This window comes from Oryctolagus cuniculus, chromosome 7 (genome assembly GCF_051225735.1).
Source record: "Oryctolagus cuniculus isolate XC-2025 breed Fujian yellow rabbit chromosome 7, ASM5122573v1, whole genome shotgun sequence".
NCBI lineage: Eukaryota > Metazoa > Chordata > Mammalia > Lagomorpha > Leporidae > Oryctolagus > Oryctolagus cuniculus.
Genome location: NC_142873.1, coordinates 133,682,114 through 133,736,682, shown reverse-complemented (window position 1 = coordinate 133,736,682; position 54,569 = coordinate 133,682,114). Strand labels below are relative to the sequence as shown.

The following is a 54,569-nucleotide window of genomic DNA, read 5'->3' as shown; positions in this document are numbered from 1 at the left end:
CCATTTTAAAGTTAGTGATAATCTTCCATTTAAAAATAAATGGAGTGAGGCATGAATTGTTGATTGACAGCTCCATGTACGTGTGTGAGTTGAGGGATATGTTGATTATTGGACCTCATGAAAGGGTTCAGAGGCAGGGACCTGGCAGTATCAGCAAGGGTTCCTTGGAACCAAGGCATTTTTCAGTTATCACAGACAGGGCAAGATTATAAGCCTGGCTGCCAATCTTCTGGGAAACAAGAGGAAAAGGGGTTGAAGGAGTCTTACAGTCCAGCAAATCCTGCCCCCCGGCCTTCAAAACAGTTTGTCATGGTTAGCTGCGCCTGGTGTCCCCAAATCCGGAGCTTCCCAGTTCACCCTGTCTCCTGCCAGCTGGGAGGAGAGCAGTTGCTTACCTACAGAAGTGAAGGAGAACATTTAGGAGTCCAATTGCGTGGACTTTTACGCAGTCCTTCTCTTTTCAGCCCCATCCTATAACCCTGCCAACGGAGGTATCTGGTGCCTCCAGTTTTTGAGCTATTCTTGGGTTCCCACACACTGACAAACTTGCTTCTTGTTCATACTTCTCTCTCTTTCACTCCACTCCCATCTAGGAGCTACAACGCCTGCTTTCCCTGGCCTTTGCCAAGTCAGCTCGTCCTTATTGCACAGTGGTTACGATAGTGCTTGGGATGCCTATATCCTGTTTTGGAGAGCCTGGGTTCAAATCCCAGCTCTGCTCGCCATTCCAGCTTCCTGCTAATGTGTACTCTGGGAGGCAGCGGGTAATGGATCATGTGGTTGGGTCCTTGCCACCACAAGGGAGACCCAGATTGAGTTCCAGGTTCCAGGCTTCTGCCTGGCCCAGTCCTGGCTGTTGCAGGTGTTTGGAGGAGTGAACCAGCAGATGAGAGACCTCTGTTTGTGTGTCTGCCTTTCAAATAAATAAAATGGATTTTTTTTTAATTTAAAAAAGAAAGAAACTCTGTACTCACTAAGCAGACACTCCCAGCCTCTCTCACCTTTAAAAGATTTTATTTATTTATTGAGAGGTAGAGTTACAGACAGTGAGAGGGAGAGACAGAGAGAAATATATTTTATCCGCTGGCTCACTCCCCAAATGACTGCCAAAACCAGCAGCCAGGAGATTCTTCCAGGTCTCCCACATGGGTGCAGGGGCCCACCTTTCTCCCATGGCCTGGAAAAACAGCAGAAGATGGCCCAAGTGCTTGGGACCCTGCACCCACGTGGGAGACCTGGAAGAAGCTCCTTGCTCCTGGCTCCTGGCTCCTGGCTCCTGACTTCAGATCTGCCCAGCTCTGGCCGTTGTGGCCAACTCGGGGGTAAACCAGCAGATGGAAGACCTTTCTCTCTGTCTCTCCTTCTGCCTGTAACTCTACCTCTCAATAAATAAATAAAACCTTAAAAAACAAACAAACAAAAAAAGTGGAACTGGAACGTGAACCCCGGCATTACTGGTATGAGATGCAGGTGTTCCAAATGCTATCTTTTTTTTTTTTTTAAGATGTATTTATTTATTTTGAAAATCAGAGTTATAGAGAGAGGGAGAGTGCTTCTCCTGGTCTCCCATGTGGGTGCAGGGCCCAAGCATTTGGGCCATCCTCCATTGCACTCCCGGGCCACAGCAGAGAGCTGGACTGGAAGAGAAGCAACCGGGACAGAATCCAGTGCCCCGACCGGGACTAGAACCTGGTATGTCGGCACCACAGGTGGAGGATTAGCCTAGTGAGCCGCGGCGCCAGCCATATTTATTTTTTATTTTTGACAGGTAGAGTTAATAGACAGTGAGAGAGAGAGAGACAGAGAAAGGTCTTCCTTCCTTCCCCAAATGGCCGCTATGGCAATCGCTGTGCCGATCCGAAGCCAGGAGCCAGGTGCTTCCTCCTGGTCTCCCATGTGGGTGCAGGGCTCAAGCACTTGGGCCATCCTCCACTGCCCTCCCAGGCCATAGCAGAGAGCTGGACTGGAAGAGGAGCAACCGGGAGAGAATCTGGCGCCACAACCGGGATTAGAACCTGGTGTGCCAGCGCCACAGATGGAGGATTAGCCTAGTGAGCCATGGCATGGGCCCCTTTGCTCATTTTTTAATTGGGTCATTTGTTTCTTTGTTGTTGAGTCACAAAAGTTCATTATAGGTGTGGTGGCATAGTGGGTAAAGCCACAACCTGCAGCTCCACCATCCCATATGGGCACTGGTTTGAGTTCTGGCTGCTCTATTTCCAATCCAGCTCCCTGCTAATGCACCTAGGAAAGCAGCAGAAGGTAGCCCAATTGACTGGGCCCCTGCCACCCAGTGGGAGACCCAGATGAAGCTCCTGTTTCTTGGCTTCCGCTTGGCCCAGCCCTGACCATTTGGGGAGTGAACCAACAGATGGAAGATTTCTCTCTCCCTCTGTCTCTCCCTCTCTCTCTGTAACTATGTCTTTCAAATAAATAAAATAAAATAATCTTTTTTTTTTTTTTGACAGGCAGAGCAAGACAGTGAGAGAGAGAGACAGAGAGAAAGGTCTTCCTCCCGTTGGTTCACCCCCCAGATGGCCACTATGGCTGGCACACTGCGCCGATCCGAAGCCAGGAGCCAGGTGCTTCCTCCTGGTCTCCCATGTGGGTGCAGGGCCCAAGGACCTGGGCCATCCTCCATTGCACTCCGGGGCCACAGCAGAGAGCTGGACTGGAAGAGGAGCAACTGGGACAGAATCCAGCGCCCCAACCAGGACTAGAACCCAGGGTGCCGGCGCCGCAGGCGGAGGTTTAGCCTAGTGAGCTGGGGCGCCGGCCCAATTAATCTTTTTAATAGAGAGCTTCCATTTGCTGGTTCATTCCCCCAGTGGCCACAGCAGCCAGAGGTAGGACAGACTGAAGCAGGAATCCCACCTGGGACTTCCACGTGGGCGGCAGGGGCCCAAGCATTTCGGTTGTCATCTGCTGTCTCCCAGGGTGAATTAGCAGGAAGCTGGATAGGAAGCAGAGTAGCTGGAACTCCAACTGGCAGCCAAACACCACTTTTGCCTGTTCACTCATCCCTCTTTATTGTCTTTTTTAAAAAATATTTGTTTATTTATTTGAAAGTCAGAGTTACATAGAGAGAGGAGGAGAGGCAGAAAGAGAGAGATCTTCCATCCGATAGTTCACTCTCCAACTGGCTGCAATGGCCGGAGCTCAGCCGATCAGGAGCCAGTAGCTTCCTCCGGCTCTTCCACTTAGGTGCAGGGTCTCAAGGACATGGGCTGTCTTCCACTGATTCCCCAGGCCATAGCAGAGGGCTGGAGTGGAAGTAAAGTAGCCAGGACTCAAATCAGTGCTCACATGGAATGCTGGCATTGCAAGCAGCAGCTTTACCCTCTATGCCACAGCGCTAGCCTCTTTACTGTGTTTTTAACAAAGATTTATTTATTTATTTGAAAAGTACAGTTACAGAGAAGCAGAGAGAGAGAGAGAGAGAGAGAGAGACAGAGAGAGAGAGACAGAGAGAGAGAGAGAGAGGAGAGAGAGAGAGAGATATCCTCCATCTGCTGGTTCACTCCCCAAATGGCCACAATGGCCCGAGCTGGGCCTATCCAAAGCCAGGAGCCAAAAGCTTCTTCTGGGTTTCCCATGTGGATGCAGGGGCCCAAAGACCTGGACCATCATCTGCCAGTCTCTCAGGCATACTAGTACGAAGCTTGATGGGAAGTGGAGCAGCTGGGACTCAACCCCTGGAACCTGAACCCATATGTGATGCTGGCACTGCAGGCTGTGGCTTTTACCCATTGTGCCATAGCACCAGCCCCTTCACTTTCTTTTTCTTTTTCTTTTTTTAAAGATTTATTTATTTGAAAGTCAGAGTTATACAGAGAGAGGATAGGCAGAGAGAGAGGTCTTCCATATGCTTGTTTACTTCCCAATTAGCTGCAATGGCCAGAGCTGCGCCGATCCAATCTGAAGCCAGGAGCCAGGAGCTTCCTCCGAGTCTCCCATGTGGGTGCAGGGGCCCAAGGACTTGGCCACCTTCTACTGCTTTCCCAGGCCATAGCAGAGAGCTGGATCGGAAATGGAGCAGCCAGGTCTCAAATCAGTGCTCATAAGGGATGCCCGCTACACCACAGTGCTGGCCCCCCTTCACTTTCTTGATTGTGTCCTTTGATGCAAAAGTTTTTAATGTTGGTGAAATCCAATTTATCTATTTTTTCTTTTGTGGGTTTTGGTGTCATATCTAAGAATCCATTGTCAAATCCAATGTCCTGTGGCTTTTCCCTTATGTTTTCTTCTAAGAGTTTAATAGTTTCAGTTCTTACATTCATGTCTTTCATCCATTTGAGTTAATTTTTAAAAAAGATTTACTTATTTATTTAAGAGTCAGAGTTATAGACAGAGAGGCAGAGACAAAGATCTTGCATCCACTGGTTTACTCCCCCAAATGGCTGCAATGGCTGGAGCTGGGCAGATCCGAAGCCAGAGCCAGGAGCTTCTTGTAGGTCTCCCACGTGGATGCAGAGGCCCAAGCACTTGGGCCATCTTTCACAGTTTTCCCAGGCTATGAGCAGGGAGCTGGATCGGAAGTATAGCAGCCGGATGCACGAACTGGTGCCCATATGGGATGCCAGTACTGCAGCTGGAGGCTGAGCCTACTACACCGCAGTGCTGGCCCTTTGTTAATTTTTTATTATGGTATGAAGAAAAGGTCCAATCATTCTTTTTATTTTCTTCCATTTTGTGTCCCTGTGAGTTTGAATTTTTCTTTTCTAATCCATTTGCTGTTACCCTAGTGGAATTTCAGGAGTGAGTGCAGATAAACACATGTGATCAATCCTTGTATTTAGCCAGAAATCTGCCCTTTCTTTCAAACTGCAACAATTCTTACTTTCATTCCCCAGATCCCAGAGCCAGGTGGTCTGAGAGGGCTTGCTGGAGGAGGGAAATTTGATCTGAGCCTTAAAGATGTCTAGGATTCCAGTGCAAGGAAAGAGTTGGGGGGGGGGGGGAGTGGGAAAGGGGAGTTGGGCTGGGGGGTGGGTAGGAAGAACAGAGGCAGAGGGAGGGCTCTGGGGCCAGCACCAGAAGAATGTAACCCATTTACAGCTGGTTTCTTATCCCGTATCTGTGGCTCTGTTAATTCCGCTTGGGTTTCACTGCAAAGCAGTCCTGCCTTAGAACCCTAAGGAATGTGGCCTTGCCCTAAGTGCTGTGAGAAAGGGGTTCTGAAGACTTTGCACCTCATTTTGCGGCCGACCTGGGGGAAGGCACGGGGCCTGGAGAGTCCAGGACAGTTTTGGAGCAGAGAGGAGAGAGGAGAGAGGTTTCTGTTCGCAACTGTGCCCCATCTGTAGAGTGATTCCCCCTCATCGGCCACCTCGCTGGAGAATGAAATCAAACCGCTGGCAAAGTGTTCAGCGCGGGGCCTGTGCAGAGGAGGGTTGCCCAAATGCCAGTTTGCTTCCCTTTCTTTGGTGATTTAAAGCAAACCATCTGGGCCGGGTCCAGATGCCTGGCGAAGGAGCTTGGACTGCACTGGCGAATCACGGCAGGTTTGCGCGTAGAGGCGTGCACACTTCTGTCTGTGCTCTGTGAAGATCCCTTCCAGAAGACGAGAGTCGGGGGAGAGGGAGGCGGTAATGCAGGAGGGGCATCCTGCACCCCAGCCTGTGCTTGGTGACTCCAGCGTCTCCTATGTGTCCAACGCGTGCGTGGTTTCCAGCAGTGGCCCCCAGTGGCTCATGAGTTGACTGAGCGCTTAAACTAGGGCTTCCAGTTTGCCTTTTTAGCGGTAGACATGACTGTGGGTGGGGGAGGGTGTTCCCCAAACCTGAAGGGCTGATGTAGCCAGCCTGAGCTGCCCCATGCGGGATGAAATGGCGTTTCTGGGAACTTCGGAGGGTGTGATAATGACGGAAGCCCATGGGGCCCCCTGGCACTGCCCCTCATGGGGCCACAATACCAACTGCCCAGGGCCTGAGGATACTTGTGAGGCCCTTGCCCAGCGCCATGGCAGTTTATCCACTCCCTCCTCTGGGTGCTGAGCTCTGGAGACCTAGGTGGAGCGAGGCAATCACCTGGAAATGACTCTTCTGTCCACTAGAGGGAAACCCAGGCCAGAGAGATGGGGCAAGTTGTGCGTGGGCGCCCTGAGGCTGGAGGATCAGGAAGAGGCGGGCAGCCCCAGGAGCTAAACTACCTGGGCCTGGTGCTGTGCTGCTTGCGGGGGGCATCAGCTTGGTGAGAGCCGACCGTGGCACTGTCAGGGGTCATGGGAGCTGCTTGAAGGACAGTGAGTAGAAATTAAGTTCCACATACTTAACACTCAACTATGTTAAAACAAAGACTCCAAACTCATTACTCTCTCATTATTTTACTGGATTTGATTTTTTTTTAAAAGATTTACTTATTTATTTGAAAGGCAGAGCCACAGAGAGGCAGAGAGAGAGAGAGAGAGAAAGAGAGAGGTCTTCCATCCTCTGGTTCACTCTCCAGTTGGCTGCAACAGCCAGAGCTAGGGAAGCCAGGAGCCAGGAACTTCTTCCAGGTCTCCCACGCAGGTGCAGGGGCCCAAGGACCTGGGCCATCTTCCACTGCCTCCCCAGGCCACAGCAGAGAGCTGGGTCAGAAAGTGGAGCAGCAAGGTCTCCAACCAGTGCCTGTTTGGGATGCTGGCACTGCAGGTGGTGTGGCTTTACCCGCTATGCCACAGTGCCAGCCCCTGTATTTGACTATTACCTATCGTAGCTGCTCTGGTAGAAGTACCATGTGTGTGTTACTGTCCAATTTGAACTTCAGAGGCTTGAAATTGGCCATGTGGATATTTACTCTATGGAAACTCAAACATGCCCCAACTCGGGGCTGCCTGCCTCTCCTGAGTCCCCTCCCCAGGCTGTGAAATATTTATCAGGACATCACCGCCCAGGCCTTTCCTCCATCAGGTGTTGCGGGGCAGAGAAAGGCCTTTCCAGAGGTCCCCGCCAACACAGACACGCTGGAGGCTGCCCCTGTGTCGGAGCACCGAGGCGGGGAACATGGCTGTGTTGCAGCAGGAGCCTGGCCTGGGAGGTGCTGGCCTGGTCTGGGGCTTTGCGTGGGCTGCTCCCCTCAGCTTGAAATCTGCATGCCTATCTTTCCGCCTACCTGTGAGTAATTAGAAAGTGTCCCTGCCCCAACCCTCATCTCCAGAAAGGCAGCTTCCGGAGGGCCAGGGAAGCTGTCACCTGGGTCTACACCCCCAGGCCCGTGGGCTGCAATAGGCAAGATGCTGGAGTTAGATCCCTGCTGTGCCGCCCCGAGGAAGGCACTTACCCCCTCTGGTCTTGAGTCTCCTAAGTGTAAATAGGGAACCCGGGACTCATCCTGCCTGGCTGTGGAGAAGATTAAACGAATCAGTCCCCCCAAGCTCTCAGCTGGACGTTTCCACCCACCTAGAAAGTGTCCCGCAACGGTGAAGGCTTCCTGGTTATCGTAGCTGTGGGGGTGGGGAGGATATGGAACTTCAATGGGCTCTGAGCGCCTGATTGACTACCTGGCACCCTGCGTGTCAAGAGGCGCGGGGCGCGGAGCACGAGGAGGTAAATCTGTGATGGCACAGTTGGCAGATGTGCCTAGAACGCCCAAGGCCGGGCAAGGAGCGCCTCTTTCACACCCACCCCCATCTCCGTTCAGGGCTTGAGGGGCCGCAGGGCCGGCAGCCGGACGTCGCAGAACCCGGGCTGCGCGCAGGAAGCAGTGGCCTGGGCTGTCCTGTAGCCTCAAAGCGGCGGAAGGGAGGGAGCAGCCGGCACCTGCATTGTGCGAGCCCCGCTCCCCACCGAGCCGCCGCGGACCCCCGGCGCGTCTTCCCCAGTCCTCTGATGGGGCGGGACGCTGGCTTTGCAGGCAGGTGTTCGCGGGAGACATGTGCGCTTGAGTTTTTCTTCTTGAGTTCCCTCATTCACGCACCCGCCAGTTATCGAGCTGTGGAAGGAATTAGCGCACAAAACATCGTCTGTGATCCCGAGGATCTTCACAGTTAATCCTGGCCCTTCCAGGGATGAGCTGTTTCTCAGCAAAGGACCTCATTTCTCTGGGCCTCAGCGGGAAAAGTGCTGAATTCAATGAGTGGAGGTTTCTCGGCTACCTGGTGGAGTGTTGGATTACAAGAATTTATTTATTTATTTATTTTTAAAGATGTAGTTATTTATTTGAAAGGCAGAGTTACAGAGAGAGAGAGAGAGGAGAGAGTTCTTTCATCCATTGGTCCATTCCCCAAATGGCCACAATGACCAGGACTGGGCCAGGGTAAAACCAGGAGCCAAGAGCCTCTTCCAGGTCTCCCACATGGGTGGCAGGGACCTAAGCACTTGGACCATCTTCTGCTGCTTTCTCGGGTGCATTAGCAGGGAGCTGGATTGGAAGTGGAGGAGCCAGCACTGCAGGCAGGGGCTTACCTGCTTTGCCATAGTGCCAGCCCCAGATTACAAGAATTCTATGTGAGGTCCTTGAAACCACGATTGCAACTAGCAAGCATTAGTTAAAGTAGGATTTTGTTTTAAAAAGTATTTTTGTTTCTGCTGTTAGAGAGAGGGGAAGATAGATGAGAAGTGCCCAACCTTGTGAACTGGGGGCCTGAATAATGTTTTTAAGGATTTTTAACATTGATTGCCAACATTGAAAAGTTATGAAATTTCATCTAAAACTCAGATTTTGGCTCCTTTTGAAACAACTGAGAATCTGGGAGGCTTGTGTTTTATAAGCGGCTGGCGGCGCTAGGCTAGAGGCAGTCTCTTTTTTAATACTGTATTTTTGTATGCCTTTTGCAAAGTGGTGTTAATTGTTGTTGTACAAAGAAGGGGGGGAAAACCCTCTTGGGCAATTCCCCTGTTGCAAGGATTCCAAAGGCAAGCTTCTCCGGAAAGGCAGATCTTTTATTTGGTTGTGATTCTCGATTGCCTGATTTTTAAAACGTTGCCCCCTGGGGCATCTTCTGCTCATAAAAGATTTCTCAAACATGTCAGAGTAGAGCAGCTCATGCCACTGGGATGCCTGAGCCTCAGGAAAGATCAGTAGGCCTGTGAGTGTGCCCAGCTAAGCTGGAGGCCACAAGAACAAGTGCCTGGGCCAAAGAAGTGCCTGAAGGGGAATGGAGATGGCAGGGACAGATAGGTGACAGGTGTCCAGAAAGTAAGCTTGAAGAGCGCAGTGCTGTGCCATAGCAGGTAAGTCTGCCACCTGCAGTGCCGGCATCCCATATGGACGCCGGTTTAATTTCTGGCTCCTTCACTTCCTATCCAGCTCTCTGCTATGGCCTAGGAAAGCAGTGGAAGATGTCCCCAGTGCTTGGGCCCCTGCACCTGCGTGGGAGATGCAGAAGTACCTGGCTCCTGGCTTTGGATCGGTTCCAGCTCTGGCCATTGCAGCCATTTGGGGGAGTGAACCAGCGGATGGAAGACTTCTTTCTCTCTGCTTCTGCCTCTCCGTAATGCTGCCTTTCAAATAAATAAATAAAATCTTTAAAAAAAAAAAAAAAGAAAGTAAGTTTGACAGGCTATGAGGTCTGCGAGTGAGAGAGGAGACAGAACTGACTTTGGGGTTTCTGGCCTGGGAGAAGGGGCAGGAGGTGGACCCATTCACTGACCTAAGGGGATCTGAGAGTCTGGATCAGCCCTGGGGAGATGGGTGGAATACTGGGGCTCTGGGGCTCAGAAGAGGGGTCGGGCTTAAGATTCCTCGCTGGTAAGACAGGGCTCTGGGGAGCAGTAAGATAACCCTCATAGTGTAGGCACAGCCAGAGGCTTGGAGCAGACTGTGAGGATCCATTTATACCTAAGGGGTTAAGAGATTGTCTTTAGGGGAGCTGGCAAGATATTAAAGGAGGAGACAAGACTGAAAGACATCTGCCTCCCCAGGTGGCCTTAGCCTCCATACTGCAGACTGGGCCCTTCCCCGATACCTGAGTGCAGAGGTAGACTGAGGAGCAGGTGGGGAGGAGCCGCTGTGATCAGAGCCCGCTGTGCTCAGACAACAGGTGAGCTAGGGGCAAGCCCAGGGCTCTGAAGTGCCCTCCGGCAGCTCCTTCCTGCCCACCAGGGTGGTGGGCCTCTGGGACACTACTGGGAAGGGGAGCCCCAGTGGATGGAGAGTGAGGAAACAGGACCCCGGGGACACTCTTCTCAGCTGTGGGAAAGTTGGGAGACCAGTGGCACCCAGAGCTGCCTGACTGGCTCCTGGAACCATCCCTGGTGGGATACTTAGCCGGTGGCATTGAGGTCACTACTGAGAAAGGCCTGCATCTTGCTTGGCAGATGGAGATCTGATGTATTGACTCCTGCCATGTTCCAGACACCCACACATATATAGTGCTCGATTGTCATAGAAATCCTAAGGGGAGACACAATCTCCCTACTCCACAGACGAGAAACTGGCATTCAGACAACATTAGTCACATGCGGTGTACACCCAGCTGATGAGAGGCAGAGTTGGGAGGACAAGCCTGGAGCTCAGGCTCTGTCCCTCTGGTTTCTCCTGGGGTGGCCCTGCTCTTGCAACCCAATCACCTTTCAGTCTAACCCTTGGGCTCTACCCTGGTGTCCTCCTCACCTTCACCCTGTCCCTCCCATTCCATCTCCAAATGATTAGCAAATCTGTCAGTTCTGCCCGTCTGCAAATCTTGCATCTGTCCCCTTCCCTCCCTTCTGGCGCACTCTCCCAGTTTGGGCTTCCTGATCTCCTTCCGGGGCCAACACACCAGCCTCCTCCTTGCTTTCCCTGCCTTATGGTCCCCTACCCCCTCCCTCAGTCCCTCTTCCACATCAGCAGCCATAGGGCTCCTCTACAATGCAAGGCTGACCACGTCACTGTCTTTAATTCCTGTCAATGATAGCCTGTTGTCCTCTGGATGAAGTTCAAGTTCCCAAACGGTCAGCAGATCATGTGGGCCCTTGTCACCGACCTCAGCAGCCTTGTACCCACTGCTCTGTTGGCTGGCTGCACACTCAAGCCAGACAGAATGCTGGCCCATCCTCCTCTGAACAGGCCTGGGACTGGGCTTTCCTGCCTCTGAGACTTTGCTCCTGCCACACACGGTCTTTCTCATCCCTGGCTGCCTTCCAAAGCTTAGCTTCATGCAGGGTCCTTTTGCCAGAGGCTGGCATGCCATGGATTAAAGTTTTCTGTGTGGCTCGTTCTCTCCCGTGTTGAACAGCATGGGTCCCGTGGATCCCTCCTCTGCAACCAGCCTACTGCCTGGCGTGCTGGGCAGGTTCGCTATCGCTTATCCCCTCCACAAAGGCCCTGGCTCCAGGTCCAACCCCTTGCCCTGGCTTGGATCTGTTCCAGTGGCAGCAGCAACTCCAGGTTTGGCTCCTGGCTCAGCTCCACCTCTGATTTCTAGTCCTGAATTACCTCAAACTATAGCTCCAGCTCTTGGCCTAGAGCCAGTTTTGGTTCAATATCCAGGAACAATATGGGTTTAGCTTGTGGCCTTGGTACAAGCTCACAAGTCAGCCAATTGTTTCCCTCTTTCCTAATCCCCAGGTCCACTTGCTCAGACTGAAGCTTCCTGCCTCAGTGCTGCCAATCAGTGGGAAAGTATGAAGGAGGAAGAAGCCCAGGACCGAGCACCATGTGGCTCAGGACCATTGCCTGAGTCATGGTGGCCTGGAGCCACCTTGCTGCAGCCTCACAGCCCATCCTCAGGGTGCGGGCCAGTGCAGGGCAACAAACGGTTCCCGGTTGCAAGCCAGCCCCTGCCATTCTCTGAATGTGCAGCTCTGGCCATCTCTGTGGGCCCCGGTTCTCTTGTTCATAAAATGGGGATAACAGATACGTGAGAATGACAGGTGACAATATTGTGGCGTTCTGGGTATGGTACCTGGCACAGAGTAGGTGTCAGTACCTGTGAGGACCTTTGCTCTTCACACTCTGCTGGGGTCAGCTCCTGCAGGTGCCCTGCACATTCCACAGTATCTGTTGCATAAGGGCTCTCTTACCACCATAACACTGGGAGGTCTGGCATGGCCAGCCTGCCAGCCGGGGCTATTGTCCCTAGGGCATCTTGGGCCTTGGGGGCAGAGCTGGGGCATCATGCTGGATCTCCTGCCCAGAACTCCATGTCCCTGACGTCAGGGACAAATATAGGTTCACAGGTTAGTAGGGGAAAAGTGAGTCTCTTTTCCTTGCTGGGGGCTGAGCCTTCGGCACGGGGGATGCAAAGGTGCTTCCTTCTCTACTCCAACTGCCTCTCTGGGTCTCTGTCCTATCCAAGCTCAGAAGGCAAAGGCTCATATGGATAAGAGAACTTGGGGAGCCTGTCCCCAAATGTAGGGGACATCCATAGGGTCTGAGAGTGATGTGTAGGTGAGTGAATAGGTTTGGATGTATGTGTGAGGTATGTGTGTATGGAATGGTACCTATGGAGGGTAGGCATGTTGGAATAGCATGTGTGTAGTATGTCTGTATACCACGGGTGAGTCAAGGTGCGTGGGTCTGTACATACTGTGGGTGATGGGAAGATTTTGCCTATATGTAGTATATGTATGATGCATGTGTAGGATAAGTGAGGGCTGGGTATGTGGTATAAGCAGCGTTTATTGGGAGTCTGTGTGTGATATATGTGTTTCTTGGGAGGGGGGACAGGGTGGGGACATGTGAGCTCACAGTAGGGAGCAGCGAGGTGTTGGAGCATTTGGGATTCCCTGTTGAAGTCTCTGAGTGGCCTGGGCAGAGATCGTCGTCTATTTGCTACAGGATCAGAGGGCAGTGGGGGCAGAGCCAACGGGGTTGAGTCCCTTCCTCCAGAGAGCCAGACGCCCCACGCCCAGCTGGCTGCCCTGCCCCGGAGTCTGCGAACACACAAGGGAAATAAACACAACCTTTGGAAGGCCTGCTAACGTGTCTCGGGGGAGGCCCCAGCTGGTAATTTCTGTGGGCTCAGCTGCCCCTGCTTCCCTGCCATTGACCAACAAATGCAGCTGGTGGGGCCGATGGCCTTGCTGCCACTGACTGGCCCCAGATTTTTGCCTCAAGGCCTTAGCCCAGCTCCGGAGCCCCCAGCGCCTCCTTGCCCAGGGGACTTGGCCTAAATGCTATGTACGTCCCTGGTGGCTCCAGGCCTGAGCCAGGGAGGAGGGTGGGGGAGGAGACTGGGGACTTCTAGGGATAAGCCACACCTAGGCTCTCAATCAGGAGGAAACTAATTTTAACCCAGCTTGGCTCCTCCTCTAGGTGTGCCTCTTTCTTGGGGGGGGGGGGGTAGGAGGGTGTGGCCCCACCCTGGAGTGACGCCTTATGTAACCATCCTTTCTGTGCCTCCTATCACATTCCCATTTACACTCCATGCTGCACATGTCCCGAACCACTTGTATTTCCAGGAATGTGCTCTGCAGCCCACTGCCCAAAGCACCCCACCCACCCTGCTTGGCCAAGTGGAGTCTCCTCTCACATTTCAGGTTAGGTTTAGGCATCAGCACATCTGGATGCTTTCCGAGGTTGAAACTACTAGTTGTCCTCTAGCATCCGTTTTCTTGTTTGTCCTTAGTCATAGAGGCCGGGTTTTTGGCTGCACCCATGGTTGGACTGGAATAAAATTCATTTTTCCCAGAATTCCTTGCAGCTAGGTGTGGTTATATGACTCAGTTCGGCCCGTAGCCTGTAGATCGAAGTGTTTTGTGCAACTTCCAGGGATTATTATTTAAAGGGAGAAGGTGCCATTTTTCGCTCTTTCCTCAGCTGAGGTGGTTGGAAATGTAGGTGTGATGATGAGAGCTTGAGCAACTACCTTGGACAATGAGCTAGAAGCATGGTGTTGAGGATGGTAGAGAATGGTCCAGCAACAAAATGGAAAGTACCAGGGCTCTAATCAGGCATACATCATACTAGCTCTGGGCTGATTATCTCCAGACTCCTAACTGGTTGTACTGACTGTGATTTGGGATTTTTCTGCTACCCACAGACAAACTGAGCCTAACTGACACCCTTTTCTTGGATCAGCCCTCTCTTCTCTGGTCGCCTCAGCGTCCTCTGCCAACACACTCCTCTCTAATTGCTTGGTTATACCTGTTCATTTGACTGTGGGCCCACGAGGGCAAGGTCCATGCCACCTTCTAAGCACAGTACCTACAGACTAAAAAATGTTAGTTACATGAACAAGTGGGTGGGATACAGTGTTCAGGCATGCAAATCTGGGTGGAGACATACATTTGGAGTTATTAGTATAATTGTAGTCATTGAAGTGGAGGGAGAAAAGGGGGTGAAGAAAAAATGGGCTCAAGGAAGAGGTCCCTCTGAACTCTACCATTTAAGATCATGTTGAGGAAGAAAAATCCTAGAATAAGCCTCAGGAAAATCCATTAGCAAAAAAAAAAAAAAAGAAAAGAAGAAGAAGAAGAAGAAAAAGAAGAAGAAAGGCAGCAAGAAGCAGGCAATGCGCTGCAGGGCAAGTGTGCTCAGAGACCCACCCCTGGGAGGAGCTGGTTGCCTCCAGCAGCCCACAGCAGCCTGGGACAGGTACAGATAAAGGAATCATCTGGGCCTGAGCCAGGATGAGAGCAGGGGATGGGGTTGGCCAGAGACATGCCAGCCCTATGGGAGGACAGATGAAGTGAAGCTAGGGAGGGCGGCTAGGCTGGCAGACATGGAGGGCCTGGGAGTCCTGAGGGGCTTGGAAAGCAGGTGATGTGGGAGAGAATGCAGACAAGGGCGAGCAGTTTTCAGGGAGTAACCTAGCCACGACACGCCCGGGAAACACAAGCCAGCAGAAAGTGCTTTCCTGGCCCGGCGGTATTTCAGTCTCCCTCGGATTCCTTCTGGGGAGCTTGGGAAACCCAGGGGCTCCTCGTTTGAAAACTGGCTCATGGGGCTTTCTCTCCATGTGCCCTTCCATTCAACATCTCACTAGAGTCAACCCATGTCAATGCCAAGACCCACCAAAGGCACTGCTGCTGCTGACCAAGCTCAAGCAGGTGTGACGTCACGGCTGGTGTCTCTCCGGTCTGCACTGACGCCACCGCTGCCCAAGGTCAAGGACACCCGTTGGAGGAAAGCAGGAAGTAGAGGTCAAGGGCCCAGGGTTCTAGGTTCCAGAGACATGGGTTTCCACCCCAGTGCTGTTATTCACTAGCTTTGTGACCCTGAGCAAGCCGATTCATTCCGCTGAGCCTCAGTTTCCTTGTGTGCACGGAGGGGGTATAAGAAAGCATCTACCTCATGGGTTTGTAATGAAGCTAAAATAAGAAAATGTATGCAAGCCACTTAGCACAGTGCCTGGCCTAGAGTGGGTAGTTAACAAATGTTGGTGATTATGACTTTTGTTATTATAGTCCTTGCATTCATTAACTTTTATTTAACAAACAACCTCTAGGCATTCCCCCCACATGGGCCCAGTATGTCAGCCAAAATGTATTTCCTGATATTTCCCAACATTTCCCATGTTCCCTTGCCCTCAGTGGCTTTGCACATGGGGTTTGCTCAGCCTCACTTGCCCTCTGCCTGGCAACCTTGCCCTTGGAGCCCCCACTCAGGCCTGGTCTCCTTAAGGCACTTGTCTGGGTCAGATGCTTCCTCTTCTGGGTTTGCCCCTGGCCAGGGCCTTCTCACTGCACAATTGCAGAGGGGACCAATCATATGGACCCCTAGAGTTATGCAATGTGGCAACGCGGCCTGTATCTCTGCTGTTTCCCTCTGTCGTCATTTTTATCAGACTTGTACCGTAATCACTGATTTCCTTGTTGGTTTCTCCCTCAGACTCTGAACTCCTCAGGGACCTCACCTGACCCAGAGTCAGGCCATGACGTGAAGGGATCCTGGCCTAGTTCCTGCATCCCCGGCCCGGCTGGGGAGACAGGACAAACCAACATCAAACATGTCAAGAATGAAGCACGACCACAAGTTCACGTGACCCGGCGTTTTTCTAGAAGACAAACAGAGCTGTAAGGGAGGATGCCGTGGTCAGCATGAGGCCTGGAACAGAGACAGAAATGACGAGAGTGAATTTGGAAGACCCAAGGCCCCACACTTTGGAGCACTCAGCTTAGGGGAGTGCTCAGTCCCAGCCCCCTTCTCAATTTTCACTTGGTCTACAGTGAGGGACTCATAGCTTCACAGCTCTTACAGGGACATCCTGTAGCTATGGGGCCAGCATGGGCAGATGCTCCAGGCTTCTTTGTCATGCATGGTAGCCAGGGGCACAGGCTGAAGCCCAAGGACCCACCTAGAGGATGAATGGACATTGTTCTGAAAAATCACTGGGAGGCGGGCATTTGGCCCAGCGGTGAAGACAGCCATGTCATATACCAGAGTGCCTGAGTTCAATGCCTGGCTCTGCTCTTAGCTCCAGCTTCCTGCTGATGCGGATCCTGGGAGGCAGTGGGGACAGCGCCAATGACTGGGCTCCTACCACCCACATGGGAGACCCGAACTGAATTCCTGGCTCCTGACTTTGGCTCTAGTCAGGGGCCAGTGGATGGGGGTTCTCTCTGACTCTCAAAGAAATAACAATTTGAGTGTTAGCCCTTCTGTAGGCAGGAACCAAATGATAGGGCTTTTAGGAACGAGTTTCTCTTTCTCAATATGGATTTAGACTGTACAGTTGGTGAGAATAAACACTTGTATTTTGCAGGGGCATTTGCATCCGTGTGAGTGTGTGTGTGTGTGTGTGTATGCATATGTGTGTGTGTAGTTGATCTGCATTTAACCACCACTGTCATCCCTACTTGCTCCAAAAGGCCAATTCTGGACAATGAGGAGGAGGCATAGTTTATCCTTTCTCACTGGGAGGAAGACTTTAAAGGGACAGGACCTCAAGGATCAAAACAGCCAAGCCCATCCTAGCTATTCCGCTAAAGCCTATGTCCTGAGCCCCTCCCTCCATCCTCCTGCTGGGTGCTATTCTAGACCAGTAGCTAGAATAGTCTGGGAAGTGTTCTACTGTTCCTTATCCTGTTGATCCTATCCCATGTGGCTTAGGGGGTGAGGTTTCCTGCACGGAGCCTCATGGAGGTTTCGCCCAGGGGAGGGCTGACAAGGTGGTCTCGTTCCGTGGGTGGAGGGAAGGGCGAGTTGAGACAGGAGAATAAAGGTAGGAACTGAATGTACTCTCGAAGGGACATCCTGTGAAAATGCAGAACAGGTTCTGATTGTTTTCCCCTCGGGTGGTTATGTGCTATGCACAATTTTAAATGATGGCTTCCAGTTAGATTTCCCTACAGGAATTCCTGTCCCTTCGGTGCAGTCTGCTGCACATACATCTTGGGCCTGGGGTTCCCAGGGCTGGAGGTGGCCATGGAGGGGACACAGCAAGCGAAGAGGGTGTAGCCTGGCCAGGAAGCTTCCATGAGGTCACTGTGGAGGAAGCACCATGGTGGAGTGAGGGGTCAGGCTGCAGAGGGCTCCTGCTGGGTCCAGAGCAGGCAGGGGAAGCAAGGGGGCCTTGAAGGGGAGCAAACGTGGGGTGGGTCCGTTGGAGGGGAGAGGCAGTCAAGGTGAGCAGCCAGGCTCCCGCAGAGGCTCAGGTGAGCCCCCGCCATCTCCTCTTCTGGGGCCCCAAGGCTTCCAGCCTGCCTTCTGGCTGGAAGGGCGGGTGGGGCAAAGTTAGGGGGATGAGGTAAGAGAAGTGGGGGGTCCAGGCCCTGGTCGCCACCCACCTCCCACGCCTTTCCTCAGGAAGCGAAGCTGTGGGCTGTGCCTGGGCTTCCTCGCTGCTCTCCGCTGGGCAGAAAAGTCTTGATACAAGTGGGATGGAGTTGGGCCACCTGAGGATGCCCCTACATGCCACCTGCTTTGCCCTTCCCCTCCCACGTCTTCCTGGTGGCCAAGAAAGTCCTCAGGCAGCTCAAGAAGCCTTCACGTTGGCTTCTCATCTGGGAGGAAGGAGCAAAGCTCCCAGGAAGAGGAGTTGGGGAAAGAGAGAGCCTCAGCAAGTCACTCCTCTCTCTTCTGTGACACCCCACCCACCCACTCCCGCCCACAGAAGCCCAGAGTTCTGAGACCATCTAGAACTGAGGTCTAGAACAGAGCCCAGCCCAGTGTCCAGCCCCCAAGGCTACATCTGGAGCCCAGAGCTCAAGACCCATCCAAGGTCTCACAATACAACCCAGAACCCAAAGCCTGAGCCAGGCCAACGCTCATCAAAGTTCAATTCAGAATCAACAGAACCAAAGACTCCAGACTGTACAACTTGGAGCCTAACTCGGTTGAGGCTCAAATTCTACCCAGAGACAAAGAGCAGAGCTCAGGACTTAGAGCAAAGCCCAGCTTATAGACCCAGAACCCAGAGAACCCCAGATGCGCTGAGCCTGGAATTCACACCAAAGCTAAGCCTGAAGTCTAGAGTGCAAGCCACCCAGCATCCAGCTCAGAGCCCAGCTCAAAGTCTAGAATCTAGCACAGATCTTATCTTAGCTCCCAACTGTGGTCCAGCCCAGTAGGTGGCCTACACCCTACAGCCAGCCCAGGGCCTAGCAGTCCCAAGGAGGAGGCCAGACTGCAAGCTGAGGAGAGGGGATTCCAGCTCCCAACCAATCCCTGGCAGGAGGAGACAGGACCTGGTGTTTGGGGGAAAGGGGCTCCCTGTGGGCCTTCTAGCCCCAGTCTGCAGGGCCCATCCTGGGCCTCAGAGACCAGGCAAAACACAGCCTGTGTTTCTCTGCAAGGGCAACCTCTCAGAACTCCAGTGGGGTTGGAGGCCAAGTTCTACAGCTGTTGACTTTCTCTGTGACCTTGGGCAAGTCCCTTTCCCTCTCTGGTCTCACTTCTCTTAGAAAGGAACTCAGGTGGTGCTTTGGAGCCCCAGACCCAGAAACTTAGCGGAAAGGATTATTACTGATGGCCCCTTTGCTCACCTATCCTTTTATTCACCAAATATGCATGGAGGCCTGCAATGGCGGAGAGAACAAGGGCAGTCAATGGAGGCAGGCTGGAGCCGCCACCATCTCCGCAGCCTGTAGGAACCAGCATGAGCTTGCCTGCCAGAGAAACTGAAAAAGCAGAGCGGCTCGGTTAGGACGACGGGCTTGCTGCTGCCGCCTGCAAGCAGAGGGACTTGGAGATCACGCTGCAGAGGCCGAAAAAGGCCAAGGAGAAGAGGAACCTGAGCAGCTGTGTGGCTTCAGGCCCCAGACTCTTGCCCCTCCCTTGGACACACACACACACACACACACACACACACACACCATGTCTGCGTTTCTTCCCAGGTCCCAGCGCTGGTGGAGTCCCTGTAGCCCTGAGCCTGCAGCAGGTCCCTTTCGTCCTTTCATGCTTTTTTGCCCTTAGGTGGCCTCCCCACCACCACCCGGGCTGTTCCTGGGGGTGGGGGTGGGACCTACCTCTTCCCATTGTTTTTTATTCCTGTGGGGCACACCCCAAACTAATAAAAGTAGCTTTGGAATTTCTTGAAAATGAAGAATTTATCAAATGCAAGTAACAGGTAGCTTTTAAACAGGGGGATAAAATGGTCTTATTTGAGTTTTTAAAAATCTGGCCGATCGTTGTTGGAGATGGGATCAGAGGGGAGCCGGGAGGCGTCACTGCCACAGGCCACTGGGGATGGGATGGAGGTCTGGGATGACAAGTAGCAGTGTCTTTTTAAAACAATGTTCAGATTTATTTGAAAGGCAGAGAGAGAGAGAGAGAGAGACAGAGAAATATCTTCAATCCATTAGTTCATTCCCCAAATGTCTGCAACAGCTAAGGCATGCCAGGACAAAGCCAGGAGCCTGCAACTCCATTCGGGTCTGCCACGTGGGTGGCAGGGACCCAAGTACTTGAGCCATCACCTGCTGCCTCCCAGGACACACATGAACAGGATGCTGGATTTGAGGTGGAGATGGGACTTGATCCCAGGCATTCTGATACGGGATGTGGGCATTCCAAGTAGCAGCTTAACCCCCACTCTGTCACAACACCCATCTCTCTCAGTATTCTTCTTATTTTTTTTTTTTTTAAGATTTATTTATTTGAAAGGCAGAGAGGGAGAGACAGAGAAAGCCAGATCTCCCATCTGCTAGTTCACTTCCCAGATGGCTGCAACAGCCAGGTCTGCACCAGGCCAAAGCCAGGAGCTCCCACATGGGTAGCAGAGGCCCAAATACTTGAGCCTTCCCGCATTAGCTGGATCAAAGTGAACCAGCTGGGACCCGAACTAGCACTCTCATAAGGGATGCTGGCATTGTAAGTGGCAGCTTAACCCACTGTGCCAAATGCCTGTCCCTCACGGCGTCTTTGTTATACAGCAGGGATGTAGTCAATTTCCTAGTGTGCTGGGAATCCTTTCAGTGGCTGCCCACTATCGTCCCAATGTGAATGTGAGATCTCCTCGCTTCTCAGCCCCGGCGCCTACCAATTTCCATTTACACCCAGCCAGCGCAAGCAGCTCCCTGGTTCTGCACCCACCATTCTCCTCTCCACCGTCTGTGCTGTGCCCCTCCCTACTCACTCCTCCAAACTTGGCTCCATCCTCCCCTGCTCTGTGAGGCCTTCCCCGACCTCCACCCCTCTAACGGAATCTGTTCTCCGCTGTGCACGTAGACAGATCTCTAGGAGGCATCAGCCACATCATTTTGTGACATTCTGCCTGTATTTGTCTCCAAGACTAGACGTCACCCCACTCTCTCCCCTCTACCAAAGGACAAGAGGACCTCTGCCCGGTTCATCTCTGAGCTGCTGGGGAGGCCCAGAGTAAGCCCAGGTAATGCAATGACAAGGCTTCCTTTATAAGCATGCTTTTGTATTTAAGGATAAGGCTCCTGTGTTTTAAGTTTTTAATCTCAGAACGAGGTAAGAAGCTTGTTTTCCCATTGTCATATAGCCTGCCAGTCCGAAGGAAGGGATAAAGGAAGTAAATTAATATTCGTCAAGAGCCAACTGTAAAGGTTGTTTCGCACACACACATTGTCTCCCTGTGTCTTCAGGATAGCGTGAGGAGGCATGATTACAGATTAGATGAGGATCACAGGAGGGAAGTGACATGCCCAAGGTCGCACAGTTAGCTATAGACAGAACTGTATTTAAACTTGGGAGCCTGACTCCAGGCCCAGACTGTTTAACCATCCTGGCTATTCTGTTATCTGTGACTCTTAATCAGTCTGTGATCACGGCACTACCATGCAGATCTGGAGCCAGCCAGAGAGCTTGGCCTAGCCAGAGTGCAGGCAGAGGCAGCCATCACGTTAACAGCGAGTCGCCCAGAATGCTTTTCATGCAGATGAGTAGAAGGAGGCGCCAAGTGAGGGCAGGACTCCAAGGGGACCTGAGCAGGTTCTGCTTCTGCCACCTCGGCCCAAGGCCAGCAACTCTCTTACTCTGAAAGACCCTTCCAACTCTGAGAGGCTCAAGGCCAGTAGACCAAGGCAGGGCTTTCTTGAAGGGACATGGGGTGAGCATGAGGAGGGCAGAGTTCTGGCCAGCCAGGAAGGGAGAGGTATTGCTCAGGCATCAGTCCCCACCCTCTCTGCTGAGGCCAGACACTGGGCTCTTGCCCAAGGAACACCTTACCTGACCTACTGGGCCCTGGGGCCACCTGGGAGCTTTGTCCAACCCCTGGGGTGCCCTTTGTGTATGATTCCATGGCCGGGACAGCGTGGCTCTTTGAGCCAAGGCTGACATCACCCAGTTTCTTCCACCCTGTAATTCTTACCTCTTCTCAGGGGTCAGAGCCTTCCTGAGGAAGTAGGGCTGTCTCTTCCAAGCAGGACCTTGAACTTGGAGGAGTGTAGGGTGAGAAGATGCTGGCACACTGGCTGTCACTGGTGGCAAGGTACCAGCTGTCTCAAGGGCTCTCTGGGCACTCCCCGTGCTCCTCAACCCCCTGAGAACGAAGGCTCAGAAGTCAGACCCACCACCCAGCTCCGTCCCGAAGCTCAGCACAGGGAGTCTCCCTTGGGAATGCTCCACAGCTTGTGAGATCAGATGGGTCAGCCTCGAGGCCTCTCTTGCCTCGCAATTGCCCAACCAACATCCAGGCAGGAACGAGCAGCCTCTAGTGGCTTTAAGGGCCCTCAGATACTTCCTCCCAACAAGACTCTTTCGGGACCCTCAAGAGTCCCTCCAATCCTAATTTTTGCCCTGCTTACTCCCCATAGGGCAAACAAAGGTGTAAGATGGGAAGAGGTGAGGCATTCTCATCATAGCGGCTATTCCAGGAAGCCCTGGCTCCGGGCTCCGCCTAGACCTTACCTCTTCAGTTGCCCATTCCCTTGGAGCCTCCTAACCCCAGATTTGGTTATGGCATTTGCTATTTGCTACTGAGCCATGTGGGTGCCGCCAGGGCATGGGCTTGCCTCCTACTTTTTCCCGAAAGTCTAGATCTCACCACTGGATGAGCTCGCCTCACCCCACCTAGCAACACTGGCATCTGGCAACACATTCAGTCATCAACAATCTCCTAGCACCAACACTCCAGCAGCTCCACCTAGTCATCCTGCCTCAGCAGCACCCTGCTATTCTAGAAATAGCATTTTGCGTCACCAGACATAAAGTTAGCCCCTAACCCTTGGTGTGAGTTTTCTCCCCCTGACCAAAATGGCCTTGGGTTCTAATAACAATAATAGTCATGAAGATCTGTGTGCCAAGCACTGCTCTGAGCGCCCCACTTCGTCCTCAAGCCAACTCTACTAGAAAGGTTTGGTTTTCACCCCCAATTCACAGTTGGGACCAGAGGTTCAGAGAGATTCATGGCTTGCCAAGAGGGAACTGTCATGGTGGTGACAGGCGATGGAGCCGCGTAACCTGCCTCTGGGATCCTTGCCCTTAACTCTGCTGCTAGGCCACCCAGGAAGCTCGGAGGGTCCAGGGGGCCCCCTTGGCAGCCATGCAGCGGGTATGTGATGGCAAAGGAAAAAGCCGCCAGGCTGGGCTTGGTGCCCTGGGGGACACAGACTGTGGACAGCGACAAGAAGAGCTCTTAAGGTTTGTCTTCTACCATGAGGCTGGGCCGGACCCAGCAAGGGTCAGAGACGGCTGAGGGGCGGTCCTGCCACAGAAGGGGGTGCTGACTGCCCCTCAGGGGCAAGCCCTTGTTCTTACTGCTGCTCTAATGAATAGAATATTGTATGGAAGAATGGGCCCAGGCTTCCTTCCAGGCTCCTGAGGCCAGTAAGTACCTGTGGGGTTACCCTTTGACCATCACAGACTGGGGAGCCTCAGCAAGGCCCCCACTGGCTTTGGGTAAGGAGGTGGCAAGGAGGATGGGGATAGGGATGGGACAGTGGGGTCTTCTGTGGTTGGGCTGCAGGCACTGAAGGATTACATTGCTAAATGACAAGCCTATGGCCGGCCATTCTCTTCATCAGAAAAAGGGGTCTGACTCTGGGTTTATGAAGTTTAACCTCTGCTTTGCTTCTCTTGGTCTCAGGCTTTCCATCTATAAGGTGGGGGTATTAAAAACAACCTTTTCCAGGCCGGCGTCATGGCTCACTAGGCTAATCCTCCGCCTGCGGTGCCGGCACCCCAGGTTCTAGTCCCAGTCGGGGCACCGGATTCTGTCCCGGTTGCCCCTCTTCCAGGCCAGCTCTCTGCTGTGGCCCGGGAGTGCAATGGAGGATGGCCCAAGTCCTTGGGCCCTGCACCCTCATGGGAGACCAGGAAAAGCACCTGGCTCCTGGCTTTGAGTCAGCGCAGCGCCACTGACCGTAGCTGCCACTTGGGGGGTGAACCAACGTCAAAGGAAGACCTTTCTCTCTGTCTCTCTCTGTCTCACTGTCTAACTCTGCCTGTCAAAAAAAATAAGATTAAATTAAATTAAAAACCCTTTTCCAGTGGTGTTTTAAGGAGTGAATGTTATGATATATGCACAGCACTTAGCGCAAACCGTGCCCAGCTCACAGTGGGTGCTCAATCATTGCAAATTGCTGTATTAGCAGTGCCCCGATAGTGTTCACAGAGACCAAAGGTAACACATAACGGTGTGTTATGGGGTTCTGTGCTGACCGACTGCGCAGGTGGAGCTGCAAGGGGCAGGCTGGAACTACATTGAGAGAGAAAACAGTGGGCAACAGAACCAGCATTCAAAACAATTTCAGCAGGCTGGAACGAGCAAGATGACATTGGACATTGTTGGGCCTTGGCTTCAAGACATTACACAAAGCAAGGGAAGGGGGAGAGGCCTGACTTGACCCCAGCTCCGGTGAAAAGAATCTGAATGATTTAGTTGACCATAACCTGATGGGAACTAATCATGGGAGAGAAAGCTCTGAAGCCCAGCAGTCTTAGGCTGCATTAACAATGTGTCGTGTCCAGACTGGGGGAAATAATAGGCCTATTGTGCTGGCTTGGTCAGGCCATATCTGGAATCTTGCGTTGCTACACTGACAGACTGGAATCAGGCCAGGAGGGGGACCAGCCTGGCCTCAGCTCCCAGGCACTTGTGCTAAATGCTTCCTGTGCATTTTCTTGTTTTTTCCCCCAAACAACCCCATTAGGGTGACACTGTTGATATGCTCATTTTACACACAGGGAGGTTGACTGGGCTGCCTACCATCAACCACACAGCTAGCACATAGAGCTAGCACATAGAGCCCCAAAGGGCTCCTCTGGTGCCTGTACCTGAGGGAGTCCAAACATTCACTCACTGAACACAGATTCATTACTCCTGCTCCAGTCCCAGGTCCCAGGTCCCAGGTGAGGATTCAGAAGTGAAAAAGACATGGTTCCTATCTTCCAGGAGCTGTTGCAGGTCCGGCAGGGGGATCTGGATCCCTTGGGAAGCACTGTGACTCCATGGGAGTGAGGATTTTAGGGCTCACTGCCACACAGGTTACAGTAGAGCCGCGGGGGCTGGGCCTTGCCCTTTGCCTGGTATTCAACTGCCTGGCTTTGGCTCACCTCCACTCAGCAGTGCTCAAGAGCTGTGTGCCCAGATGGGACTTTCTAGGGCACACAAGGGTGTTCGGTGTGGCTGGTTTTGGGGCAACCAAGGTTCATCTTTCCTCCCCGCCACCAGAGATTTGAAGAAAGGAAAAAGAAGCCTGGCATCGGGACTCACAGGGACAGAGGTGAGTGGCTTCTGAGAGGTCCCGGGCCTCTTCACAAAGCAGACCCAACTGGCCACTAACAGAGCTCTGAGTGCCTGGGACCCAAGGAAAGACAGATCTTCTTTGGCATCAGTGGCTGGTCTCCATTCCAATGTGCCACCCCTTTCGAGGTCCAGATGATGCAGTAGTGTTTCTCAATCCTTTCCTTGACCTGTGTTAGCCCCAACATATCCCAGGGGGCTTCATGCTGGAGAGTAGGGGGCGGGGAGAATCCACACACACGGTAAAGCCTCCTCTAGTTTCTGCGGAGAAACAGCAGGGCTGCCAAGTGCAAAGGCTCTGGACTTGGATACTTCCAGTCCTGGCTTTGCCACAGACCAGCTGTTTGGGCTCTCCATCTCCTGGGCCGTTAATGGGGGATAATAATAGTACCGCCCTCGTATGGTGGTTGTGGGCACCCTGTGAGGTCATGTGTAGCACGGGGGAAGCTCTCCTTAAAAGGCCGCCGTTACAGTCCTCTCCACCACTTGGGAACTCTCTGGCGGCGGCGGTGGAGGCGGCGGCTGCAGTGTCAGCGACCAAGTGGATTCATTTCACCACCACCCCTCCACCCCGATCTAGGAGGGCCCCATAGATGCTCATGACAAGAAGAGGGAATGGCCGGTTTGGGGGAGGAGGTCGAGAGAGGGGCAGCAGTAGGGAAAGTGTCAGCTCGCCTCCTTCAAGCCTGGGGTAAAGGGAGCGGAGAACCGTCCCCAGATTCTAACGGGGACGGGACGGCAGACTCCCTGGTCCCCACCTGTCTTGGGTCTGGAGGGGTTGGGGAGTCCGAAGTCGTGGACTGCAGGCTCAGCTCACTCTGGAGGACGCTGGGCAGGCAGGTCTCTTTCAGCCTCGGGCCTCAGTTCCCTCGCGCGCGTCAGGTGGGTCTCGCAGCCGTCCCCTCGGTTTCAGGCGCTCGCAGCCGGATGCCGGTTCCGGGCCTTGGGGAACGTGGCTAAGCAGCAGGCGCCGCCGGACGGGTGGGGCTGGAGAGAGGGCTGGCGGGCGAGGGTGATTGGCTGGAGGCGGGGTAGCCGGCCTCGAGGATTGGCCGAGAGGGGCGGGGCCGAACCTTTAAGAGGCACGCAGGGGGTGTGCAGGGAGTGTGTGTGTGCCTGCCCTGCCTGCCGGTTCCTCTTAGTGCGCGTCGACCGTGGCCGCGGCTGCTACGACCGGAGCCCAGAGGCCACGGAGGCCGTTAGCGCAGACGAGCATCCCGGGATCCCCGTCCCAGGCGGCGTGGCCCGCGGGACATGGCCAAAGGAGAAGGTGCCGAGAGCGGCTCCGCGGCGGGGCTGTTGCCCACCGGCATCATCCAAGCCAGTGAGCGCCCCGCGCAGGTGAAGGTGAGAGGGAGGGCCGGGGGTGTGGGCAGGCTGGGATCGGGGCGTAAGGGCGGGCGCAGGCCTGGTCCTGGGGCAGTGGGGTTAGCCGGGGGCTATGCAGTGACGGAGGTGGTCTGGGCGCGGGCTCCCGCTTTTGCTCTCCGGGGCTCCGCATGTTGCGCGGAGCGGCTCCGTCGGCAGCTCCACGCGATGCCCGGCTCTGCCGAGCGGGCTCTGCTTCCTGCGCGCTGGGCGGCTCCGGTTTGCCGCCTGGGAAGCGGGAGAGACCCTGAGAGCTCGGATAGTCCCCCTCGGTTCCCCCATCTCTCCTCCTGCCCCCACCCCACCAGCCTACTCTCGCGCCTCAACTCCGCCGTGAGGGCCGCTCAAGTTCATTCATAAGAACAAGGGCTCAGCTCTTAAAGGAGCCGCGTTTCGCCGGCGGCGTCAGCGTGTGAGTGTATGCAGGCGCGCGTTCTGCCCCGCCAGCCCGGTTGCCTGCCCCCTGGACCTATTCATTGACCGAATGAAAACAGGCGGCCCCAGGGAGGGCTCAGAGGCAATATCTGCCTGCTTGGGAGGTGATCACTTTTTTTCCCTTTTAATTTTATTAACTGATCTTGGAAGGAGCTGGGGTGAGCAATTACACTGTTACTATGCATGAGTAATCTCTACTTTCTCTGAGCAACCCCAGCCTCACCCGGAGAGGGGCCAGTCCTGTACCTGGAGGCGCCTTTCCTCACCTCTCCAAGGTCCCCTGGGAAGTGGGGTGGGGGGCAGGGGGAGAAGGGGTGCAGGCAGGGAGCCAGGGGCAGGACAGTTCCTGGGTTTGCCTGGAACTCTGACTGCCTACGGGGCCCAGGGACACGCTGGGACAGATGGAAGGAACAGCTGGGCCTGCAGCCAGCTGGGAAGAGCCCCTGCAGCTCTCCCGAGCTCTCACCCAGTAGGCAGGTGGGTCCCAGCCTCAGCTAGGGCGGGAGCCTGGGCTGGGCTCAGGCAGCTCTTGGCAGCAAGAGGATTTTCAGGTTGTGGCAGCTGGTGCCGGGTGGGGACAGGTCCGCTGCTGGAGCTTGTTCCCCTCTGGAACTTGGGAAGGAACAGGGCTGAGGCCCGGGAGTTCTCTAACGATGGTGGCCTGACCCATTTCCTGAGTCCGAGGGAGACGGCGGTTTAGCTGGCAGTTTCGTCGGGGGGTCAGAACTCCCATTCCTGGTTCCTAAGAACAGAGAGTACCTCTTTCTTTTCTTGTGGGAGGCGAGAACTCCCTGCGTGGCAACAGAGCAAGGCAGAACTGGCTGGAGGGATCCTTCCAAGATAGGGAGCTGCGTTTTGAGCCCCTTTTCACTTTTTCCTCTTCTTTCCAGAAGGAACCAAAGAAGAAACAGCAGTTGTCCGTTTGCAACAAGCTCTGCTATGCAGTTGGAGGCGCCCCTTACCAGGTGACAGGCTGTGCCCTGGGCTTCTTCCTACAGATATACCTGCTGGATGTGGCTCAGGTGAGTAGCTTGAGCTTTCCAGAGCTCCTCCGGCATGCGGAGATGGGAGAGATGAGGCAGCCCTGGGTGGGTTCACTCAGTTTTCCCCATCTGTGAAATGGAACCAGGAATCCCTACTCTGCTGTGCATCACAGTGGCTGAGCAGTAAGAGGGCTGTAGGAAGTACCCAGGAGAGGAGCCCAGGTGCCCCACGTGTCTGAGCGGGAAAGGTCTGACGACTCCCTGCAAGACAGTCGATTGTGGAGGGGAGAGTGGGACCTGCCGGTGATGCTGTTCTTACACCAGGCTGGCACACCATGTCCCTGGCTGCGAGACAGGAAGCTGGCCCTGCTCAAGTGTGGGGAGAAGGTGGGTCCCACCCCTCACCTGCGGAGCAGAGGCCTGTTGGTGGGTGGTGGGGCTTTCAAGCGCTGGGCTAAGTCACAGTGCCCTGGTCCAGGGGGTCTTTGACAGGGAGGGCTCCTTGGGCTGAAGCAGGGCTCTTCTGTACTTTGGGAGGTCTTGGCCAGCAGCCTGGCATCCCGGGAATTTGCCCTGTCTGGATGGGGGAGTGGGAGGCTGTGTAGCCATGGCTACCAAGGCTCCCGCTTGGGCCATCTTTTCTTTGTAGCAAGTGATTTGGCAAGCAGACGGCTTGGTTGTATCCACTTACAGGTGGGGAACACTGAGCCCAGAAGGGACAAATAGCTTCATTCAGCAGCTGGTTTTCAAGTAACTCCCCTGGGCTGGTCCCCGAGAGGAGTGAAATATGAGGAGCTGCAGGCTGTTTTATTGGCTTTGGTGGAGGGGCTCTGCTGGGGACACTGCAGGGTGGGAGGGGCTGCCAGTTTCCCATAGAATAGCAGGGTCTTGGTGGAGGAGGAGGGGTCCAGAGAATCTGTCTTTGGGGGACAGGGGCATGGTGAGCTTGAATGGTCAGCCACAGGCTGCTGTTTAAAAAGCATCTAGAGACTTGTTTTTCTGCATCTGAGATGGACTCGGATTGTAAGATAAAGATCATAACTTCCATTATACAGATGAGGAAACTGAGACCCACGTGGCCACCCAGGGGGTACCCTCTCTGAGATCAGATGATCAGTGTCTCTGGACTGTGAGAGGGAGGGAAGCAAGTGATTCTGGATTCATTCCAGTGGATAGGGAGGGGAAGAGATCTGCAAACGCCCCTAAGGAGGCCCTAGGGCTGCTGTGATGGGAGACCTGTTAACGATTGATTGTGCTTAGCCAGCCCGGGGAAGGTGGTGGAGGCCCAAGAGCAAGCCCTGTGCCTCTGCCTCCCAGCGAGAGTTGAGTGACTGGAAGGCTGAGGGAGGATTCTTTTGCCTCTTCCCTTCCCAGGTGGACCCTTTCTCTGCCTCCATCATCTTGTTCGTGGGCCGAGCCTGGGATGCCTTCACGGACCCTCTGGTGGGCTTCTGCATTAGCAAATCCTCCTGGACCCGCCTGGGCCGCCTCATGCCCTGGTGAGTGGAAGGGACTGCTTCGAGGTGGCCGGAGACGGGACTTCCGGCATATCCACCCTTTGGTCCTTGCATCTGGCTTATCCCAGGGTTGAGGGAGAGCTTCTGATGCAGTGATGTCAAAGCATGGGGTGGGGGTGGGGGGAAGGTGGGGTGTCGGAACCCCAGCTGAAGCCTCACCTGCCAGTCCAGCCCGCTGCTCCCTGAGGTCCACGCCCTGCCCTTGCTGGAGCGGAATTCCAACCTAGCAGCTGAGAGGTTGCCCTCTGGAACCAACCTGCCTGGCTTTGAATCCCAGCTTCACTGCTCCCAGCTATGCAACCTTGAGTGAGCCACTTAACATCCCTGGGCCTCAAGTTTCTTCAGCTGTAATGTGCAGATAATAATTATGGGGTTGTGGTGAGGATGAATTTTTTTTTATGTATAAAGTACTGAGAACAGTGCCTGGCACCCATTAAGTAGTATATAATTTGGCATCCCTTCAGGTTGTTTCCTGGGGGACAGGGGCTGGGATAATCCTGGGAATGGGGTAACCTCTGGCACCTTGGGTGATGTGAACTCTGTTTGCCCTTTGAACAAAGCCAGCACCACTCAGCCCCAGGCTCTGGGGCCAGTGGGGGGTGCCCTAGATGAGACAGCCAGGGAGACCCATGGCACAGGCTGTTAGGCGGGGCTCTGCTTCTCCCCAGGACATCCTGCTTCGGGTGGAGGGGGCCGTGCCCCTTTCATCTCCAGCCCATCCAGGCCCAAGTGGGCGCCTTCCTGCCCCAGGGGCGCCCCTACCTGGTCTCCGGCCTTCAAAGCTTTTCCCGCAGCCCCTGCTCCTCCACAGCTTCCTTTCCCACGAGGTTCCCCCCTCCTCCACCTACCCCGGTCCTGCCAGCCCCTGGCCTAAGCCCAGGTTGTAGCCTTTGATCCTGGTTTCAGAGCCAGAGGCAGGACAGCCTGCCTTACCTGGATCGGCTGCTCCGGGCTCCCCGAGCGCCAGCCCTGAGACTTGGCCCCTTGCCCACCTCCTTGGCAGCCCGTGGAAGGCGGGGCCCTGCTGCCACATCTCCTCATGAGGCCCAGCCAATGGGAGGCAGCTTCTGGGCCAGCTCAGTCCAGCAGCAGCTCCCTGTCCCATTGGGCTCCTCACGGTGGCAGCACTGCTCAGCTAAGGATGGAGTATCAGATCAAGGCTGCCGGGGACCCTTGCTCTCTGGGGAGACACGTGGACTGGGGAGGCAGGGACGCAGCAGGGAGGAGAGCCTAGCAGTCCGTCCCTGTGGGACTTGGGGAGGATCCCTGGGACTCCTGCCAGGCAGGTGTGGCACCCAGCTTGGGGAAGTGGCTGGGGGCTTCCGCACTGGTGTTGGATTCAGCAGGTGTCTGTGTGCATGGCCTTGCCCTTGTCTGAGTACATGCTGACGGCGCTTGAGAGCTCAGGGGCTGTGTGTGGGACCTCCTCATCCACCCCGTGATTAGGACCTGGGCCCCTCCCAGGCCAAGAGCACCCAGCACTCCATTTCTTTCCACGATAGGAAGAGGCGGGCTGGGCCTGACAGGGTCCGTGAGCTGGGTGACCCCTCTCCTCTCAGTCCTCAGGGCAGCCCCTCTTCTAAGTCTGCATTGAAATCCTCTGCTTCAAACTGGAGAGACTGCAGCAATGACTCCTGGAGCTCCCGCACCGCCTGAGCGGGCCAGGGTGTGGCAGCAGGGGCAGCAGGCCAGGCTCCAGCAGGCTGGGCTTCAGGCCTGATTTCTGATTGCTGCGCTTGCAGTTGCCCTGGCCAGGGCCTGTCCTAGTTACCCGGAGGGCAGCTGTCCTGATGAACTCTCCTGACGTGAGCATCACAGCCGGCACTCGGTGTCCTGAGTACTTCTCTTTTCGTAAGATTTTATCTGTTTATTTGAGAGGTAGAGCTACAGACAGAAAGATGGAGTGACAGAGAGAAAGATCTTCCATCCATTGGTTCACTCCCCAAATGGCCTCAAGAGCTGGGCTGATCCGAAGCCAGGAACCTGGAACTTCTTCCTGGTCTCCCTCATGGGTGCAGGGGCCCAAGGAGTTGGGCCATCTTCTGCTTTCCCAGGCCATAGGAGAGAGCTGGATCAGAAGTGGAACAGCTGAGACTTGAACTGGTGCCCAAATAGGATGCTGGAACCACAGGCAGAGGCTTAGCCCACTATGCCACAGTGCCGGGCCCATACTTTTTGACATCTGAGTGTTTGCTGACTTCTCAAAATGACTTCTCCTCTATGAAGCAGGACCAAAGTGCTTACCATGGCCTCTGCGGTGTCCTGTTTCTTCTCTGACCTCATCTCCTAATTCCATCTCTCTTGCTCACTGTGTTCTGGGCCCTGGCCTTTCTTGGACCTGCTGGACATACATCTGCCTCAGGACTTTTGCACTGACCATTCCCCTTGCCTGACATACTCTTATCTCAGATGTTTGCAAGCCTTACGTCTTCCTTGCATTCGAGATTGGTGGTTGTCACCTTCTCACTGAGGCCTACCTTGCTCTCCCGGATGGGAATTGTATCCCAGTCTCATTTCTAATCTCCTGTAGCCCATATTATTTATTTTCTCTATAGCATTTATCACCTTCCAGCATGTTATGTAACCTTCTAAAAAAACTGTAAGGGGCATTCGTTGGTCTAGTGGTTAAGATGCTCACATCTCATAGAGGCGTGCCTGGCTTCAAGTCCTGGCTCCGAACCTGCTCCCAGCTTCCTGCTAATGTGCACCATGGGAGACAGCAGTGATGGCTCAAGTAGTTGGGGTCCTGCCACCCATGTGGGAGACTTGGATTAAATTCTAGACTCCCGACTCTGGCCTGGCGGCAAGCTCCAGCCACAGTGAGCATTTGGAGAGCAAACCAGCTGATGGGCACTATCTGTCTCATCCTAAAAAATTTTTTTATTTTTATTTTTTTGACAGGCAGAGTGGACAGTGAGAGAGAGAGACAGAGAGAAAGGTCTTCCTTTGCCATTGGTTCACCCTCCAATGGCCGCCGTGGCCAGTGCGCTGTGGCCAGCTCACTGCGCTGATCTGATGGCAGGAGCCAGGTACTTCTCCTGGTCTCCCATGGGGTGCAGGGCCCAAGCACTTGGGCCATCCTCCACTGCCCTCCCTGGCCACAGCAGAGAGCTGGCCTGGAAGAGGGGCAACCGGGACAGAATCCGGCACCCCGACCGGGACTAGAACCTGGTGTGCCGGCGCTGCAAGGCGGAGGATTAGCCTAGTGAGCCGCGGCGCCAGCCTCATCCTAAAATTTTTTAAAAAGCTCCGTCTGATATGTATTGGGGTGGGTGTTTTGTCTAATGGTCAGGACACTGGTTGGGATACTTGCACCACATATCAGAGCCTGGATCTGATGCTTGGCTCTGGCTCCTGACTCCAGCTTCCTGCTGGTACAGCCCCTGGGAAGTAGTGTTGGTGACTTGAGTGATTGGATTCTTGCCACCCATGTGGGAGACCTGAGTTGAGTTCCCAGCTCTTAGCTTTGGCACCGTCCCACCCGACTTGAGGGTGTTGCAAACATTTGGGGAATGGGCTTGCAGATAAAAATGCTCTCTCTGTCTCTCGACCTCGCAAATAAATTTAAAAATCTATTTAATATTTTAAAAAGATTTATTTATTTATTTATTTGAAAGGTAGAGTTACAGAGAGAGGGAGAGACACACAGAGAGAAAGATCTTCCATCTGCTAGTTCACTCCTCAAATGGCTGCAATAGCTGGGGTTGGGCCAGACTGAAGCCAGGAGCCAGGAGCTTCTTCTGGATCTCCCACATGGGTACAGGGGCCAAAGCACTTGGGCCATCTTCTACTGCTTTCCAGGTGCATTAGCAGGGGAGCTAGATCAGAAGTGGAGCAACCAGGATGCGAACTGGTGTCCATGTGGGATGTTAGCATCGCAGGTGTTGGCTTAAACCGTTATGCCCCTAAACATAACTTTTTAACTATGGCATATATAAGATAAAACTTACCACCTTAAACATTTGAGTATGTGGTTAGTTCAGTATCATTAAGTCCATCCACATTTTAAAAAAGGTTTTTATTTTACTTAACTTGAAAGGCAGAGCTAGAGAGAAGGAAAACAGGGAGGGAAAGAGAGATCTTTCACCTACTAGTTCATTATCCAAGTTGCCAGGTCTGGACCAGGCCTGAGCCAGGAGCTTCATTCAGGTCTCCCATGTGAGTTGCAGGATCCCAAACTCTTGGGCCATCCTCTGCTGCCTTCCCAGGTGCATAGCAGGAAGTTGGGTCAGAAGCAGAGCAGCCTGGACTTCAACCAGCACTTCGATAGGGGATGCCAGCATCATAGGCAGTAGCTTAACTCTCTGCATCACAACACAGGCCCCAAGTCTGCTGTTTTGCAACAGTCACCACCTTCCATCTCTGATACTCTTCCATCTTTTCAGACTGGACCTCTGTGCCCACTAAAGGCTAACGCTCCATTCCTCCCCAGCCCCCAGCCCCCGGCAACCACCGGTCCACTCTCTGTCTCTATGAACTTGACTGCTCTTGGTCCCTTATGCAGGTGAAATCCTACAGTAGTGGTCATTGTGTCTGGCTAAGTTCATGCAGCACAGCACCCTCCAGGTTTATCCACCTTGTGGCAGGTGTCAGTTTTGTTCCTTCGTATGGCTGAATGATGTCTCTGTCTTTAATCTTTGATTATTATTTTCTGTTCGCCAACCTGAATGTGTGGTTCACCAGGGCAGTGGATTTTTTTTCCTGCTTTGTTCATGGCTATGTCCTAAGTGGCTAGAATCAGGCCCAGCACCTAAGACGTTTTTCCTGAGTAAACATTGAATGTAAGATATGTGCTATCGCTATCCGTGTTTTATGGATGAGCAAACGAGCCTCAAAGAAGTGGTTTGTAGTTGGCAGAGCCAGAATTGGATCTCTGAGTTGTGGCTCAAAAGGCCTTGCTTTTACCACGTGTTCTCTGCTGCCTTTATGTACTGAAGCCACGAAGTGAGTCCGTCCAGAGGTCTGACCATTAGTGACGGTGTGGGCCACGCACGCGGGAGGCAGACATTTGCTGGCTTTACAGTTCCAGCACTGGGCCCTGTCCTCTCACCTGGCTCCTCCATCATCCTTCACCTGGAGTTCTGCTCACCCCCAGCTTCCCTGGGTGTATATTCATGTGTGTGCATGCGTGTGTGTGCAGGTGGAGCATGTGCACGTGTGAGAAGGTATTGGGGGCTGCTCCTGCTCCCAGCCCCCTGCCCTACCACCTGAGGCCTGGGCCCCCACCTCCAGCCCGTAGGAGGCCCCTCCCTGTGGCGCCCTCAGGAGACTCGGGGTCTGGCTTCTCACCTTCCACGCTCAGGATTTCAGGGCAGGAGCCAGGGCCAGTCTGCCCTTCTAGGTGTGGCCATCAGCTTCTTCCCAGAGGCCCTAGCAGGTGGATTCGAGGGGGAGCAGCTTTCCTGCTGGCAGGCACCCCGGGGTGCAGGCAGTCCAGCTGGGCCTGGCTTCCAGGACCCTGGCCCCCAGCCGCACTCAGACCCAGCCCTTCCCCAGGATCATCTTCTCCACGCCCTTGGCCATCATTGCCTACTTCCTCATCTGGTTCGTGCCCGACTTCCCACAGGGCCAGACCCTTTGGTACCTGCTTTTCTATTGCCTCTTTGAGACACTGGTCACGGTGAGTGCGGGCCCCTTCCCAGCGCAGCTCTGGGGGCAGGGGCGAGGGCAGTCCCCAGGGCCTCACGGGTGGTGCCCCCGGCTGCCTCCACCTGACCGGCCAACGGCTTCTCTCCCATGCCAGTGTTTCCACGTCCCCTACTCGGCTCTCACCATGTTCATCAGCGTAGAGCAGAGCGAGCGGGATTCAGCCACCGCCTACCGTAAGTCTCCCCCAGCCCACCTGATCCCACCCCCCAGAGACCCTGGGCCCCTCCGCTCCCCGACCCTCCGGCCACGATTCTTTCCCTGTGGGCCCAGCTCTTTGCTCTGCTCTTAGGTGTGGGTGCGAAGCGATCTGAAAAATAACTTGATCCTTTTGTTGCTCAGGTGAGAACCAGAGAGGTGCAGGGACTAACCAGAGGTCACACAGAACAAGGCCATGAGTTCAGGCCACCGTGGCGTCTGCCCCAACCACCCATCCCCACCCTACCTGGAGCTAGAGCTGGGCTCTCATGCATCCAGCCTCCCTCCTTAGGCCCGCAGGCCAGGAGGCCCCTCCAAAAGACCTCCTTTTCATTGCCCAGGGATGACAGTGGAGGTGCTTGGCACAGTGCTGGGCACAGCAATCCAGGGGCAAATTGTGGGCAAAGTGAATTCGCCTTGTCTCCAGGAGCCCAATGGCTCTGCAGTGGCCTTGGAAAGTGCCAACTGGACGCACAGCACCACCTCGCTCAGAGAAACGGTGAGGCCCCTGGCAGGGCAGGGACTGGGGGAGATGAGGAGCGAGGCGGTCCCGCCCTAAAGATAGTAACGCTAGCTTGCTAGCTCGTGTCTGTGCTTGGTGGGCGTTTGTCATAGGCCCCGTACGTCCACTTTGCACGTAAGGAAAGCGAAGCTTAGACAGGCCGAATCATTCACCCAGGGTCACGGAGCTAACGAATTGCAGAGATTTGGGAAGATTCCAACCGCAGCCCCTTCTCGCTCCACGGCCTGGCTTAGCGTTTTCTCCATTCGAGACAACGGCAAGCCCCGGATGAGTCTCCCATTTCACACAGGGAGACAGCGAGACCCTCAGGGGAATAGAGCCCAGCCTAAGATCATAGCGTGAGGCTGCTGGGAGAGGGGCTGCTGGGACGTGAGCAGCCTGACTCTCTCTGTGTCACCTGCACCTCCTTTATAGCAAAATGCGTACCTGCTGGCAGCAGGGGTCATCGCCTCCATCTATGTCATCTGTGCTGTCATCCTGATCCTGGGCGTGCGGGAGCAGCGAGGTAGGAGGGCCCTGGGGCAGGGGTACCAGGCCCAGCGTGGGGTGGCTGTGTCTTTCAGCCTGGCCCTTGGGCTCTGGGGGAGGCAGATCTCCACTCTCTCCTCACTGTCACCTCTTGTCCCCAGAACCCTGTGAGGCCCAGCAGACTGAGCCCATGTCCTTCTTCCGGGGCCTCCGGCTGGTCATGAGCCATGGCCCGTATGTCAAGCTTATCGCTGGCTTCCTCTTCACCTCCCTGGCTTTCATGGTGAGGGGGGAAAGGGAGCTGTGCTGCCCCGCCTTAGGGGGCGGGGCATGTGATGGGAATGGGAGTGGCTCAGGCTGTGACTGAGCTGAGGGATGGATGGGGGGGGGCAGTGTTGGGAGGCTCAGCCCTGACCTCACTTTGTGTGTTTCCTTCTCCTTGTGCACCCCCAGCTGGTGGAGGGGAACTTTGCTCTGTTTTGCACATACTCCTTAGGCTTCCGCAATGAATTCCAGAACCTACTCCTGGCCATCATGGTGCGTGCGGGCCCCAGGGGGCAGGCAGCCCTGGGTGGAAGTGGCACGGGCCCCGATGGGATGGTTCTCTGGGCAGTGGGAAATGATTCTCAGACTGATCCAAGTCCTAGGGGAGTGGGGTTGGACCTGAGCTCCAGCTGCATAGGTAGAACCTGGGAAGGAGGAGTCTGGGGTTGGATGTTCTAGTTGAGAGCACAGAAGAGCAAAGGTCTTGGTGCCAAGAACCCAACGGAGCTGTGTGCCCAGAGGCGTGGGAAAGGCAGGGCGGGACCGCACCCCGGGGAGTCAGCAGGCACGCCCGGAGGGTGTTACCTGGTGGCTCCTGGGCAGCACTGGAGGGGGTCTGCGGCTCAGACCAGCCTCCCTTAGCCTCTGTCCATCCGCAGCTCTCGGCCACCTTCACCATTCCCATCTGGCAGTGGTTCCTGACCCGGTTTGGCAAGAAGACGGCCGTATATGTGGGGATCTCAGTGAGTGAGGCAGAGGGGGGCGGGGCCTGGGTTGAGTTGGGGGTTCCCAGGGGGAGTCTCCCAGCTGACCCGCCTTCCCGCACTCCCTCCCCTAGTCAGCAGTGCCATTTCTCATCTTGGTGGCCGTCAGGGAGAGTAACCTAATCGTCACATATGTGGTGGCCGTGGCAGCTGGCGTCAGTGTGGCAGCTGCCTTCTTACTACCTTGGTAGGTAAACACAGACCCACCTGGGCTTCTTCCCCAGTGCCCCACTCCCCAATTCTGAAGCTCCGTGGGGGCTTCTATCACAGGCCATTCTGTGGATCCAGGTTGGGGATGGGCAGGGTGTGCCCCGTACGGTTGTAGGGGTTGTGAACTGTGCACCAGGGTGGGCAGAGGGAGCTATAATCTGACCTGTGCTGCACTGCCTTAGCAGAGCACTTACAGCGGCCATGTGTTGGGGGTGGGTGAGGGCGGGGCCTGAGGGTGCAGGGGGAGGGGTCCTCATGGCTGCCAATGGCCCTCTCAGGTCCATGCTGCCTGACGTTATTGATGACTTCCACCTGAAGCAGCCCCGCTCCCAGGGCACCGAGCCCATCTTCTTCTCCTTCTACGTCTTCTTCACTAAGTTCGCCTCCGGCGTGTCGCTGGGTATCTCCACCCTAAGCCTCGAGTGAGTGGGGGTGCCACCTGGGCTGGGGCTCTGGCCGGAGCCTCCCCACCCTGCGCCAGGCCCGTAGCCTCACTGCTCCCCTCCCCCACCGGATCCCACAGCTTTGCTGGGTACCAGACACGCGGCTGCTCCCAGCCGAGGCGCGTCAAGTTTACGCTGAACATGCTGGTGACCATGACGCCCATAGCCCTCATCCTGGTGGGCCTGCTGCTCTTCAAGCTCTACCCCATCGACGAGGACAGGCGGCGGCAGAACAAGAAGGCGCTGCAGGCTCTGAGGTGACAGCTCCCCAGCCAAGCCCCCAGGCCTCTCCCCGGCAGCCCCGATGCTTAGCCACGAGCCAGGCTCTGTGCCAAGAGGGTTCACAGCTCGCGCTCGGGAACCACACAAATGAAATGCCCTGCCTGCAAGGAGCTCAGGTTTTATAGAATATTCTAGTCCATTTTGAGAGGCTGTGACACAAATACCCGAGTCGGGCTACTTGGTAAAGAAGAGAGGTTTGTTTATTTAGCCCATGATTCTGGAGGTTGCAAAGTGCAAACCACACAGGCGCCAGCATTATGGCCAGGGGCCCCGGCTGCAGGGCTGAGGGCCCTCTAGTGGGAGCGGCTCGGAGGAGTGAGAAGGAGGCGAGAGATCTGGGAAGGGTGAGGCTCGCTCCTTTCTGGCAGTCTGCTCCCTCAGGAGCTAACCCAGGCCTCGCCCATCATCCGTCCCCCTGCAGGGTGGCTCCCTGTGGCTGAATGACCTCGGGACCGCCTTCCCTGTGAGGCTGGGTGGGGACAGACCAGGGCTGGGGAGTGTGTCAGTGTCTCCTGGAGTCGCACTCTGCAGATGAGGAAACTGAGGTTTGGCTAGGAGGGGTGAGGGCCTGGCTGGCAAGGGGTGGAGCTGGGCTTTGTGCCCACTGATCTGGCTGCAGAGCCTGCACCGTTTACTACCCCCCTGCATGCAGGACCACGGGGGTGGCCTGAGCCCTGCCTTCTGGGGGAACAGAGGGCAGGGTGGAGTGACTCCTCGTGCCAGCCCCATCAGCCAGCCCTTTTAGTGGCCAGCGGTGTCTGGGCTATGAGGGGGCAGGAACCAACCTCAGGTGTCCTGTGGGTTCCCTGATCCAGCAGCTGGCTCCACCTATAGGGCCGCTAGTTTGCCAGGAAGGAGCAGGTGCAGAGTGCGGGCGGGGTGCAGGGCCCTTCCTCCAAGCTGTCCCCTTGGACTCTTGCAGGGACGAAGCCAGCAGCTCCGGCTGCTCTGACACAGACTCCACAGAGCTGGCCAGCATCCTCTAGGGCCTCTTGGGCTGCCCAAAGCCACCACGCAGAGGGCCTGGGTCCCCAGGCCACACAAGGGACCAGTACCTGTTTGTACACTCGCTGAGCAGCTGGCCTGCAGGTGCCCGAAGGGAACAGAAGACTCCAGAGCGAGCGACCCAGGACACCGCCGGTGCTCCCTGAAGGGCCATCGCTGGCTCCCCTCCGCCTGCCCTCGGGACCAAGCCCTGGGGCTGCTACTGTGAATATGCCAAGGACTGCTGGGACCTAGCCCAGAACACTAATGCAGACACGTTTTATACAGAGACTAATTAATAACTTAATGACTGTGTACATAGCGATGTGTGTGTATGTATATGTCTGAGCTATTAATGTTATTAATTTTCATAAAGGCTGGAAACGGAACGGCCTGTTTCTGTTGTCCTCAGCCTCTCAGCGGGCCCTTTGCTGTCAAAACCGACAGGGAGAGGTGGGCGAAGCCCAGGTGCTGGGGGAGGAGGTCGTGACAAGGGCCTCAGCTCACCTCTGAGGCACCGCTTCTCAGGGCCAGGCCCCAGCTGCGGGATCCACATCACTTTGCTGATGGTCTCATTTAATCCTTGAAACCATGGCGCCAAGGCAGGGCTGTCCCTCTTGTAAAAATGAGAAAACTGAGCTGGAGGGGTGGGTGTTCAGCCCAGTGGTGAAGGTGCCGCTTGGGTCGCCCGCATCCCACGTCAGAGAGCCCGCGTTGAGTCGCAGCGCTGCTTGCGATCCAGCTCCGGGCCAGTGCACACTCGGGAAAGCAGCAGGTGATGCCAAGTATTTGAGTCCCTGCCACCCACGTGGGAGACCCACACTGAGCTCTGGGCTCCTGGTTAGGGCTGGCCCAGCCTCAGCTATTGTGGGCATTCGGGGAGTGAACCAGCAGATGGGAGAGCTCTGTCTCTCTTTGTGTCTGTCTTTCAAATACATAAAAGCTTTTTTAAACATTACTTATTTGAATGAGGGAGAGGGAGGGAGAGAGAGCTCTTCCATCTGCTGGTTCACTTCCCCAAGTGACTGCAACAGCCAGGGCTGTGCCAGGAGCCAGGAGTTTCATCCAGGTCTCCCACGTGGGTGGCAGAAGCCCAAGGACTTGGGCCATCTTCTGCTGCTTTCCCAGGCCATGGTCATGGAGCGGGATTGGAAGTGGAGCAGCTGGGATTTGAACCAGTGCCCATATGGGATGCCAGCATTGTAGCTGGTGGCTTTACCCACTATACCCAATAAAAACTTTTTTTTAAAAAAATGTATTTATCTATTTGAAAGTCAGAATTAGAGAGAAAGAGAGAGAGCTTCCATCTGCTGGTTTACTCCCCAAATGGCCATAATGGCTAGAAATGGGTTGGTCTGAAGCCAGAAGCCAGGAGCTTTCTCTGGGTCTCCCACATGGGTGCAGGGGCCCAAGCACTTATGCCCTCCTCTGCTGCTTTTCCAGGCGCATTAGCAGAGAGCTGCTTAACCCACTGTGGCTTAACCCACTGTGCCACAGTGTGGCCTAACAGGAATTCCATTCCCAGATCTGCTAGGCTCCAGCATCGAGAGCCTGGCAGACAGACAGGGGCTCTGCCCATGCATGCATGCTATGCTGCCCACCCTGTGTGTGCCCGAGCAGGCGGGGCTGCCTAGGCTGGAGCCGACTTTGTGACTGGGGCCTGTGACTCTTTGTCCAATCAGTTGATGCTGCCTTCGGAGGGGTGGTCCCATCATAGCAAGCACAGTGTAAGGACCAACAGCACTGGTGTGATGGAGTGGGGTGGGCAAGGCCCACCTTGCAGCACCTGCCAGGTTTCCATGGGATAAATGCTCCGCCATGGTCGAGTTCAGATCACCAATGGCTGCACTACGTTGCTCAAGGCAGCTCTACCAGGCTGGTAGGATTGCCCCAGCCCATTGCTGGGTCTCACACACATAGACTGAGCCCCAGGGTTCACAGGAAAGTAAAGGTGGCCAGATCTGGAGTGACTTGGCCAACCTCGTTATCTGATAGACCAGTGGGTGGGACCCAGGGAGCAGGGGGCCTGAGACTCGGCAGGGCGGGGTGTGTGTGGGGGGCGTGGCTTTTCCTGCCAAGGCTCTGCCACGTCACCTACACCTGTTCCATAAAGCGTTAGTAACAGGCTCCGTGCACGTTAACTCAATCCATCTTCCTAACCCCCCTATGGGGAAGGCACCATGACGACCACCACTTAGAGATGAGAACTGAAGAACGGAGAATCAGCTTGTGCAAGGTCCCCAGACAGGCAGTGGCGGAGTCCGTGCTGGAACCCGGGCTGCCTGGCTGCCGGCCCTGATCCTCACCATCGCTGCAGGCTGCTGTGTCAGCCACAGCTTTGCCACCAGCAAGCCAAGCTCCACTGCTTGCAGCTGCCACCGCCTGTCAGAGGCTGCGGGGGCGAGGCAGGAGTCTGGGGTCTGCTCTGGCTCAGGGGCTCTGAGGTCGCGTTTCAGGAGGCCCACTTGTACCTCCCCTCCATTTTATTCAACAACCACCAAGTTCTGTCTTTAAAAAAAAGTTATTGGGACTGGGCTGCTGCTCCTATGCTGGCATCCCAGATCAGAGTGTTAGTTTGAGCCCGGCTGCTCCACTTCCGATAGCGCTCCCCGCTAAAGCACCTGGGAAAGCAGAGGATGATGGCCCAAGGGCTTGGGCCTCTGCCACCCACATGGGAGACCCAGATGGAGTTCTGGGCTCCTGGTTCCAGCTGGGCCCAGCCCCAGCTATTTCTGCCATTTGGGGAGTGAACCAGGAGATCGATCTCTCTCTCTCTCTCTCTCTCTCTCTCTCTCTCCTCTTCCCTCTGTTACTCTGACTTCCAAGTAAATAAAAAAAAACCAGCCTTTTAAAACAGAACATTTAAAATGTTCTGACTTACTCAGCTTTGCTTCTTTTCCCTTCTCAGCCTTCGTGCTCCCCCGGGGAAGGGTTACACCGAGCCTCCGGCCTGGCCTCCACGCGAGCACTCTGGTCTCCCCACAGTCCTCGACAAAGCACCCATGACAACCAGTGGCTCTGCTGTTTAGAAGCCCTTCTGCAAGTCTCCACAGCCTTCAGTCGGAAGCCTGAGACTACGGCTGGCTTCCCCTACCCTCCAGGCAGGCCACCTGCTGGCCCCTCATCCCAGGTGTCTGGGCTCCTGCAGGTCTCTCTGGAGCTACCCCTGCCCTTCCTCCCCTCGGGGCACTCTGAGCAGGCATGCCCCCTTCATAGGGGGTCTCCCCACTGAGTCCAAGGCCAGGCATAGTGGGGCGGGGCGGGGCAGGTGCGGCTGAGTGACTATAAGCTCTGTTAGGAGGGGCCCAGTTCTCACCGGGCCGCTAGGATGCTTCTCTCTGGGTCTCAGTTTCCCCCAAATGTTCTATGAAGAGCCCTTGCCTCTCCCCTGTTTGCTGCTCTCGTCCAAGGACTCCTGCTGCGTTCATGGGATTGATTTAGGAGCAGCAATGCGGGGCCCCAGAGTGTGGGTTATTTGCTAATAATCCAGGCCCTTCTGGACAGAGCAGCACTATCCTGACCTTCTTCCACACTTGGATCCAGCATGACCACCACAAAACCCATCTCTTCTGCTCAGTCCCCAGCTACCTGTGGTCATGCCCACCCCCAACTCCGACACCTCCGCTAGGGACCAGGTGTGGTTTTGGCGCCATCTTCTGGAAAGAAGGGGCAACATCTCAACATTCCAAAGAAAGAATTCCAGATCTGCACAGATATTCCCAGTGAGTCCACTGTGTGCCGTGCACCAGCTCGGCTCTGAGGATGGGGTGATGAAGAACACAGAGCCGAGATTTTCAGTGGGGAATGATGATAAATGAACGGGTAGTTTCAGAGTGTCAAACACACTATGAAAGAAAGAAGCAGGGCAATGTGGTAGAGGGAACTGGCACGGAGGCCTGAGACAGTGACATCTGACTTAAATCACGAAGGGGGAGGATTAACCAGGTGTTGGAAGAAGTTGGAGGAAGTGCTGCAGGGAGAGAAGACAGCTTGTGCAGCCCCCGAGGTGGGAAAGAACTTTACAACATAGTGTTTGTAATGTTCGGAGGGCAGAGAGGGGACCAGTGTGGCCTGAGAGTGGTGAATGGGCTGGCGCTGGGGGGGCGGGACGCAAGGAGCCAGATCCTCCAGCCTTGCAGCCCAAGGCGAGAATTTGATCTTTATTTTCAGAGCAATCAAAAGCCGTTGAAGGGCCGTGGCTCACTTGGTTAATCCTCCGCCTGCAGCGCCGGCATCCCATGTGGGTGCCGGGTTCTAGTCCCAGTTGCTCCTCTTCCAGTCCAGCTCTCTGCTGTGGCCCAGGAGGGCAGTGGAGGATGGCCCAGGTGACTGGGTGCCTGCACCCGCATGGGAGACCAGGAAGAAGCACCTCGCTCCTGGCTTCGGATTGGCGCAGCTCTGGCAGTGGCGGCCATTTGGGGGGTGAACCAACAGAAGGAAGCCCTTTCTCTCTGTCTCTCTCTCTCTCACACTAACTCTGCCTGTCAAAAAAAAAAAAAAAAAAAGGCCACTGAAGACATTTAAGCAGAAAAGAGATTTGCATTTTTTTTTTGACAGGCAGAGTGGACAGTGAGAGAGAGAGACAGAGAGAAAGGTCTTCCTTTGCCATTGGTTCACCCTCCAATGGCCGCCGCAGCTGGCGCGCTAGGGCCGGCGCACTGCGCTGATCCGATGGCAGGAGCCAGGTACTTATCCTGGTCTCCCATGGGATGCAGGGCCCAAGCACCTGGGCCATCCTCCACTGTACTCCCTGGCCACAGCAGAGAGCTGGCCTGGAAGAGGGGCAACCGGGACAGAATCTGGCACCCCGACCGGGACTAGAACCCGGTGTGCCAGCATGCTAGGTGGAGAATTAGCCTAGTGAGCTGCGGCGCGGGCCGAGATTTGCATTGTGAACCAAGTAGGAGGGTGCAAGTGGGCTAGAACATTCAGAGGCTCTTGTGGAGCTGGTGCTGTGGTATAGTAGGCTAAGCCTCCACCTGTGGCACCAGTATCTCATATGGGCGCTGGCTCGAGTCTCGGCTGCTCCACTTCCAATCCAGCTCCTTGCTAATGTGCCTGGGAAAGCAGCGGAAGATGGCCCAAGTGCTTGGGCCTCTGCACTCACATGGGAGATCCAGAAGCTCCTGGCTCCTGGCTTCGAATTGGCCCAGCTCTGGCCATTACAGCTATTTGGGGAGTGAAACGGTGATGGAAGGCCTCTCTTGCTGCCTCTCTCTGTAACTCTGCCTCTCAAATAAATTAATCTTAAAAGGGGTGAGATGAGAAGTGAGTGTTTAGCCTTAGCAGCTCAGAGGCCTGTATTCCCTGTAAGGGTCATGGCTCTGACTTCCTGCTAATGTGAACCCTGGGAGGCAGCAGATGATGGCTCCAGGACAAGGGACACCTGGAATGAGTCACGGCTCCCAGCTTCTCCTTTGCTGAGTGCTGCCAGGAGCTAGTGCTTGCTCGCTCTCTCTCTTTCCCTGCCTCTTAAATAAATAGATGTTTTAAGGATTTATTATTTATTTGAAAGGCAGAGTTACAGAGAGGCAGAGGCAGAGAGAGAGAGAGAGAGAGAGAGAGAGAGAGAGAGAGAGAGATCTTCCATCTGCTGGTTTACTCCCCAGATGGCCACAACGGCCAGAGATGCACCAATCTGAAGCCAGGATCCAGACGCCTCCTCTGGGTCTCCTACGTGGGTGCGGGGGCCCAAGCACCTGGGCCATCTTCTACTGCTTTCCCAGGCTACAGCAGAGAGCTGGATTGGAAGTGGAGCAGCCGGAACTTGAACCGGTACTGCAGACAAGGGCTTTAACCCCCCTGCACTACAGTACTGGCCCCATAAATTTACGTGTTTTTTTTTTTTTTTTGTTTTGTTTTTTTTAAATAGGTGAGATTGTTGGTGGCTCTGGAAGGGGTGGCAGACACACCACATTGCTGTCTGAGAGCTTCCGGTCTACAAAGCGTGGCCGAATAAGCCTGCTTCCTTCTAAAGAGATGAGGCTCGTGCGGAAGCCAGGTCTGCGTTAGGATTCCAGGGGAAGGGAGGTCGGCTTAGTAACACACAGTGAGTTCCAAGTGTAGTAGGCACAGCACTCTGCCTTTATGGGCATTTCCCCTGCTTGGAAAAACTGATGAGAACTGACTGGAAGTGCTGTCGTGAATGTCACCGGGAAGGGCAGGAACTCTGAGTGCCTAAGGGGATCTGCAAAGGCTGAGAGCTCTGGCCTGAGGCTCAAACAAAGAATAGGAGTTAGGAAAGAGAGGCAGGAGCAAGGTATTCTCTCAGGGAGAAGGAGCAGCCTGTGCTAAAGCCCTGTGGCCAGGGAGAGGCCGGAAAAAGAAAACAGGCCAGGGGGCATAAGGACAGAGGGGAGGAGGCGCCAAAGAGGCTGGGCTGCAGGTAGAGGCAGGTGGTGCACACCTGGCCTTGTGTCCTGGTCCTCGTCCTGAGGACAGCAGAGGGAAGCCGGGATGAGCCCCGTGTGTGGAGACACTGCGTCAGCTGCACTGTGCCGAAGGGCTCGACGGGGGTGAGAGCAGGGGGACTAAGGAAGGGGCTTTGCCTGCAAGAGTCCGAGAACAAAGTTCTGGACTGGGGTGGTAGCAGGGGTGGCAGTGCAGACAAAGGACAAAGGAGAGGGCAGGTTCGGCAGCTCGGGGCACTGGATACACTTGAGAGAAAAAAGCAAGGGGAGATGATGCCTAGATCCCCCCCCCCCCTTTTAGTTTAATACATTCATTATTTGTTTAATTTATTTGAAAGGCAGAGAGACAGAGACAGATCTGTGAATTCACTCCCCAAATGCCTAACAGCCAGGACTGGTGCAAGCCAAAGCTAGGAACATGGAACTCAATCCAGGTCTCCCACCTAGGTGACAGGGACCCAAATACTTGGGACATCACCTGCTGCCTCCAAGGGTGCACAGTAGCAGGAAGCTGGATCAGAAGCAGAACTGAGACGAACCCAGCGCTCCTATATGGGATGCAGGTGGCCCGAGTGCATCTTAACCACCACACCAACACCTGCCCCAGTACCTGGATTTCTGTTGGGAAAGAGTGAGTAGCATCTTTATGAAGGCAGCGCTGGGGATGGAATAATTCATTTGCCCCTTGTTGGCATGAATTTCATGTAAATTAAGAGGGAGAAATCAACACTTAGGAATTCTACTGTCAAGAACCAGCCAAAATATCGTCTCTTGGGGGACTGTACCTGACTGTTGCAGTCTGGCCCAGAGACTCCTGCAGTCTCCCCCACGCAGCCCACGTGGGTCCTTGGAATTCATGGAGTTCACATCCATGAAAATTCCTTTCTTGGCTGGATTGAGTTATGACCCCCAAATCAATACTCACAGAGGAGCACAGGCAGCAAAAAGTTCGAGCTACACCACGTGCGGATCCCAAGCAAAGCGAACAAGGTGATGTTTTCCCTGTTGTCGTTTTTAAATCTGTTGTTCACAGGTGCCCTTTGCATGATCTACCTTGCGTTACGACTTTTGTGTTTTTTTTTCTGGGTACTTTCACTATTTTTAAAAATTTATTAATTTATTTTGAAAGTTAGAGTTAGAGAGAGGGAGGAAGAGATTGAGAGAGGGATTTTCCATCCATTGGTTCACTTCCAAAATGGTCACAACGGCCAGGACTGGTCCAGGTAGGAGCCAGGAGCTTCCTCGGGGTGGCAGGGGGTACAAACACTTGATCCATCTTTCCCTGCTTTTCCCAGGGCATTAGCAGGGAGCTGGACTGGAAGTGGAGCAGTCAGGGCACAAACAAGCGCCCATATGGGATGCCGGCACTGCAGATGGCATCTTGACCTGCTACGCCACAGCGCCGGCTCCAGTGAATTCACTGTTTAAAGGCCTCCAAGCACAGTGTGAGGTGCTGGCTAGGGCTCCTAAGCACAAGAAGGCTGTGCTGTGCCTTAAAGAGAGAGCAGGTGTGTCAGACAAGCTGCAGTTAGCACCAGCCGCAATACTCTTGACTGTGCGTGCAATGCTAGTGAATCAATAATACACAATTAAATCAGGTGTCATTAAATGGAACACACAGAAAACGAGGCTGTGTAGCAAGCAGTGGACTGAAATGTTGTGCTCAGAGGCTCAAAACAACTGAATCTTGAATTTGCCTGGGACAGGTGGCCCCGTATTTGCTAATTCAGTGTTGGCAATGACTCTGTAGAACGTAAGGACTGCCAAGAATGAGAATCAACAGCACCTGCACACCTCGGTCTCTCCCACTGCACTGTGAGCTCCTCAGGGCACAGCACACCTAGGATCACAAGGCTTTGTGCCTCTAGGGCCTACCACGGTGCCTGGTATATAATGGAGTCATAACATGTGTTGAGGGAGCAAAGGGAGCCCAGTGGGGCGGCATTATGCTGCAGCCGGTTAAGCTGCTGCTCACGACTCTGGCATGTTAGAGTACTGCTTCTAGTCCTGGCTGCTCCACTTCTTCTTTTTTTTTTTTTTAAACAGTCTTTTGTTCTTTAAAAAAACATTTATTTATTTATTTGAAAGGCAGAGTTACAGAGGAAAGAGGAGAGAGAGAGAGAGAGAGAGAGATCTTCCATCCACTGGTTTATTCCCTAAATGGTCACAACAGCTAGAGCTGGGCTGATCCAAAGCCAGGAGCCAGGAGCTTCTTCCAGGTCTCCCACACAGGTGTGGGGGCCCAAGCACTTGGGCTATCTTCCACTGCTTTTCCAGGCGCATTAGCAGGGAGTTGGATTGGAAATGGAGCAGCCAGGACTCGAACCAGCACACATATGGGATGCTGGCACTGTAGACAGTGGTTTAATCTGCTACATAGCAGTGCTGGCCTTTCTTTTTTATGTAAAGATTTATTTATTCATTTATTTGAAAGCCAGAGATACACAGAGAGAGGAAGAGACAAGAGAGAGAAGTTCACTCTCCAGATGGCTGCAATGGCCAGGCTGGGCCAGACCTAAGCCAGGAGCCAGGAGCCTCTTCCATGTCTCCCACATAGGTGCAGGGGCCCAGGCATTTGGACCATCCTCTGCTGTTTTCCTAGGTGCACTGGCAGGGAGCTGGATCAGAAGTGGAACAGCTGGGACTCAAACCAGTGCCCATATAGGGTGCTGGTGTCTCTGGCGATGGCTTTTACCCATCATGCTATGGCCCCAGTCCCTTCTCTGCTTCTGATCCAGCTCCCTGCTGTTGCACCTGGGAAAGCAGTGGAAGATGGTGCCCCTCACATGTGAGACCTGGACAGAGTTTTTGGCTCCTGGCTTTGACCTGGTTGTGGCCATTTAGGGAGTAAACCTGTAAATGGAAGATCCCTCTCTCTCTGTCTTTCAAGTAAATAAACATCTCTTTTTTTTTTTTTTTTTTTTTTTTTTTTTTTTTTAAGATTTATTTGAAAGGGAGAGTTACAGAGAGGCAGAGGCAGAGAAAAAGAGAGAGAGGCAGAGAGAGAGAGAGAGAGAGAGAGAGGGCTTCCATCTGCTGGTTCACTCCCCAGATGGCACGATGGCCTGAGATGCGCCGATCCGAAGCCAGGAGTTTCCTCCAGGTCTCCCACGTGGGTGCAGGGGCCCATCTTCTACTACTTTCCCAGGCCATAGCAGAGAGCTGGATCAGAAATGGAGCAACCAGGACTCGAACTGACGTCCAAATAGGGTGCTGGCACTGCAGGCGGCAGCTTTACCGCTAACGCCACAGTGCTGGCCCCAAACAGTTCTTTTTTAAAAGGGAGGCAAGGACGGGAGTGTAGAAGAAAGCAGCAGCGATGGCAGAGGAAGAAGCAAACTGGGTTGGGACATGGTGGTTTGGATTAGATCCAAATCCTCCTCCTTTCTCCTGCAGGGCAGCTGGGCAGAGCTGGGTGAGGCTCCCATCCCCAGAGCAATCAAGGAAGTCCCTGATTGCTGTGGCCCAAGGCCCTTTCCGGGGCGAGGCCCAGCCCAGGGTGAGCCCTCCTTGCTCACCGTGCAGGAGCGGCCTTCTGTCTGGCAGAGGTCGTGTTGCAACTGGCCCGGGGTGGGTGGACTCCGTCCCCATCCCAAGGTGAGCAAGGCGGCCTGGGTGGGGAACTGGGGCTCTCGGAAGAGAACCTAGTGACAGAGAAGCAGGGAGGTCCATAAAAAGGGGCGGGGAAGAGTCCTGGAACCCCTCTGACTCCCCTCTGCCACTGGAGTCAAGACAGTCACTCTTCCCGGACCCCTGCCCTTTAGTGATTCTCGTGTAGCCTCAAAAGGATGCCAGTGCTGGGCAAGGCACAGAAACAAGTGGAATTCAGCCCCAGGTTCAGAAAGGGCAAGGGAGTTGTACAAGGTCACATAGCCAGCCAGAGGCACCAGCAGGACAGACGCCAGAGCTCACCCCCAGCTCAGTTATCAGCTTAAGAAGAGCCTGTGACCTCCGTCCTCCCCTCCCCACTTCATTCCCCCTGGGGCCCAGCCTTGTCTCCCCCGCAGGCAGATGTTAACACAGAGGGCAACACAGTGCGGAAGAGGAGCTGTTCTGCTCTCTGCTAGTCCTTTTTTTGTTTGTTTAGATTTTATTTATTTATTTGAGAGGCGGAGTTGGAATCTTTCCTATGTTGATTCACTCTCCAAATGGCCACAGGGACCAGAACTGGGCTCACCAAAAACCAGGAGCCAGGGAGCTTCTTCTGTGTCTCCCACATGGGTGCAGGGGTCCAAGCACTTCAGCCATCCTCCACTGCTTTCCCAGGTGCATTAGCAGGGAGCTGGATTGCAAGTGGAGCAGCTGGGACTTGATCCCATATGTGTGTGTGGGGGGGGGGATGCCAGTGCCACAGGAGGAGGCTTAACTACTATGCCACAGCGTTGGCCCCCCACTATTCCTTAAAGGGACCCATTGGCATAGGGGAGAGGCCTGGGAAGCCTGGTCCCATCCTCACCTGATGCTTGGATGCCCAACTTCTCTGCCTCTGTCCCACTGGCTGCCTTGTGCCTCACATGCCAGGGCCAGACAGCCTTGGGGCTCTGGGCAGCCGATCTCACGTGTAGAGAGGAGTGGAAAGATCTCGGTCTTCCTTGTGGTGGACGGCGACCACTTCCTTGGTCCTTGAGCCCCCACCCCGCAACTTATCCTACATCTGCCCTTTGGGTCTGCACAAACACCCCTCCCTCTGTCCCATCAAAGACCTGCAGGGATTTGCAGACAGATCATGTTTCTAGAGACTGGACCCAGGTTTGTCATTCTTCTGGTTATACTTGTTTTCATGTAAAGAGCACACATTTGTTTTGCGTTTCTAATGAAAAAAGAAACTCATCTAAAATTTTTTTTAAAGATTATTTATTTGAAAGTCAGAGTTACACAGAGAGAGAAGAGGCAGAGAGAGAGAGAGAGAGAGAGAGAGAGAGTCTTCCATCTGCTGGTTCACTCCCCAATTGGCCGCAACAGTCGGAGCTGTGCCAATCTGAAGCCAGGAACCAGGAGCCTCTTCTGAGTCTTCCACACAGGTGCAGGGGCCCAAGGACTTGAGCTATCTTGTAATGCTTTCCCAGGCCATAGCAGAGAGCTGGATCGGAAGTGGGGCAGCTACGCCACAGCACCAGCCCCTAATATTTTTTTTTTTAATTGAGATATAGTTAGCATTCAGGAAAGCACACAAATTTCACCATACGGCTCAGTTTTTTAGTATATATACACCATGGAGCCTCCTCGCAGTTCAAGGTAGAGAACAGTCCCATCCCTTCGGAAGGGGCCCTATGTCCTGTTTTGTCAATACTCAATCCGCTAGAGGTAACCACTCTTCTGATTTCCACTCCCATGGACTGGTTTTGCTTGTTCTTGAACTTCCTGTGAAGGGGGCCATATAGAATGTGTTCTTTTATGTCTGGCTTCTTTCTCCCAGCATGAAATTTTTGAGGTTCATTGGTGCTGTTCTGCGTATTCATTGTTCACTCATCTTTATTATTGCTGGAAATATTTCTCTGTATGACTATATCACGAATGGTTTTATTCTCCTGTTAGTGAATATTCAGCTTTTGCCCAAATTTTGGCTCTTATGAATAAAGCCATAATTTGAACATTCTTATTCAAATAAATTTTAAAAATTGCATTCATTTATTTCCTTACTTGAAAGAGAGAGAGGGAGAGAGATAGAAACCTCCCATCTGCTGGTTCATTCCACAAATGTCCACAATGGTCAGAGCCAGGCCGCGCTGCAGCCAGGAGCCAGGAACACCCTGCAAGTCTCCCACGTGGGCCATCACCTGCTGCCTCCCAGAGTCTACATTAGCAGAGTTGGGACTTGAACTCAGGTATTCAGATATGGGATTTAGGGGGGCTGGCATTTAGGCCTAACGAGTTAAGCCACCGCCTGTGACACCAGCATCCCCTCTGGGTGCCAGTTCAAGTCTTGGTTGCTCCACTTCTGATCCAGATATGGGATACAGGTGTCCTAATTGGAATCATTAAAAAAAAAAAAGATTTATCTATTATTAAAAGTTAGAGAGAAAGAGAGCGAGAACATTTCCATTCACACATTCACTCCCCAAATGTTTGCAACAACAGCCTGATCACCCATGTGGGTGGCAGAAACCCAATCGATTGAGCCATCAGCCCTGCCTCCCAAGGTCTTTATTAGCAGTTAGCTAGAGTCAGGAGCAGAAATCAGTATTGAATCCTGGCTCTGCAATATAGGCCAAATACCCGGCTCCCTCCTAACAAGAGTGCGACAGTGTCTCCAACTTCTACCGCTTCAACAGCAGGCAGCACGAACAGCAGTGAGACGAGAACTAAAGCCACTGTGTTGAAACTGAGGTCGTGATGCTGGGATCTTGAAGGCCAAAGGAGTCAAAGAAATGCCATGTGTGTGTATTAATATAGCAAATATATTAATATAGAATGTAAATATATAAAATAGATTAATATATAAACATATTATATATGTAATTTTATCTGACTCAGGATACCCCTTCTTGGAGCTCCGATTGCTGGGGCTAAGAGGTTCCACGTGATAGTGCCTTCCAGGAAGCAGCCTTTACAGGCATCGGCTGGGTTTCACTTTAAATGGGCCAGTAATACCACTCATTTTCCTGGTCCATTGGCTCTCGCAGTCCTTAGCCAACTATTTCTTATTGGGTCTCCTACAGTAGGAAAGACCTCCCAAGTCTCCTCCCCATCTTCATCCTCACCTGTCGAGCTTGCCGACTTCCTGGAAACAGCGGTCAGAAGAGAACCTCCACCATCCTCTCACCACCACGTCTCCCTACCCCCTAGCTTCTGTGCCCACACACTCCGCCTTCGGGCTGCTAACCATGAGGGAACTGACCTTGCTCCTGTCCAAGGCCATGGCCGCCACCTGTGCACCAGAGGCCACCTCCCCTCCCCTGTCCTATAATTTCTGTCTCATATACCATTTTTCTCTCTTTGCTGATGCATATTTGCAACTTGCATATGGTGATAAGTCCTCTCTTAAAAACCAAACCACCTCCCTCCCTTGAAGCCCACTATTTCTTGCTAGCACCCCATTTGTCTGCTCTAATGAAACATCTCAAAAGGTTGGCTCTAGCCTCTTAGTTTCTCTATTCCCATTCCCTCTGAACCATCTCCAATCCATGTACCGTAAGCACGCAGAGTGCTATAAAAGGGAGAAGAGAAGCGGAGCGTATAGAACGGGAGGTCTGGACTTGAAGTCAGTGAGATTGTGGCCCTGCTCCCCAACACCAGAAGTGCACTTGTCAAGGTTACCAATGACCTCCGTGTTGCTAAAACCAGTGGTCAGTTGCCAGCCAGTCACACCCCAACTTGCCTCATCTACGTCCAGATGACCATGTCATTCCTGAAACCCTCCCTTGGCCCGTGGGGACACCGCTCTCTTCTCTCCCTGATCCTCGCAAACTAGGACCCAGTCTTAGCTCTCTTCTCTTGTCCACACTCCCTGCCCTCCTTGATGAGACCCAGCCCTGTTGGACTCAATACCCCCTTTTAATTTGTTTCATTTTATAAACATTTTATCATAAAGTATTTAAAACAAACAAGCAAAGGTAGAGAGAGCAGTACAGGGTATTCCCATGCACCTGTGACCTGTATTCCATATTTAACGGGATTCTCCTCACCCCAGTTTGCTTGTTCTCTCTCTCTTTTTTTTTTTTTTTTTTTTTGACAGGCAGAGTTAGACAGAGAGAGAGAGAGAGAGACAGAGAGAAAGGTCTTCCTTTTCTGTTGGTTCACCCTCCAATGGCTGCTGTGGCCGGTGCTGATCCAAAGCCAGGAGCCAGGTGCTTCCTCCTGGTCTCCCATGCGGGTGCAGGACCCAAGCACTTGGGCCATCCTTCACTGCACTCCCAGGCCACAGCAGAGAGCTGGACTGGAAAAGGAGCAACCGAGATAGAACTGGCGCCCCAACCGGGACTAGAACCTGGAGTGCCGGCGCCGCAGGAGGAGGATTAGCCTAGTGAGCTGCGACGCCGGCCTCTTTTTTATTTAACTGAAGAATTTGCAAATCCCAGGCATGATGTCATTTTACTCCTGAATATTTCAGTGCACATTTATTAAAGACATAGGCTATGTATTAGATTTTATTTATTTGAGAGACAGAGAGTTAAAGGGAGACGGAGATGGAGAGAGAGAGAGGAAGAGGGAGAGGATTCTCATCCTTGATCCTCCAGATGCTGCAGTAGCCCACACTGGGCTGGGATCAAAGCTGGGAGTTGGAAACTCAATCCAGATTTCCCACGGGGGTGACAGGAACCCAACTACTTGAGCCATTACCCCTGTCTCCCAGAGCCTGCATTAGCAGGAAACTGGAGTCAGGAGCTGGAGTTGGGAATAAAGCATAGGAACTCTGATGTGGGACACAGGTATGTTAATGGCCAGGAGAAACACCTGCTCCCAACATGGGGCTTTGTCTTTTTTTTTTAATCGACCATGCCATGATCACACTTAACATAATATAAAATCGGTATTTGGTGTTCTTTATTACCTAGTGTGACTGAACTTTTCTTTATGTGTCAGATAGGCCTTATGACAGGGGGTTTGTTCAAATTTGCATCCATGAGAAATCTCCCCATGACATTTCGTTGTGCCCTTTCTACCTTTTCAATCTGCAGCAATTCTCCTCCCCACTTCAGTTTTCATACCACTGATTTAGTCCAGAACCAGCTCCATGGTCCTAGAAAACGCTCTACATTCCGGAGTGACTCCCTTTTTGTAACGGATCTTTTGTGACTTGGTCCTTTACTCTTCTGAAATGAAATTCAGAAATAATGTAACTACTGTGTTCCCCTGGGCCTGGCAGGAAACAGATGGCACACTCAGATGGGAGTCCAGCTGAGACCAGCTTAATGAAGGGACCCCTGCCAAAAATGTGGGCAAAGCCAAGGGACCCAGCAAGGAACGATGGGGCCTTGGAGGTAGCGTCTGCCACCTCGAGGCCTGACGGGCCAAGATGCAGCCAAGACGCAGGATTGGTACCTCCCTTCTGCTGAACCCAGCCGGAAGCCGCTGGGCAAGCGAGCTGGTGGGTGCTACCCTTTAAAGGGCGGTCTCCTGCGGCAGGAAGCAAGATTCAGAAGGGCAGAGTGAAGGCAGGGGCAGATGGAGGGCGTCTGCCACCCATCCCCACG

General features: G+C 54.0%; 1 protein-coding gene and 1 long non-coding RNA gene across 5 annotated transcripts; both read left to right on the top strand.

Moving 5' to 3' along the window:
* Positions 1-6,346: 6,346 nt before the first annotated feature.
* Positions 6,347-16,557, top strand: LOC127488921 (uncharacterized). Its single transcript, XR_007916789.3, has 2 exons — positions 6,347-7,097; positions 15,679-16,557. It is a non-coding gene; the product is annotated as an uncharacterized LOC127488921 (long non-coding RNA).
* A 9,000-nt stretch (positions 16,558-25,557) lies between these two features.
* MFSD2A (MFSD2 lysolipid transporter A, lysophospholipid) lies at positions 25,558-39,414 on the top strand. Of its 4 annotated transcripts, none has more exons than XM_051856648.3 (14): positions 25,558-26,287; positions 27,634-27,765; positions 29,101-29,225; positions 34,740-34,863; positions 34,987-35,065; positions 35,429-35,586; positions 36,025-36,115; positions 36,240-36,361; positions 36,532-36,615; positions 37,002-37,085; positions 37,181-37,293; positions 37,595-37,738; positions 37,840-38,016; positions 38,964-39,414. In XM_051856648.3, exons 1-14 carry the CDS (start codon positions 26,195-26,197, stop codon positions 39,025-39,027), a joined length of 1,590 nt encoding a protein of 529 aa, XP_051712608.1. In that variant the 5' UTR covers positions 25,558-26,194; the 3' UTR covers positions 39,028-39,414. The 4 variants fall into 4 exon arrangements, with proteins under 4 accessions (XP_051712608.1, XP_089157051.1, XP_089157050.1 ...); XM_089300925.1 differs by having other exon boundaries at positions 25,881-26,287; positions 34,810-34,863; XM_089300924.1 differs by having other exon boundaries at positions 26,045-26,287; positions 34,546-34,863.
* The last annotated feature ends 15,155 nt before the right edge of the window (positions 39,415-54,569 follow it).

What these genes read in the sequence shown, in the direction of transcription:
- MFSD2A (XM_051856648.3), top strand. Translation starts at nt 26,195, where the DNA reads ATGGCCAAAGGAGAAGGTGCCGAGAGCGGCTCCGCGGCGGGGCTGTTG. An exon ending in AGCGCCCCGCGCAGGTGAAG is followed by an intron (nt 26,288 to 27,633) that starts GTGAGAGGGAGG and finishes TCTTCTTTCCAG; the next exon opens with AAGGAACCAAAGAAGAAACA. An exon ending in CCACCTCGCTCAGAGAAACG is followed by an intron (nt 35,587 to 36,024) that starts GTGAGGCCCCTG and finishes CCTCCTTTATAG; the next exon opens with CAAAATGCGTACCTGCTGGC.